This window comes from Sturnira hondurensis, unplaced genomic scaffold (genome assembly GCF_014824575.4).
Source record: "Sturnira hondurensis isolate 20B ecotype Veracruz unplaced genomic scaffold, ASM1482457v3 Scaffold0011178, whole genome shotgun sequence".
Classification (NCBI taxonomy): Eukaryota; Metazoa; Chordata; class Mammalia; order Chiroptera; family Phyllostomidae; genus Sturnira; species Sturnira hondurensis.
In genome coordinates, this window is record NW_028083809.1 from 491314 (window position 1) to 563402 (window position 72089).

Consider the following 72089-nt stretch of genomic DNA (forward strand, 5'->3'; position numbering starts at 1 on the left):
CAAGGACGTCCGAGCAGCCTGGGCGGCTCTGCTGGTGAGGGAGGGCCGGAGACCTAACTCCTGTGAACGCTCACAGCTCTGAGTAAGCACTTGGAGGTTTCGTGTAAATGTTTCTACTCAACGTATTTTCAGATTTTGCAAGAAAAACAATGATAAAAATGAAATACTGGGTGAATTAGGGACGACCAAAGGTTGTTTTACTGCAGAGAAAAGGTGTGCAAACCGGCCCTAAATGAAATTTGATGCCACTGCGAGTCACGGATAGACCCAAAGCGACATGACATCGATAGCTATCCTTAGTCTGAGGAAGCGGCCGCACTGTTGCTACACAGTTTAAGGCACAGAGTGTAGGACTATGGCTTTTGCTTTACAGCCAACCAGGGCAAGACCGCAGTCCTGAGGCTGGAACCGCCGAAGTGCGCCTCTAGGCTACTCTTGGGCTGTCTCGGCCTGCATTTCCTTCACATGTTTGCTCAACGGGCCGGCGTCGCCATGGATACTTCCCGCTGCCCCATCACCTCCTTACACATGCTGGCCCTGCTCGCACAGCTACCACATATGATACCAATTGAACACATTAGCATGTCATTTGTTCGTAGCCTGGATGGGAAATCCGGGGAGAAAGCTGCATAGAAATATGAAGAGAGAGGAGACGTAAAGTAGAGGTGAATGAGAGGAGTGGGGACACACCCCCCCTCTCATTGACTTGAACAACGCACTTGGGCGACTTAACCCTTTCCCAGCTCACGGAGCCCCGTGATTAGGCTCTTCAAAACCACGGCCTGCTGCAGGGGGCTGAACAGGTGAAGTGATGTATTTAATGGGGGTGGCCAACAATGGGGGCGGGGGCATTGTGGCACACGGGGAAGGGGGGAGGCAGCGTTCTCTCCGCTCAGTGATGGGGGAGCTAAGAGCCAGCAGCCCCTGGCACCCAGGGTGCCACACGCAGAGGACCTGTGCTCAGCTTTCAGCTTCTTTGCACTCCTGAGCTGTGTCATGTGGAAATGTCTTCCGGGAAGTCACTCTGGAAGGCCTGTCTGGGAACTGGACCGGCTGGATTCTGTGCTGGGGTCACAAGAGAGGACGACAGGCCTACTGACATCTACCCAGATACTTTGCTGCTGGGCTGTGACAAAGAGATTGCAAGTGAGCACAGCAAAGTAAAGACAAGTGTGACTGTTGTTTGGCTGTCTGTGTGCCCTCCTAAATGTCCCTGAAATCTGTTTGCGTCTCTCCACTTCCACAGCCAGCTAAGACCCAGCCACTGGTACTGCGGCATCCTCCCCACTGTCCTTCCCCAGGGCTTGTTTTCTGTCCTCCCACCTGTCCTCCCTGAAGCCGGGGTCCTCTTCTCAAACACAGATATGATCGTGGCTTCACTCTGTGTAAACACCTTCAGTGGCTTCCTTTTTTATTCCAAGACAGAACCCAAAGTCTCTCGTGAGGCCTAGGAAGGCTGCGGAGTGGGTGGGCTTCTCCTCTCCTCCTGCCACCCCGGCCTGGGGGCTCCTGTCTCACGGTTCCCTCTCTCCTCCTCCCGCAGGAGGCCCTGGTCGTCTTCCTGCCCCGCGCATGCTCCACCCTGTGCCTGCAGTGCCTCCTCCTCTCCCCCTTGGCACTGCCCTGTGCCAACCCTCCCCTCCCCACCCCCTCTCAGACCCTGGCGCAGACAATACCGCCTCAGGGAAGCTTTGCTGAGCCTCAGTCTAGGCCTGGCTCCTTGGTTATTCACCATAACAGAACCATGCTCTTTTCCTTTGTGGTACTTTCTATAGCTTGGAATGAGACTTAACCAAAAACAATTACACTGCAGGGGCTACGGCTCTTCCCTGGAATATCAACTCCGCAAAGGCAGGAATTGCTTTTGAGTCACCACTTGGTCTTTAGCCCCTAGGACAGGGCCTGACACCCAGTAGGTGCTTGGTAAATGCTTGTTTTCTCTCACCTTATGCCCACTACCTATCATACACCGACTTCCCAACCCCACAACCAGCAGATGACTTTGACCTTTGCTACCCTTTTCTTTCTCCTTTTATATTTCATCTCCAAAGAGCTAACTTTGTCAAAAACAACATAAATGCTTTCTTTTAGGAATGACTCTCTAATGATAAATTGTGTTTAGAACATAGAATAGAAAGAGGAAAATGGCTTTACTTCTTTATCTCCAGCTGCCGTCTCTGAATTGACAACGATTTCCGGCTGACTTTGCACTGGTTGGCAGGCTGAGACTACTCGGCCATGCCGGACCACAGGAAATCTGAAATGGGCCCGGGTCAGGAACCGGAACGTGTCAACTAAGCTCCCTCTTCCCATGAGCTGCCCAGCACTGACTGTCCTCTTTGCCTGGACAGTGAGAGGTGTCCACACAACTCTAGACCGTGTACAAGACACTGGCCCCAAGGTGCGGCCCCTCGGCAATCCACTTCTCCAGAGCCGCAGTGCCCGGACACGGCAGGTCCTCCTTTTCACGGTCGAGACTACGAGGTGGAAAGCCATACCCGGCCACAAAGGGCGTTATTGTAAACAGCCCTAGTCGGTGTTCATGCACAAGAAGAAACCCACCCCCACACCCGGAGGGTCGCAGCTTAGATCCTGCCCAGCAGATAAGCACATTGAAAGAGCAGATATTTCTGTGCTAGGACTGGTTACAGTGAGTGTTGTTGGCTTCGGATGCTCATGCACACAGCACTGGGAGCAGGGGGTGAGTCGGGAACCCATCTTTTGATTAATTTGAAAACAAATGCATACACAGTAAATTGCCCAAGTTCTCAGAGCAAGCCGAAGAACGTGCTCTGACGGCAGCCAGTTCGGGGCTCTTTTGTTCAGTCCACGGCTACAGAAGGGTTTTGCAAGTGGGCCCAGGGACCGCCGGCCTGCATTGAAACTGCTCCGGAGAGTTGGCAGGAAACACACAGAGAAACCTCCGGGCACGAGACCCGGCCGTGAGCACATTCACAGCCTCACCCAGGGTTCTGAGGGACACAGACGTTTGAGGACCCCATTTCTACCTTGAAAGCTCACATATTTTCCAATGCGTTCTTCCAACTCAATCTGCGCCTTTTTACTATAGCAAGGAAGAAGAAAGAAGGCTGTAGAAAAAAGCCCACGGGTTTCTTGGATCTCTCGTTTGAAGTCAGTGGTACTTGGGCTGAACAGAGAGACTTACACATTAGGGAGACTTGGGAGGGAGGAAAGGTATTGCTAAAGTTGGGGGAGTCATTTTGGGTGGGGAAGGCATTCCTCTCAGGGGCCTCTGGTGGAAAGGATCCAACCCACTGCTTAGAGTCTGAAGAGACATTTCACACCCACGGGGGTCAAGCCGTGAAAGGCAGGGCCTGTCAGCTGGAGGCAGAAGTGATTCCTCTTGCTGTGGGTCGAGGCACTGAAAAGTGGCCCCAGGAGGAGAGGAGCAAGAAGTAGACAGGCCTTGGCAACCACTCCAGCTCCTCTCAGTCTCGTACGTCGTCGTTCTGAGTTCGGCCTGGCTTGTTGGGAGGCTGAGGGATCTGGCAAAAGCAAATACAATTTCTCTTTGGAAGTATTACCTCATCTTAGTCTTCTAGTTATTCCTGTAAAAACTTTTGCATTGACAAAATAAACAAAACAAGAAAGTAACAGAGAGAAGAAATAAGCACGCAAGGGCTTCTTTAGATGTTAGAGTTACCGTACAGACTTCAAGTGACTATGCTAACTAATTATGTTCAAAGACCTAAAGGACAAGCCTGAGAATTTTTGCCAGAGAATTAACAGTATAAAAAGGAATCAAATGTAAATTTTGAAAATTAAAAATATGATAACTGAAATGAAAAACTCAATGAATGGGTTTACTAGTAGAGTAGCTATAACTGAATAGAAATCAGTAAGCTAGGTAGAATGTTGTACTTACACTGTGATTTGGAGACAAGATGCATTGACATAATCTTGGGAGAGGTTTTTTAAAATAAATTTTTATATTAAATAGTTTAAGATTTAAAGTTGGAAAAATAATACAGAAAGCTCTCTCATTACTGCAGCCAATCTCCTCTATTATTAACATCTTACATGAATGTGGCATATTTGTCACAATGAATGAACCAGCATTGATTCGTTCTTATTAACTGGAGCCTGTTTTTACTGAATGGCCTTTTTATGTTTGGGAACTTTTTAGAATGAAGAATATTAGGCCTACTACAAACCTCATGAATCAGAATATATAAGATCTCTGAATATATATAAGAATATTTAATAAGATCTTCAGATGATTTTAAAGACATTGAAATTTGAAAAGTGTTGGTAAGAAAAAGGACAAATTTCAGAACAAAGTATGGAGTTAAAAAAAAAGAGGCCCTGGCTGGTGTAGCTCAGTGGATTGAGCACAGGCCTTCGAACCAGACGATCGCAGTTCGATTCCCAGTCAGGGCACATGCCTGGGTGGCAGGCTGGTTCCCTGCAGGCCAACTCCCAGCAGGGGATGCAGGAAAGGCAACCATACATTGATGTTTCTCTCCCTCTCTCCTTCCCCTCTAAAGATAAATAAATAAAATTAAAAAAATTAAAAAAAAAAGAAAACTGTAAAAGGGAACGCAAGAGGTACGGTGAGGACAATGAGATGCCGGTCTTACATAAGCGTAACTGCAGTCTTCAAAGGCCATTCTGGGGAGAATGAATCAGAAGCAACCCTGTAAGAGACCACAGCTGAGAGCACTCCAAAACGGATAAAGGATATTCCGGAAGCTGCAGGAAATCTAACAGGAAATCTAAAAAGAAATCTACACGCAGGTACACCATAATAAAACTGTTCAGAACCAATGACAAAAACAAGGATAAGGGCAGCCCAAAGCAAACAAACGAAAGGGGGTTACCTGCAAAGGGGTGACTGTCGGACTTACAGCTGACTTCTAAACAGAAATGGAGGAAATGCTATCTTCAGAATGCTGGAAATCAGTAACTGCTAATCTAGAATTCTGTACCCACAAAAAATTATTCAGAAGTGGTGAGATGATGAAACTTGGGCAAATGGAACATAAATTTTTCTCCAGCAGGCTTGCGCTAAAATAAATATTCAAAAGTATCTTTCGGCAAGAAGGAAAACGATTCCAGATGGAACTCTGGAGATGCAGCAAGAAACGAAGAACAATGAAAGTGGAAACTATGTGGATAAATCTAAATGGCTTTCAACTGCATAAAATAACAATACTGTACTGTGAGTTTAAAAGTTATAAAAATTAAAATACAAACAATAGCAGAGAGTTAAAACATTAAATAAAATCTTTGCATTGTCCAGAAAGAAGCAGAAACACCAATAAACACTGGATTTTGAAAAGTCAAAATGCATACTATAACCTCTGGAATAAATACTAAAAGAAAAATGAAAAATCACATAAAAACCTGAAGTTAATAGAGGAATAAATGTAAATATAAAAATAATTAGTCAAAAGGATGGCAAGAATGGGGAGAAAAGGGGCTACAGAGCAAGCAAGGAAAATAGCACTAGGAAAGTAAATTTAAATGAAAATGCATCTGCTTTTATATTTAATGAATTTGTCTAGGTAACAGTCTGGTTCCATTTCTCGATGTTTAACTGCCGACTGTTCTTCAGTCTCACCCCTTGCACCCAGCCATCTGCCCCGCAGCTGGGAAAGCTGATAAGAAAAACCTGGGCGCTCCCTCCTTCGGCACCAGTGGGAAACCTGAACAACCCAAATCCCTTCCCGCAGGAGGGGCTCCTCATCCCGGCCCCGCCCCCTAGCCAACAGCCCCCTTTCCTTGCTCTCTCAGGCCATTCAGGCCTGCACGGGTAGCCCGACCTGTTTACCCAGCCTCAATTATGTGTCAGAAACTTTTTGTAGCCTCTTGCTGTGTACAGGGTCCTGCAGAAGTAGCGCCTTGCTTGAGTGTGACTGGTAGGGTAATAATAAGGGTGTTATAATTTATAGTTCTAATTGGAACATTTCACCTAAAATGTCATATGATGTGCTTGAGTGTGATAATTGTTATGTTACAGAATTACATACTTATGATTTCGTAATAAAAGACTGTTGTGATAAAAGAGAGGTGTTATTTGTGCTGGACTCTGTCTGGACTGTGTCGTCAGCCTCAGTGCCAAAACCAAATTTTGGGTAGGGGTCTATCCTGCTTCTTCAGGCTGACTAAAACAGTTTATATGTTACAGTGAAAAGAGCAAGATTACGAGACCTGATTAAAAATTGTAAACCCAACTATATACCAAGATATTGATGCACGGATCAAGTTTCAAACACCGAGAGAAGCAGAGACGTGCAATCGTAGTGGAGACTGTTGGCCACCTATTTCAGTAACTGGAAGAACAAGCAGACAAAAAGGCAGCTGAATTACAGAAAATGTAAACAAGACGATTAGTAAATTGACAGTGTGGACACATTTTCTACACTTCAATTTGCAAAAGATTCATTTGTTTCTCAAGTGTGCATAGAATATTTACAAAAATTGACCAAAATAACATGAAGCCTTCCCTTTTGATAAATGGTTGAGCTGTGTATTTTCATTTTATTCACATGACTGTTTCTGTGCTATTTTTTCCACAATGATCGGCAGGTTCTCTGTCTAGGATTTTTAGCCTTCCCTGGTGTCTGAGGCTCTTTCTACCTCCTGTTCCACTACATGTATCTCCATCTGAAACCCTCCCGTCTCGCGGTCCAAAGTGACAGTGGACATTCCCGCCATTGGAACCACATTCCAAACACAGTAAGGAGAAGAAGGGCTTCAGACCCCCCTTTTAAAAACACCCTCTGGAATTTGTAGGTACTATTTCTGCTTATATACCGTTGGCCACAACCTACTTTTGTATCTAGTTGCATGTACGGCTGGGAATGGAGTTCCTATTTTGGTTGGACATGTACCCAGCAAAAAAAAAAAATATTGAGGGTTTCATTCCTACACAGAGAAAAATAAAATGATATCCAGATACTGAAACAGAGAGAAAGGAAAATGAGTTACATTTTGATCTTATCTAATGGGCCTTTTCTCCAGCTCCAGCCCATCCTCACCATCACCCCCCCAAAACAGACAAGCTTTGCTCTGCTCCCTATGGTCCTCTTTGCTCTCATTCCTTCCGTGTGGTATGAGGTAGACGTGGATGGGCCAGAGAGGCACAGACAAGCAAACAATTACCAAGTCAAGTAAGCTTTGCATCCATACGCTAAGCATAGCAGATTTAATGAATAGGCTGTGGGAGTCTTGCTTTTCTAGTTCAAATGAGTGAATTGCATAGAAACCGAAGTTATTAATAAATACAGCCTCTGTTTCATGTAGGATGTCCACATCTAAATCAAATGCAACTGCTGAAAGGCCAGATGTTATTCCCATTGCTACATTTCAGTGTTTTCCTGGAAGTGATCTCACCCTGAGGGTAACGCTGCTGTCCAACTGTGCATACTATTTATATCTAGAACCCTGGCTTTCAGGTTTAAAACGCACCAAACTGTAAGCAGCTATTGCTCTGAGTGCTGGGCCTGTCAGAGAGTTCGAGCAGAATCTTGGGCGGTGGTGTGCTGACTTTGATGGCTGTCCAGAAAGCAAGAACTCGTGTAACTTGTAAACATGCGACTGTATTTTTATGGGGCTCTAATGCATAGTTTGGACAACACCTCCATTCACATTAGCCAATATGGAAAAATTAAGGTCTTCCCTGTCTCCTTCTATGGAGCAAAAAGCTAGCAGCAATTAATTATCTTCTACAGACTAAAAAGTACATAATCTCAAATTACTACTCTGACTTTTGGTCAAAGCCATAAACAGAGTGCCAATCCTTAAAAAGAAGAAAATGTCTACAGCCATACCACTCTGAACCTGCCTTGTCTCATCTTAAAAGGAAAAAAGAGAGAGGGGGAGATTGTGGCGGTGGGTGGTAGGGGAGACAGACTATCAGGAAGAAGTGTGATGATGTCTTTTATTGGGAGTATTTTCTTGCTTTTGTTTGATCTTTTTAAGTGTCAGGGTAAAGAAAGGCATCATGAGAAATAAACTGCAATAATAGGACTTTGGTTTTATGCATTCATTTCACAGAAACATTATTTCTATATGAAGCAAAAACAATACAGTTATTAACACACTGATATAGCTATATTTGCTCTCACTAGTTCATTCGCACTACAAGCGTGAAATAAAACATTTAGACGGTTCTTACAGGGAATACCCATATGAAGAAAACTACGCCTGAGACTGATTAAAACAATAGCTAACATTCTGGGGCGCTTCCCATGGGCCAGGTCCTCTGCTGAGTGGCTTGTTGCTTTATCGCACAGATCAGAAAAAAAGGTTCTGTTATTATCCCCAGATTCTGCAGAGGGAAGTGAGCGGCAGGGAGGTAAATCACTCGCCCCAGCCCATGTGGCTCTTGAGGAGTGGAGCTGGGACTTTAACCCAGGCCGCTGGCTGGGTCCAGACCTGTCCTTGAGAGCCTGGACTGCACAGTCTGGATTAAATGAGACACAACGTGTTACGGGCGTTTAGCCCAGCACTTGGCACATAACGAGCTGCCAATTAAAGCAAACTGAAGGACGTTTACATGAAAACAGGCTAATGCAGGCAGCGATTCACATACCTTCCACATCACTGAATGGGCAGAGAGAACAGTTAAGGCCACGAAGATAACAGGGACCATGTGGTCGGTGAGCGGTCCCTCTTTGGTTCGACCTCTGCCTCACGGTTATCCCTGGGTTCCAGCCCTGCCTCACTTCCTGAGGGACGGGGTGGCTTTGGACCCGTCACTTCTCTCCGGACTCAACTTTCTTCTAAAACACAGGAGGATTTAGCTAGACTGATTCCTAAGCTTTCTCACTGTTCCAAACTTCTACATCTTAAGTCGTCTAAGATTTTGCCTGTGAAAATTAGTCCAGGAGCCCAGGGAGGCTGACACCTGCCTTCACTATGTAGACAGATTAATTGCCCCACTAAGGAGGAGAGCAATGCACTGTAAGGATCAGCATTTTCCACAACAGATGAGCAACCTGTTTCGATGGTAACCTGCGGGTGGGGGCAAAATTGCAAGCTTCCAGTGTGGGCATGACTCAAAACCAGAGGACCAGGAAAGACCTTTAGAATAGCTGATGGAATTGAATTATGCCAACGACTTTCATAATCCTGTGCCATTTCAGACCCAAATGCGTCAGTCAGGACTGGAATGCAGGCAGGCTGTTGTGGAGGGCAGAGGCTCTAAAGTCTGCTCAATGGCGCCCACTAGTGGGAGGCCACAAAGTGGCCATGCGGACTTCTGGTTGCCAGGGCTCCAACAGCTCTGCACTGCTTAAGACATAAGTCCACTCATGCACCTCGAGGGCCAGGAAAATGAGGGAGAAAGAGGAAGTGCCTCATCCAGGGCGGCCAGCTAGTTAGAGACAGAGTTGACCTGTTGGCAGAGAAGTTACTTCTGTACAATAGACCAATTGTTCTCCTTCACCATAACCTATTATTTAATATTTATTTGTTGCTAGATGCTAGTCGCCATATTAAAAGAAGTGCCAATTTACTCTACAGTTAATCCAATATAAAGTGTCTTTGCTTCTTTCATAATTTAATAACTGCAGATAAATGTTTGAAATCTCTCATGAATATTTTATTGGAATCAAATGGTCCATCGAAATAAATAATAAATAATAAATAACAGTTATAGACGTATACTTGGAACTTCTCATGAGTAACCAGAACAACGTATTGCAAATTCTCAAACATCAAAAATCTGACAAAATCCACCAAACACCTTCAAAATAAGTGTATGCAGTAATGCCATTTACTGGATAATCAACCAATACTTGTAACATTAAGCATATATGTATTCAAATAGTATTTAATCATGTTAGGAAGATAAAAACGGCGTATGACTCGATTCTCACCCCCGAAGGCATTGCACACCTTCACAAGGAAATGGGATGTACACAGGGTGGGAAAAAGTAGGCTCACAGTTGTGAGTATGTGACACACAGAGTTTATTCTTGTATTATTGTTTATTAATTACTGTATTAATACAGCACAACTGTAAACCTACTTTTGCCCACCCCAGTACAATGGATACAGTATGGCTGTAATTCTGAAATAATTCCAGTGTCCCAGAAAACGAGTTCGGAGGTAGTTCCAGGAAAGGGGGCCAACAGACCTAGAAACAGCCAGGAGAGCTTCATGGAGCAGGGAGGACCTGACTTGAACCTTAAGGATGAGAAGGGTGTTTAGGTGGAAGGAAAGGAAGACAGGAGTGCTCAGGAAGGCAGACCCACAAGGAGGCACGGGGCGGTTGACGCAGGGAGGAGTCCACAGAAGGAGAGTGTTCAGAGCCATCCTCCCACCGCTTAGCTCGTTACAACTTTCAATTCTCAAACTCCTTCCATGTTCCCCGCTGGCTTCTTTTTGCCTGTCTGGCTGAGAACTCAAGGTCAGCCCTTCCAATCAAGCTTGTCAAGCTGGGCTTTAACTATCTTGCTCGTCCTGTCCTCTGCTTCCATCCCGGGCAGCCAGACACTGCTGGAGAACCACAGGGCCTGGCTCCCTGGGCCCTGGCCACCTGGCAATCCTTTGCTTCATTTCCATTTCTCAGCTGCAGTGGCCAGTCCAAACAACACTTAATGTCAAGCTCACGGTCATTCTTCACAAGCTTCATATTTTCTACTTATCCCATATCAGAAGATTGGGGTTTTTCTACATGAGCTCCCCAATATACATGGCCCCCAGTTAAAAATGTTTATTGTCACGTCTTCTCTCTCTGCCTTCATACAACTCCTCCTCAGGTGAGACTCTGTAACTGGGTCCCTTGACGCAGGCACTTTTAGTCTCTGTGCATTCAGTCCGTGGGCATCCTGCGCTTTAGGGGAATGTGAGACACACAAAGGAAAAAGCCCCCTCCTACCTATTTGGACCTGGAGCTCCCGTGGTTCCAAGAGACTGGGAAGTAGCAGTCATTCGAGCGAGACCGTCCTTGGAGACAGGATAATGGGTGTAGAAGTGCTTCCCAGGAGTCAAGGTCAGACAATCATCATTCAATTCGTCCGAACTTCAGTTTGGGCACAAACAAGGAGCAGGAACACACGAGGCAGTAAATGCAAAGACAAAGAGGTGCTTTGTTCTCTTTAATAGAAACACACCAAGGAATAGAGTCTCCTGAAGTCTTAAATGGGTGGTTTATATGTAATCCTCCTATAATTTTGGCAAAGCAACATTTTCCATTTATTTTTGTAACAAGATTTTGGGAAGAAAGGGACAAACTGTAGCTTCGAATAATGAAAAGATATTTCAAAATATTTGATAATGATCAACAAAAGCACAGTCATTTAGTGGATGATTTTATTTCAAGAACCTTGGGCCAGAAATCCCTCTTCCAACTAACATTGTTTTTAATCAGTAAGTTGGAACAGCCCCTTATTTGCTATTGAGAAGGTGGGGGCCTCTGGCTAACTGGAATGCACAGTTCCTCGCGGGATTCTCCTTTCGCTCTCGCACACCATCCACCCTTTGCTCTTCTCTGATGTCCATCTGTTTCTGTGTGGTTTGGTGGCAAAATACACAGACATGTGGAGAGTGCTCAGAAAACGTGGGAGTTAGGGATGTTTCCTTGGTTCGGTCATCTTCAATATGTCTTATTTCTCCTCTGACTCCTCGTTAAAAGTTCAAAATTAGTGAGACCATAAAGAAAGTTGTCAATGAGACTGTAATCAGGCATGCAGAGCTTCCATAAGTTAAACAAAATAAAAATTCTTGAAATCCTGTGAAGGCTCCCACAGCCAAAGGCTCCGCAGCACACCAAGCTTCCTTTCTGTTCAAGTTCAACTCTCAACGTCAACACACAGAGTTAGTCTTATTCCTGTGCAAAGGTACTAGGATGGTGTGATGGTTGGCTTTAGGTGTCAACTTGGCTAGGCCACAGTACCCAGATATTTGGTCAAACACCAGTTAAATGTCTCTGTTAAGGTATTCTCTTTTTTTAGATTAGCATTTAAATCGGTAGACTGAGCAAAGCAGATTACCCTCCACAATGTGGAGGAGACTCAATCAGGTAAAGGTTTTGAGAGAAAAAAAAGGCCAAATAAGAGGGAAGTTTGCCTCCAGCTGGCCTTTAGGCTCTAAGCTTCAACATCAGCTCCTCCCTGGCTCTCCATCCTACCCCCCAGCCAGCATCCGCATTTGCAGGTCCTGCAAATTCCTCAAAATAATTCATTCTCATTCCCATTCATCCTCCCTCCCTCTCTCTACACACAGACACACACACACACACACTCACTCACTCACTCACAAAACAATCCTCTCTCTATATCCAGAATTCACAGTGATTTTGAGGACACACACAGACACATTGATGGGTCTGTTTCTCTGGAGAGTCCTGACTGATGCAGACCGGTACTCTTTTGTTAACTGCAGACAGAAAACAAACATAATTTGTTTCTATCTCCAGTAGAAACAAATTATCTAAATTTGGAATCACAAAAGATGCTTCCAGGCTAGGACTATCACATTTCCCCTGGAAACTTCTGTTTCACCGGGTTGTCTGGGGAAGGTACGGTTTAGGTGAGGAGATATACTCCAAAAATCACAGTCTCCATCTTTTATGTCCAACAGGCTCAACCAAATTCCTTTTCTTGATAGTTCCTATATAGCAATAATAGAAAAACATTTAAAGTAGGTTCTGAAAGCAGATCAAAACACAAACGTACTTGTCCTGCAAAAACGTGTTTAAACCTCCAATAATGGCATCCCCACCCGCTCTCAGAGCACCCAACACAAATACTCCTGGAGCAGTTTTAGCTCTCCCTGGAGTCAAAGGAAATTCAAAAATTCCATCTCTATTGCTGGAAACCAGCAGTGAGGCCTGGTGTTCAAGGCCCTGAAAATGCCTCACAGAGCCCTGGCTGGTGTGGCTCCGTGGATTGAGCACCAGCCTGCAAACCAAAAGTTCGCCAGTTCGATTCCCGGTCGGAGCACATGCCTGGGTTGCAGGCCAAGTCCCCAGTGCAGGGTGCATGAGAGGCAACCACACACTGACGTTTCTCTCCCTCTTTCTTCCTCCCTTTTCCTCTCCCTCTCTTTAAAAATAAATAAAATATAATGCTTCACAGTCAGCCAGCTGTTGTGAGTGGACAACCAACACTCCCTCCACCCGTTTCACTCCCACACTCGCCCTCATTCTCAATCCAGGGCCCTCCCAGGTTCTCAGTACTTCCTGGCTTGCTTGCTTTCCTCCTATCCTTACATTCTCACAGTGCTTAGTTAAGTGCTTTGCACACATTGTCCACGGACTGGGTGATGGCTTGCTGTGCTGAACCATGAAGCAGGATTGTAACTTTGAAAGTCACTCACATAGACAGTTTCTTTTTTAGGTGAAGTCAGCAGCTAGAAGAGGCACTTTAATCCCTGAGTGGGAGAGCATCATTTCTTCCATGATCACAGTTCATTTACCACTCAGTTTAAGATGTTCAGCTGGTCTGAGTCCATCAGAACAATTGTGCCAAGAATGTGTGTGTTGTAACCTCTGGCAATGCTCAGACCACGTCTGTGTGTGGTGAAATTTCAGGGTTCAAAGCTCAGTGGGCCAATCACATCTGTTTACTGTGATTTGGGGTCATCTGTGTTTCCTTAGGTGGCCCTGGGCTGTTTGCTTTGTTTTGGTCAAAGTACTAGCAGATGGTGAAACTGGGTGAAGAAATATGCCCACTGTGGGCTTGTAAGGCTTTGATAGAGTGAGGGCTGTCTATTGACTGGGGCTCAGTGCGTTCTGGAATCTTAGAATCAAATGGTCATTTCCCACACAAACTCATCAGGCAGGATTTTATTTATTTAATATATTTTATTGATTATGCTATTACAGTTGTCCCAATCTTCTCCCTTTGCCTCCCTCTACCCAGTACCCCCATTCCCTCCAGAAATCCCTCCCTTAGTTCACGGCCATAGGTCATGCATAAAAGGTCTTCGTTTCTCCAGTACCTACACTGTTCTTAACACCCTGCTATTTTACACCTACCAATTTGTGCTTCTTAATCTCTACATCTTTCCCCTCTTCGCCCTCCTAACTGATATCCCTCCAAAGGATCTCCATATCTATTCTGTTCCTGTTCTGCTTGTTTGCTTAGTTTGTTATTTGGATTCAATTATTGATAGTTGTGAATTTATTGCCACTCTAATGTTAATTGTTTAAATCTTTTTTATTCATTTTTTATTATAATCTTTTAAATATAGTTTATTATGCTATTAGTAATCCCATTCCCCCCCCATTCCCCTCCACCCTGCACATACCCTCCCACCCACATTCCGTCCCCTGCTTTAGTTCATGTCCATGGGTCATACATATAAGTTCTTTGGCTTCTACTTTTCCCATATTATTCTTACCCTCCTCCTGTCTATTTTCTTGCTACCATCTATGCTACTTATTCTCTGAACCTTTCCCCCCTCTCTCCCCCTCCCACTCCCCTGCCGATAATCCTCCATGTGATCTCCATTTCTATGGTTCTGTTCTTGTTCTAGTTGTTTGCTTAATTTGATTTTGTTTTTGTTTTAGGTGTGGTTGTTAATAACTGTGAGTTTGCTGTCTTTTCACTGTTCATATTTTTTATCTTCTTTTTCTTTGATAAATCCCTTTAACATTTCATATAATAAGGGCTTGGTGATGATGAACTCCTTGAATTTGACCTTATCTGAGAAGCACTTTATCTGCCCTTCCATTCTAAAGGAAAGCTTTGCTGGATAAAGCAATCTTGGCTGTAGGTCTTTGGATTTCATGATTTGGAATACTTCTTCCCAGCCCCTTCTTGCCTATAAGGTGTCTTTTGAAAAATCAGCTGACAGTCTTATGGGAACTCCTTTGTAGGTGACTGTCTCCTTTTCTCTTGCTGCTTTTAAGACTGTCTCCTTATTTTTAATCTTGGGTAATGTAATTATGATGTGCCTTGGTGTGTTCCTCCTTGGATCCAACTTCTTTGGGACTCTCTGAGCTTCCTGGACTTCCTGGAAGTGTATTGCCTTTGCCAGATTTGGGAAGTTCTCCTTTATTATTCGTTCAAATAAGTTTTCCACTTGTTCGTTTTTCTCTTCCCCTTCTGGTATCCCTATGATTCGGATGTTGGAACATTTAAAGGAGTCCTGGAGGTTCCTAAGCCTCTCCTCATTTTTTGGAATTCTTGTTTCTTTATTCTTTTCTGGTTGAATGTTTCTTTCTTCCTTCTGGTCCACTCCATTGATTTGAGTCCCAGTTTCCTTTCCATCACTATTGGTTTCCTGTGCATTTCCCTTCATTTCAATTAGCATAGCCTTCATTTGTTTATCTAATTTACAACCAAATTCAACCAGTTCTGTGAGCATCCTGATCACCAATATTTTGAACTGTGTATCTGATAGGTTGGCTATCTCTTCGTCACTTAGTTGTATTTTTTCTGGAGCTTTGATCTGTTCTTTCATTTGGACCATTTTTTCTTCTTGGCGCACCTGTTATGTAGTTTGGGGCAGAGCCTTAGGTGTTGACCTGGGAGGGGCAACCCACTTCTCTGGGTTGTGACGCTGTATGTGGGGCAGAGGTCTGAGAGGAAACAATGTCACTTTCTCCACTCTGCCAGATTTCAGTCACTTCCCCTACTTCCCACAAGCAAAGTGGGCTCTTCTGGTACTAATTCCTGAAGAGGGGCTTGTGTTCATTCTAGGACCCTGTGGGTCTCTCCAACGAACTCTCCTGTGAGGCTTGGAGTTTCTCCCACTGCCACCTCAGCCCCCACAGGTGTTTTCAATGAGTGGTTTGAGGCTTTATTTCCCTGAGCGGGCGCTGTGGGCCACGCGGTCGCTCTTGCTCCCCGATAGTTTCTCCCAGTGCATCTGCTCACGAATGGGGAACCACCGGCTCCACTAGCTGCTGCCCTGCTCGCCCAGCTCCACAATCCGTCATCTTGCGCACCCTGGTTTGCTAGCCACTGCCTTCCCGTGAGTCCGCTCCTCCCTGGCTGCCTGTCTCTGCCCCTCCTACTGGCCTGGATGAATATGCCTTCTTTAACTCCTTGGTTGTTGGATTTCCCTACTGTTCGATTTTCTGTCAGTTTTGTCTGTTTTTTGTTTTGAAATTGTTGTTGTCCTTCTCTCGGTTGTGCAAGGAGGCACAGTGTGTCTACCTATGCTTCCAACTTGGCCAGAAATCCCTAGATCTTCTTTTTCTTATATAATTCCCTTTAGCATTTCATATAATAATGGTTTGGTATTGATGAACTCCTTTAGTTTTACCTGGTCTGAGAAGCATGTTATCTGCCCTTCAGTTCTAAACAATAGCTTTGTTGGACAGAGCATTCTTGGCTGTAGGTCCTTACTTTTCATGACTTTGAATACTTCTTGCCAGTACCTTCTGCCTGCAAGATTTCTTTTGAGAAACCAGCTGATAGTCTTATGGGAACTCCCCTGTAGGTAACTATCTGCTTTTCTCTTGCTGCTTTTAGGATTTTCTCTTTATCATTAACCTTTGACATTTTAATTATGCTGTGTCTTGGTGTGGTCCTCTTTGCATCCATCTTGTTTGGGACTCTCTGTGCTTCCTAGACTTGCATGTCAATTTCCTTCACCAAATTAGGCAAGTTTTCTTTCATTAGTTTTTCAAATATGTTTTCAATTTCTTGCTCTTCCTCTTCTTCTGGCAACCCTATGATGCAGATATTGGTATGTTTAAAGATGTCCTAGAGGCTCCTTAGCATATCCTCATTTTTAAAAATTTTTCTTCCTGCTATTCTGATTGAGTGCTCTTTCCTTCCTTGTGTTCCAAATTGTTGATTTGATTCTTGGCTTCCTCCTCTCCACTCTTGGTTTCATGTATGTTTTTTGTTTGTTTGTTTGATTTAACTTATTGCAAACTTCATTTTTGCCTGGACCTTTTTTATGCTGTTGAAGTAAGTACCCAATGAGTTCCTGGGGCAACCTGATAACCAGTGTTTTGAACTATGCATCTGACAGGTTGCTTAGCTCCATTTCATTTAGTTATTTTCCTGGAGCTTTGTTCTGTTCTTTCAATTGGGCCATATTTATTTGTTTCCTAATTTTGGCAGCCTCCCTGTGTTTGTTTCTGTGTATTAGGTAAAGCTACTTTGACTCCCTTGTAGTGTGCCCTATTGTAGAAAGGTGTACTTGTTAAGTTGTATGGGGTGGAGCCTTAGGTAACCACTGGGCAGGCAACCTGTGTCACTGTTCTGTTGTTCTGTGTGGGGGAGGGCTCACAGAGGGAACAATGCCGTTACCTGGGCTCTGGAGTTTTATCCAAGATGAATCTGTCTCTCAGCACTCACACTTCACATTCTCCCCTTATGGCACTGGTGCCCTTCCAGCTGTTGCCCTGGTGCTGAATCCCAGAGCGGGTGGGTCCTAAGTCCACTGGAGGCCCTTTAAGAGTAGTCTCCTGAGAGTCCCACAGTTTCTTCCACCACGCCAACCCCCAGTGGGTTTCACAGCCAGAAATTATGGAGACTTAGATAAGTCTGAAAGATAAGTCTGCCCTGGTGCTGAAACCCTGGGCTGGGTGGTCTGGACTGGGGCTGGGATCCCTTGACCCCAAGGTATCCCTGCCGGTTTTTACCCACCACACATGGATGTGGGGCTGCCCATTCTCGCGTCTGTACCTCTCTGCACCTCTCCGCATCTCCACGCCTTCCCATCTCTCTGGGTCCCTGTCCCTCCTACCCACCTGGATGAATGTGGCTTCTTTAGATCCTTGGCTGTCATGTTTCCATATACTTTGTTTTTCTAATTCTGGGTGACATTTGTTTTGTAGTCTAGTTGTATTTTTTGCTATAGTTGTGTGCAGAGGCAAAGCATGTTTACCTATGCCTCCATCTTGACCAGAAGTCAGGCAGGATTTTAAAACCAAGAGACTCCCACTTGCACAGGACGACTCTAAATGTAGGGTAGATCTAGTGTTCCTTGATTGTGTACTTGTCCCTAGTGGGATACAGAAAACCTTTACCGGGAAAGTTTACATCTAATTTAAATCTCATAGGCTACAGCGATCTTATTTCGTGTAGGTGATCACCAATGTCATTTAGCTACAAAGTTATGCCAGAGACAGAGAGTTAATTGGTTCACAAGAGTTCTTGAGAGCAGCCTTGGATAAAATGTCAGTGGTTGCAAACTGTGAAAGCAATTTTGATCCTCTGTCACTAGCACACAGTAGACAAAGACGGAGGACATTCACATTCTACAAAGGTACGATCACCTCCTACGGGGTCATGGCTCTGATGGCCAGAGACAGCCACACGGCTTCGTGTACAGTCGGCCAACTGAGAGTTCTGTGTCTGGGAAAATTATCCTTTGAGAGTAAAGGAGAGACTAAAACAATCCCAGATAAATAAAAACTAAGAGGATTTATTGCTAGCATATTTCTCTACAGGAGATGCTAAGAAACTCTTTCAGGATAAAATGAAAGAACCACTAGATAATAAACTTAAATCCACATGAAAAAAATATAGAGCACTGGTAAAGGTAACTACATAGGTAATTAAAACAATAATTATAAATCTCTAGGTTAATGAGCACACTATGTAAAAGGTGTAATTATACAACTAAACACGAAAGAGGAAGAAAAGAATGGAGCTATGTATGAGTAGAGTTTTTGTATACTATTTCAGTTACGTTGAAATTAATTTGAAGTAGATTATTATAAGTTAAGTTTCAATCACCAGGACAAGCATTAAGAAAATAACTAAAACCTATGTACTAAAAAAATAAAAAGGAAATTAAAAGTACATTAGAAAATGAACACATCGGAACAATTCACTAAACAAAATAGAAGGGAGTAATAGAGGAATTAAAGAATGAAAAACCTATTTGCAGATGACACAACCTTGCATAGTAAAAATTGTAGGGAGTCAATCAAAAATTGAAAACTATTAGAGTTAATTCTTTTAATATCTGGAAATGAAATTAAGCAAACAATTTCATTTATAACAGCATTAAAAAGAATAAAATACTTAGTAATACATTTAAGAAATTAAGTGCAATATTTGTACCCTGAAAACGATAAAACTTCATGAAAGAAATTAAAATGAACCTAAATAAATGGAAAGACATCCCATGCTCATGATTGGAAGATTTAATATTGTTGGGATGGCAATAATTGCCAAACTGACGTACAGGTTCAACTCAATCTTTATTAAAATTTCAGGTGCCTTTCAGCTTTTTCTCAGGAAATGGAGAGCTGATTTTAAGATTCATATGGAAATGCAAAGGATCCAGAATAACTAAAAACAATTTTGAAAAAGAAAAAGAGGGAAGGCTCACACTTCCTGATATCAAAATTTACTATAACATTCCAGTAGTCAGGTTTGTATGCCATTGGCATAGGATAAACACGTCTATGAAAGAGAGCTGAGAGTCCAGCACTGAAATAGATTGGTCGATTCAATTTTGACAAGAGTGCCAAGAAAATGAAATATGGGAAATAATGGTCTTTAACAAACAAAAAGGGGAAAACAATATCTACATACAAAAAATGAATTGGACTCTCTCTCTGAACAACAAATACAAAAACTAACTCAAGGTAAATCAAAGACCTAAACGCAAGAGATAAAATTTTAACTCTTTGAAAAAACAGAGGTTTAAATCTTCACGACCTGGGATTAGACAGTGGCTTCTCAGATATGACACCTAAAGCACAAAGAGCCAAGAGGAAAAATAGATACATTAAACTTCGTGTAAATTAAAAACCTCTGTGCTTCAAAGGACACTATCGAGAAAGTGCAAAGACAACCTGCATAACGGGACAAAGTACAGCAAGGCACACATCTCACAAAGCTCCAGACCTAGAATATATAAAGAATGTCCATAACTCAACAATAAAAAGATAAGTAATACAATTAAAAACTGAGCAAATGATTTATACAGACATTTCTATAAAGCAAATAGACAGATGGACAATAAGTACAAGAAAAGATGTTGAGAGAAATTCAAACCAAAACCACAATGAGATACCACTTCATATCCACTAGGTTAGCTGTAATTAAAAAGACAGATAATAGACTCCTGGCCAAGATGGAGGCGTAGGTGGAAACACTGTGCCTCCTCGCACAACCAAGTTTAAAGATAACAAAGTTTTAGTAACAAAAACGCAAGCAAAACACAGAAAATTGAACTGTACAGAAGTCCGACAACAACAAACCATTCAGCCAGACCGGTAAGAGGGGCGGAGTCAGCAGCCGGCGGAGCGGGGTTACTCAGGAAAAAGTGGCCAGACCGACCCAGGCAGGCAGGCGGCTGTTGGCAGATCCTAGGTGTGGGGTGGCAATGGGCAGACCCAGTGGGGGGTACAAGGAGGCTGGCTGACCACGGTCACACATTCACACTCAGATAAACCAGGCCAAAGAGAGAGCAGTGAGACAGACGGTGCAGGCTAGGGCCCCAGCGACGGGAATTAAAGCCTAAAAGCACCAATTGAAAAAACTTTCGGGGTTGAGGTGCTGGGAAAAGCTCCCAGGCTCACAGAGAGTTTGTTGGAAAGACCCACAGGGTCCTGGAGGGTGCACAAGCCCACACACCCAGGAGCTGGCACCAGGGGGGCCCAGTTTACTAGTGGGAAGCAGCAGAGGAGACTGAAATCCCAGAGAGAGCAGAACAAACGCCGTTGCCCCTCTCTGACCCCACCCCCACATACAGCATCACAACCCAGGGAGCTGGGTTGCCCCACCCTGGTGAACACCTAGGGCTCCACCTCTCATACGGAACAGGCGAGAACAGACAAAACATTATGGCTCAAGAAGAACAGCTCAAAGCCCCAGAGGCAATACTTCTAAGTGACCAAGAGATAGCCAACCTATCAGACAGACAGTTCAAAATATTGGTGATCAGGATGCTCATAGAACTGGTTGAATTTAGTTATAAATTAGATAAACAAATGAAGCCTATGCTAAGTGAAATAAAGGCAAATGTACAGGGAACCAACAGTGACAGGAAGGAAACCAGGATTCAAATCAATGGAGTGGACCAGAAGGAAGAAAGAAACATTCAAACAGAAAAGAATGAAGAAACAAGAATTCAAAAAAATGAGGAGAGGCTTAGGAAACTCCAGGACATCTTTAAACATTCCAACATCTGGATTATAGGGGTACCAGAAGGGGAAGAGTAAGAGCAAGAAATTGAAAACTTATTTGAATAAATAATAAAGGAGAACTTCCCCAATCTGGCAAAGGCACTAGACTTCCGGGAAGTCCAGGAAGCTCAGAGAGTCCCAAAGAAGTTGGACCCAAGAAGGAACACACCAAGGCACATCATAATTACATTAGCCAAGACCAAAATGAAGGAGAGAATCCTAGAAGCAGCAAGGGATAAGGGGACAGTCACCTACAAAGGAGTACCCCTCAGACTGTCAACGGATTTCTCAAAAGAGACCTTACAGGCAAGAAGGGGCTGGGAAGAAATATCCCAAGTTATGAAATCCGAAGACATACATCCAAGATTGCTCTATCCAGCAAAGCTTTCATTTAGAATGGAAGGATAGATAAAGTGCTTCTCAGATAAGGTCAAGTTCAAGTAGTTCATCATCCCCAAGCCCTTATTATATGAAATGTTAAAGGGATTTATCAAAGAAAAAGAAGATAAAAAATATGAACAGTGAAAGGACAGCAAACTCACAGTTATTAACAACCACACCTAAAACAAAAGCAAACTAAGAGGACAGCTAGATTGGGAGCAGAAACATAGAAATGGAGATCACATGGAGGGTTAGCAAGAGGGGAGTGGGAGGAGGATAGCTGGGGAGAAGGTACAAAGAATAAGTAGCACAGACAGTAGGTAGGAAATAGGAGAGGGCAAGAATAGTATGGGAAATACAGAATCTAAAGAACTTGTGACACATGGACATGAATGAAAGGGGGGGGATGGTGGGGGAGGGGGTGTGCAGGGTGGAGGGGAATGAAGGGGGGAAATGGGACAACTGTAATGGCATAATCAATAAAATATATTAAAAAAACAAAAAGACAGATAATAACAAGCGTTGATGAGAATTTGGGCAACTGGAACTCATATGTTGCTGGTGGGAATGTAAATTGATGCGGCCACTTTAGAAAACAACTTAACAGTCCCTCAGAAAGTTAAACACAGTTAGCCTAGGACTTACCAATTCCTCTCCTAAATATATACTGAAAAGAACTGAAAACATATGTCTGCACAAAAACTTGTGCATGAAAGTTAATAGCCAAAAGTGGAGATCACCCAACTACCCATCTACTGATGAATGGGTAAACCAAACGTAGTATATTCCCTCCGTGAAATGTCATCCAGTCATAAAAAGGAACAAGGCACTCGTAGACGTTACCACATGGATGAACCTTGAAAATATTATGCTGAGTGAAAGAAGTCAGACACAAAAGGCCACTATTGTGTGATTTCATTTATATGAAGTGTCCAGAATAAGCAAATCCATAGAGAGAAAAAAGTAGATCAATAGTTGCCAGCGGTTGGGAGAGGTGGGGAACAGTGAGCGACTGTTAATGTGTATGGTTTTTCATCTGAGGGTGATGAAAACACTCTGGAATTAAATATTGGTAATGATTGCATTACTTTTTACTATACTAAAAACCACTGAATCATATACTTAAAAGGGTGAATTTTATGGTATGCAAATTAAATTTCAGTTTAGAAAATGATTATGTTAGCAGATGTAAGAAGCACACTCAATGAACATATATAATGGTTCCTTCACTTCCAAGTCCTAGAGAAACACTGACACCTTGTCACCAGGTTTATTCTGGGGCTTCTTACGTCACTGGGCTCGCCTCCAGGACTCCTGGTTGAAAACATGAGCCTGGGGAGCCAGGAGGGCAACCAAGGAGCCGGAGGCCCAGGGGCTCATTTGGGGTCACTTAACCGGGAAACATTTTCTAGTCTGTTTCGTCGCGGGAAAGGGAGATTTCAGGCTGAGTCACACAGTTGGTTGGAAATGTCCTGAAACTTATTCATCTCTTTTTGCTTTCATTCCACATATATCAAGCCACTTCTCCAAGGATTCTAACAAGAAGGGATCTCATCCCCCCACTAGAGAGGAATCATGTCCAGTGAAAATCAGTTTTCTTTCTTCTCTTCTCTCTCTCTCTCTCTCTCTCACCTATCTCTGTCTATCTCTGTGTTTATTTGTTTGGCTTTTAGTAACTTGATAAACTTGAATCGCTCTCCCTGATTCTGAGTCTAAGACGCTAAAAAAAAAACTAAAGGCCAGACTCTGGGTTAAGGTAAATTCCCCTCAATTAAGTATGACAAGTAGATTTTACTCCATATGCTCATTTCAATACACCAACAATCTGGAAAGATTCTAAGATGAGCAAGATCACGAGGACACGTCTGAGTGCGGTGTGGCAGAATAGCCTGCTTGACAAGGACTGTCTCCCCTGGACACGGGAGGAAAGTACAGTATGCGCGCTGCGCACCTGCCACCCCTACTTAGACGGTGCTTCCTCAAGGGCCTCCAGCCAGAACAGCCCCTGGACACGTCCCTCTGGCCTTGCAGCACTGCATTGGACACGACACAAAGTTGTGCTGTGTGTCCTCTAGGAAAGAGAGCTTTTTACCTCAGTGATGTACAACCTGATTTAAAACAAATCAAACCTAATACTCCATTGTAAGGACCACAGTCTGTCCTCTTCCTTATTCCATCAATGAAAAAGGAAATGGCTTACTAGAAAATGCTTCTTTAGGTTCCTGTCTTCTAGGATCAGTCAATGCTCCCATACCTTAGAAAACTTAAAAACAGGTTTCACATTAAAATTAGTTTTGTAATCAAATCCCATTCCCTTGCTTATTTCATATCCCAAAGCAGTGGTGACTAAGGACTCATATTTGTGATTATTTCCATTCTCTGTCAACACAGAGGATTTGGGTGGAGGTTAGGGCAGGCAGAATTCGGGATTCAAATGTCTACTTGGCATTTTCAAATCGTGGAAGATTCCTACTGGGGACTCACCATTAAACCAAGGCTTCCACCAGCCCAAACGAGTGTATTTAAGCCTTCTTCACTGTATCATTACGAGGCCGACTTTCATAGAGCTGTTCTGGGTATCACCCCGGTGTCTGAATGCATTTGGTTAATAAATCAGCAGCTTGACACAGCCTGGTGTTTACAGGCGGGCTCCTTCCAGTGAAGCACAGGAGGAAGAGAGAGGCAGGGAGCCCACGTGCTTGGACGGGTCACCCAGGCCACCCCTCTGCAAAGCACAGTGGCCTCATGACTTTCATAAAGGCCGTCACACTGCAGATCCACACAAAGATCCAAGAGACCAAAAAAGAATTCCCGTGCCCTCTCACCATGTTTCCTACAGCTGGGAAAACCAAAAGGGTTTCATTTACACTTTACCCAAATGGCAGCCCTGGGACATACCCAACACTTGAACTCTTCTGTTATTTTGTGTTCCATTAAAACCCTTAGTTTTGCATGTGACTTTGAGTGCGACGCTTGGTTGAAGACAGTACCTATGTGATAGAACATCGATGTTTTCCTGACAAGAGACAGTAGATAAAAATAGAGAAACACATTATACCCCAAGTGTCTGTGAGAAATTGGGTTGTACAGTTTTTTCAAGTTTTGGGTAATTTTTGCAAGAAGAAGGTATTACTTATATAATCAGAACAATGACATAGCTACTTCTTAAAAACCAATAAGGAAATTATCAACAAAAGAACACAAGTAGCCTTAAGAGAAGAAAATCAGGTGTTCACTTTGGCTTATATCTTATCAGAGAGAAGTGGGAAAAGAGAAAATTTGCAAGGAAAGATGTCTGCCTATGCACGCCAGGGGCATAAACGTCGTTAACATTTATCTACAGTCGGGCACGGGGCTCAGAATCAGAACACAGGATTCAAAGTCCCTTTGAGGTACACGTCCCAGATATAAGCATGATACATAGGCTGCCAGACTTTGGCCACAAACAAAGTCATCTTTAATGGGATCCTCTCAGGGCTTCATTTACCTATTCCAGCCACCAGACAGTGGACACAGACTAAGGCTTATGTCTAATTCCACTTTCCAGTAGATGAGAAGGAAGGTATCAGCCCATGAGTAGGAATGAACTTGTACCGATTCCTGTAACTGCTCTACTTCAGCCCCTCCGTGGACAAGCCCCCGCCATCTCCATCCATGAGATGTTAGGCCAGGGTCAAGGGCTCTGCCTGGGGTGCTAGGACAGGAAGAGGGAACTGGCCCACACAGAGGTCACCATTACGACACCAGTCTCATTAGTTCACTGCCCTCACTGAATGAAAGAAACAGCCAGACAAAGCAAACATGAGCTCTGATTTTGACAGAAAAATGCTACCAACGACTGACTTTCAGGAAGAGCCGCCCCACGTTGTGCTTATGGGTAGGAGCCACTAACACGACCGCAAGCCTAGGGATGTGCCAGTCCTCATTCTAACACACGCTAAATTTTTGGAGCTTCTCCATCCCTATTAGAGTGGAAAGCAAGGAGGCTATTTCCTCATTGGTGGGGATGTAGTTTGGTTCAAATCAATTCTGCGAACACTTATCGAGGCGTTGTGCTGGGGTTTGGCCTCAGAAGCTTTCTCCCCACCCCAGTATTGAGCCTGATTTTTCTTTATTCCTTATGCTGAGGACATGCACTTAAACTTGTAGCATGTAGATGGTAGCAGTAGTTTAACTAGTCTTGAACCTGTTTTTAGACTCGTTATCTACACAAATTCAATGACCCCAAACAGTATACTATATATTCCATATAATATTTGTATAGCCATATACACGGGCAGGGTTCCCCAGCCTTTTCTTCTTCCAGCTAATTCAAATTTTATTACGTCTCTAAAAATGTTTTCCTGTAAATTTGTATTTTTAACCTGGGGGAGAATAAGACTCTAGGCTAGGAGGTCACCTCCAAATGTATGATTTTGCCCTATGATATAGTTTCTCTCCACTGTTTTCTGTATTTGATTTAATACTAATCAACACTGTCATGGTCTGAATATCCCCACCAAAAACCATATGTTGAAATCCCAATGCCAAAGTGATGGTACTAGGAGGTGGGGCCTTTGGAATGTGCTTTAGGTAATAAGTGTGGATCCCTTGTGAATGGGATTAGCGCCCTTGCAAAAGACACCCCAGAGCTCCGTCGCCTCCTTCGCCACGTGTGGAGGCGAAGTCGGCAGTCTGCAACCTGGCTGACAGCCCTCACTGGAACCCGACCGCGCTGACAGCCTGATCTCAGACTTCCAGCCTTCAGAACGGTAAAAAATAAATTTCTTCAGTTTATAAGCTACCCAGTTAATGGTATTTTGTAATAACAGCCTGAATGGACCAAGACAAACACAAGATATGAACACATAAAAATCAATTTGTTCATAAGCTCCTAGAATACGGCCAGCCTCCTCACGCTGGTGTGTCTGCATGAGCTCACCGCCTACCTCGGGGGAAGCAGAAGACACAAGCACAGAGAAGCAGAGGTAAGACGGGGGACAGCCGAGCCTCGCAGTGCGGTGAGCTCCACTGCAATGATTTAACTCGAGCTTTTCTAAAGGGAGATGAGAATGATGTGCTGAAAGAGGTGAGTAACTTTTAGTCTCCGTGTAGGTAAAACAGTTTTTATCACACTGTCATCAAACTTGAATTACAGCTAATTTGAATCTCTCTGCCTCCTCCAGGCTCTATCTTTGGCAAAAGTGCTAAGAAAAATAAAATGGTCAGGGCACAAGACATGAGGAGAAATGCGGTCAACTTATAAGGCTGATAGTTGAGGACATCTTGCAGAAGTTAAATGCCCTTCAGTAACTGTAGCCCAACAAGTAACTGTACATCCACATGTATTTACGTATGAGGAAGCAGAGCTCAGAGAGGATAAAGGTCTCATTCAGAGTCGTCCATCGACAGACCAGTGTTTCTAACCAAAAGATCTCTAACAGGCAGCAATCATCTGAACACTCCTCACAGTCACTGATTATACACAAACAACAAGGACAGCGCCTTGGCCCTGGATGCCACTTCAAAAGGGACATAAGCCAGCCTCAGTCAGGGCCAATGTTCAGTTCGCTAGCTTACAGTTGCTTCAATTCCCTTAATATTTCCTTAAACACAATGGAGTTTACTATATTCAATAATTCTGAGAGCTGGGGATTTCCTAACGTAAGTTAAGGGGTATGCTATGCTAGGCCGGCTTCAGCTGGGGAGGCTTGGCCAGGTAGGGTGAGTCAGCTCCATGTGACTGTCACTGTCTCCCTGGGCCAGTAGGTTAGTCTGGGAACGTTCCCCTCAGGGAGATGGCAGAACACGGGTAAGTGGAAAGACAGAAGGCCCCTCAGGGGTCAGGCCGTATGGATACTCGGTCATGTCTGCCTCGCTGTGTTGGCCAAAGTGCATCGTATAACTGAGCCACCAGTCAAAGGGTGGGGAAGTCCCTTTGCCTCTAGGAGACGCGGCAGGGGTGTGGGTGCAGGGAGGGGTGAGAGTAGGGGACACAGTGTCAGTCCCCCACAGCTTCTGACAAACGACTTACATGGGGCTGTTTCCACAGAAAATTCCAGGGCCTCATCCGCTATTAAGCATAAAACAAAGGAGAGGCTAATACATGTTAGAAATATACAGAAAAGTTCAGAGCACAACATAACCAGTATTCATGTATCTACCTCCAATAATTAATAATTAATATTTTTATATTTGCTTCTGACCCCTTCATTTTTTTATAAAGTATTTTAGAATTTAAGCACCCTGTGTATCCCTCCACAATTCTGTTTTCTTCCCTGCTCTGAGGTAACTATTATCCTAAAGTTAGTCTGTGCATGTTTTTGTATTTTTATTACATCTGCAGTTATTCACGAAGCCGCAGCCCTGAGGACAGTCACTCTTTACCCAGTCTTATCACTTTCTGTTAATATTTAGTCAGCATTTCCAATAAAATTAGCTTCTTCAGCTCAAAAGCTTTTATACAGGTCCCACATGTGAACCAAATAGCTGTCCATAGAACACTGGAATTTGACTTGCTCCAGTTTCATAGGGTCTCATATTAAAGAAATGAAAGATGCAGGATTCTGAGGCTAAGTAGCTAGAAAACAGTTACTCAGACTTGAATATTCTTCAGAGAGAGTGTGGAGCAACTATAATTATCAGAGGAAGAAACATCACAGGGAAATAAAAGCCAAATGTCTTCCTCAAGAGTTCTCCTTCTGGCGGTTTCGATTTCAACCGGTAAGTCAAAGAGACAATTTTAGAACCTTGGCTAAGTTTTCAAAACGTATTTCAAGGACACATTTCAAAGTCATTGCTAGCACAGTCACAACAGAAACTTGGGTGCTTGGTTATTAAAAATGGAATCAGAAGAGCAGGGGTGTGGGGGTTCTCAGTAGTTTCCACCTGAATGTTCTGGGTCTTTAAGGAAAGAAACATAAAGGGGAAACGGGAGGACTTTAAGACAAGTCTTTCACTCCTGGTCTAGAGCCTAACTGGAACATAATTATCATATAAAAATTTGAGTAAGAGTATGGTTTAGAAAATTCCTGGTACAGAGCCTGGTGTGGACTAGGATGACGGGAAAGCTCCCTTACCAGTCACAGCGTGAGAGGAGAGCGAACCGACTAACATATGCCTGGTATGCGCCCTCGTTCCCAGGGGTAACTATTAGTGGCCAAAGCGATGGCACTGTGTCTTGATCAAGGTGTTGACCTCAAGGTATAAGACTTCTGAAAGAATAGTAAGGAATATACAGCCCTGGCTGGCGTAGCTCAGTGGATTGAGCACGGGCCTGCGCACCAAGGGATCGCTGCTCGATTCCTGGTCGGGGCACATGCCTGGGTTGCAGGCCAGTTCCCAGCAGGGGATGCATGGGAGGCAGCCATGCATTGATGTTTCTCTCCCTCTCTCCTTCCCTTCCCCTCTAAAGATAAATAAATAAAAATCTTTAAAAAAAAGGAATATACATAATGGCCATATTCTGTACCTTCTCTTCATAGCACATATACTAATAGTAAAATATTGTTAAATAAAATCAGTGATCAAATGAATAGGTACTTACTTTTGCTGGTTTTGATGTGAAAGAATGAGTCTGCAAACTGCATGTTTCTATGAACATTAACACCGGAAATCCTAGAAATTGAATTCAATTGAACATTGATCGAGTGCTTACTATGTTAAAGAGAAGTTGCACTTAGATAACAGTTTGCACAGAACAGAGAGCCAGCCCCTCCTCCATGTTTTACTGCTTCATCATTTTTATATAATTTTTTCTACTCTCTTCCCCATCGTCTCACTCCACTCTAAGCTAAATTGGTTTGACATGCTCCTATTTCTAAGACTCTCCCTCTTCCACGTTTGCAAATATGAAAGAGATTTATTTAATGTTAAGTAAACTTTGCTAGTTTGGAGTTCATTTCTCCTTTAATGCAAATATTTTCTTGGATTTGGTTATTAGGACTAACAATAAGGGAACACATTTCGGTGTGACTTTAGAATCTCTGGAGTTATTTCTTTGAGCTCTGCTGTATATTTTTCTTTTTAAAAAAATTTATTTAACTCTTGTTCAAGTACAGTTTTCTTTCCTGTATTCCCAGCCCTGCCCCCCGCCCAGTGCTCCCCACCTCCCTCCCATCTCCGCCCCCTACCTTAGTTATTGTCCATGTGTCCTTTATACTTGTTCATGTGAGTCCTTCCCCTTTTCCCCTGTGATTCTCTCCCCTCTCCCCTCTGGACCCTGTCAGCACGTTCTGTATTTCAGTGTCTTTGGTTACATTTTGCTGGCTTGTTTGTTTTGTTGTTTAGATTCCTGTTAAAGGTGATATCATAAGGTATTTGTCTTTCACCGTCTGGCTTATTTTGCTCAGCATAATGCTTTCCAGTTCCATCCATGATGTTGCAAAGGGTACTTAACCCCATGCCAAACAATGAACAAAGAAAATTTGAAAAGCACAGTTTATGCCATTTACTAGTGGATAATCTGAAACTATAATGATGGAGGTTAATACTTATAAAGAAACACACAAGCACTTTTATGCCATAAAATGGACTTCTGTGGCCATGGAAAAGCCAATTTTACATCTGAATCAGGAGTCAAGGAAGACTTTACCATAAACTACAGAAAGGGGAAAACCTAGTGAAAACAAGGTTTTCAGAATCCACTGAAAGACTTCAAGGCAAATGGAGACCGGAACCATGTGAGCCCAGGAAATCTGCTTCCCACGTTTCTCCTTTTTTAGCGCTGGCTGGACCGTGGGCCAATATATGTGCTGGCAAGTCTTCCAATGAGATCAGGACATGTGACAGCCACGGCTGTGGCCAGTACACTGCTCAAAGGTATGTGCGGGGTTTCACCAATAACCAGAAGCTCTTTGGGCTCTTAACCTCTCCGCTCCGTGCCCTTCCCCCACCTTTCCTCAGGGCTCGCGATCACCTCCCTCTGACAGCGGGAAAACTCGGAGATGAAACCATTTACATTTCTGTCTCTGGAGCAAGTGCTTGCCTTTAACTTCCAAGAACTCTGTTTCAACCAGGGGCTCAGAAGTGGAGGCAGCACGGAATAAGGAAAAGAGGAAGAGGAGCAAACACACTGTTTTCCCTCAAATGTTTTCACCCAGTGGCTTGTTTCACCAGGTCTTTCCAAGGTGAAAAGCAAACATTACTATCTCCTTTTATAGATGAGGAGTTTGAATGGAGGTACCAAAGGGCTAAGGGTCCTGCCAAACAATTGGAAGTGGTGAAGGCTGGACTAAGATTTGAGCTTTAGGATCTTCTTTCCACCAAACCACTGTTACTGACCCAGGCTCTGGGCGCCGACCACCAGAGGCTGGCCCTGAGCAGGCAATTTCTTCCAGACAATGAGGGACACACTTGTGAATTTTCGGTAATACGGTATCACCCTGGGAGTACCACTCTGATAAAACAGCTGTGTGTCCGATTGCATTATTGATCTCCATCCTAATTACAGTGGAACTCTCACTTACACAGATACTACTTACAAAGTGACCTCAAACACCTCAAGTGTACATGATCCTGCGCACTTAGGCATACAGGAGATATACCTAGGGATGGGAAATATGGAAAAATGACCCCTGAATTGCCAATATTAAGACTCAATTAGTTCATACCCTAAAGTTCATGTACTTGACTTATACAGTAACTTACTGGCTCTTCACGTGGAACCTGCTCAGTGTTGTTTACATAATTGAACAATCTGGCGAATCTGATTTTTTGGGTGGTAGCCTATTAGAAAGAAGAACAGGCTGGTAAGTAAGAGTGGGCACAGTGACAACAGCGAGGATTGTCACAGACAACCTCAAGAAACCTCACAACCTGGGAACATTCTGTGTTTGTGCCATATATACTTTAATAAGCCCACGCAGTATCACTCGCTACATTAAAATAGCATATACAGTAAATGATGTTTATAATAGCTTCTGGATCACTGAGGGAAAAATGAGATGTAGAGTAACAAAAGATTCTTTCATGATGACTCCCATAAAAAGACAACTCTTTCCTAAGTGGTTTATAAAGTTTACTTATATGGATTGCCTCATTCCCCCAAAATGCAATAGAAAAATAGTAACTAATATTTTTCAAGGCTTCTCAAGTGCCAAATACTATCTTAAATTCTCTACTCTTCACAACATGGTTATTATTCCCTTTGGGGAAGGAGGTTAAAAATGGACAAAACAGAGTGAGGAAACCTAGGACATCCCCACACATTCCAGCAGCTTCAACTTTTTGATACCCTCGTCTGAGAACAGAGGGCTGACACCACATTGCTGGGCGACAGAGCTCCCAGGGAAGTTCCTCAGTCTGTTCATTCTTATCTACATCCTAGAAATCATAGGCCTCACCAGGGTGTGGATATCCTGTGTTCTGATGGATCTACTGTGTACGCACCTTTCACCGGAATGATTGCGCGTCAGGAGAAACCTTATACAACCCAAAACGCCGTCAATAATGGTGTTCGGTTATCTGGAAGAGGTAAGAGCTAATGTGCACTTGCATATGTATGGGACACATACGGATGCTTGACGTTTACTTACTGAATGCATGTTCCATAATAGAAGCTTCATACTTCCTTCAAGGTGATAAAACCCGTAACATAAAGGACATAGGGTACCAAACCAAAACAGCTAATGCATTTCCAAGGATGTTCCCCTGGAACATCTCCGTGGAATCACCTTCTTCACGCACACGTGCCACCCAGCTCTCCAGCTGACTGAGCTTTCTTCCCGTGGCCCATGTGGTTTTGCTTAACAATCTAGAAACAAAACCACTTTCAGCAATATTAACTATCATGAGCAGATTTACCAGAATCCCACAATTGGATAATGTGGGCCTTTCTGTAAGAACTGACTGTGAAACATTTACAAAGCTCTCTATATTCTAGGTAAAGCTGGGTCTCCTGGTACCCCAGGTATTGGGCTTGTGGTTTGGTTGTTTTAATTGGTTTGAGGTATACACACAGAAAAGTGCACAACACATTATATAGCGCCGTGAACTTTCGCAAATTAAATACACCCACACCCCCAGCACTGGGATCAAGAGAGAGAACCTCAGCAGCACCCAAGGGACCCTTTGTGCCACCTTTTAGTCATTATTCCCAGCAAGTGCAACCACTCTCCCCACTGTAGCTTAGTTTTGCCTGTTTCTGAAGACAATATAAATAGAATTAAACAGCACGCAGTCTCTTTCACTCCACATCCATATTTTTCATGTTGTTTTAGCTCCTTCATTCTCATTGCTTTATAGAATATTCCATTACATGCATATATCTTCATCTGTATAGTCATTATTTAGATGGACATTGACGTAGCATCCAGCTTTAGGTGATTATGAAAATACTATGAACTTTCTTGCACATGTCTTTTAATGAACATAAACATGCATTTCTGTTTGGATTGAGTCCAGAGGACAATCCCTTCACCAAGAGAGCAGCACTTTGTGGGAGAGACCACATCCTTGAGGAGCTAAGGGGTAGCTTAGGCCTGAATGACAGGAGAAGCTGCTGCCACTGAATGGAACCCAGTTAGTGGCCAAGGTCAAGGTTGGCATGGTTAACTAACAGGCAGCAGAGATGAAGAAGTAATCAGCTTCCTCTGAAGCACAGAGGTCTGAGGCATTGTCCAGTTAATTATGGTGACCCTAGAATGAAAGAGATGGGCAGCCTACTAAAACCTTATTTGATTTGTATAATGAAAACTTTCTGGGTCTAATGAACAGAATTCTGACTCAAACATCACAATTATGGGTCACAAACCACCCCACCCCAACTCCTAGACTTGAGTCAGTTCAGTCCCAGAGCGCCTTGAATGAAAGGGAGGCTGACTCTCTTTGAGAAAGGGCTCTGTCACACAGCCAACAATTTATACTGTAAACCTGACGTCCAGCTATCCCCAAAGGGACCTGCAGCCATTTAGCAGAATGACTGTACTTTGGGGAGGAAGAATTAGGCTTTTCAGAGATTACCTGAAACTCACTCAAAACTGATACTAATCCCTAGAGACTAAAAAGACCAGTCAGATTAGGGGCTTCTAAGCTCAGGTAATCAATGCAGTCTTCCACCAGGGTCCATCTTACAGTGGGCTCAGTGCATCCACAAATCCACCCTATTATACTGTCATTTTCCCAGTTGCATAATTAGAATCAATATACCCAGCAACTGGCAGAGCGCTGTAGGAGAGGAGGTGCTGGATCACTTGGGTATGTGTACCTTCAATGTTAGGACTACAGACACTGGCAGTTCTCCATAGTCCTGGTACCAACTTACACTCCTGCTAAGGGTTATGAAAGTTCCAGTTGCTTCATACAGGGTACTTGGCATTACTTATCTACCTTTCTCCTTTCAACGATTCTGATGGGTATGTAGTATTATCTTATTCAGCTTTAATTTGCATTTCCTTGATGGCTAATAAAATTGAGCATCCCTTCCTATTTATTGATAACATAGATACTGCCTTTTGTGAGGTGCCTATTCAAGTATTTTACCCTGTCTTTCTTGCCTGCCTTTTTCTTGTTGGTATGCAGGAGTTTTGTTTGTACTGGGTTAGCCAAAAAGCATGTTTTGTTTTTTCCATACAATGGCTCTAGTAGTACTTAGTTGTCTTTAATTTTCTTTGAAACAATTTTGTTAGATTGTGTTGTGACAGCTGTCATATCCGCCGTCATTTTAAAAAAACTTACCAAAGTTGGTGAATTTTTGTGTAACCATTTTAATATTGAAGATAGAAGAAGATAAGCAACAATTTTTGGTGTATTATGCTTTATTATTCCAAGAAAGGTAAAAACACAACTGAAATGCAAAAAGATCTGTGCAGTATGTGGAGAAGGTGCTATGACTGACTGAACATGTCAAAAGCCGTTTGTGAACTTTCACAACTGTTGTGAAAAGTACTATCGACGTTTGGTACTATTGACGTTTGGCCAAATAACTCTTTGCTGCGGGGCCGTCTCATGCACTGGAAGGTGTTTGGCAGCATCTCCAGACTACTGACTAGAAGCCAACAACAGGAGACAGCCAACATACTCAAAATATCCAGATCAATAAAATTATTGGTGAAAATAAAAACCACGTCTTTTATTTTATAGAAAAAACTAAATGGACTTTTTGGCCAACACAATGTCTTCTGAATGAGTCCTTTGTCAGATATGTGTATTCTAAATATTTTCTCCCACTTTATGGGTTTTCATTTTTTTAAACCTCACATAAGGATATGGTTACTGATTTTTAAAGACAGAAAGACAGAGAGAGAAAGAGAGAGACAGAAAAGTGAAATATCAATATGAGAGAAACACTGATTGGTTGCCTCCTGTATGTGCCCCAACCAGGGATTGAACCTGTAACCTAGGTATGTACCCTGACCAGGGACGGAACCTGCAACCTTTTGGTGTATAGGACGGCCCTCCACCCAAGTGAGCTATCTGGCCAGGGTGTTCTTTACTTTCTTAGTGTTTCTTTCAATAATTAAAAATTCTTGTTCTTAATGCAGCCCAATTTAGTAGTATTTTCCTGTACTGTTAACACCTATTTCCACCCTGAAGCCATAAAAATATTCTATGTTCTCATTTACAAGCTTCATTGCATCATCTTTCATATTTAGATATAATTTGATTTTATAGATTTATATAGATTTACAAAATTTGAGATGGGGTCAAATTTTTCTTCATATTCATGTCTAATTGACTCAGTACCATTAACTTGACAAGATCATTTTTTCCCCTACTACATTTCAGTATCTTTTACCATAAATGAGGGTATAAATATGCATGGCTCAATTTCTCACCTTTCCATCAGTCACTTGTCCATCTTTCAAAATACCACACTGACTTAACCTCTACAGCTTTAAAATACATCTTGATATCTGATAGTATAAATCTTCCAACTTTGATCTTTCAGGTTGCCTTGACAATTCTTGGTCATTTGCCTTTCCAATTACAGAATCAGTTTGTCAATTTCCACCCAAAAGCCTGCTGGGACTTTGACTGGATTTTCACTGATTAAATGTATCATATTGAAGAGAGCTGCTATCTTAAAAGTAATGAGTCCTCCAGCCAATGAATATGTTATATCCTCCATGTATTTAGGTCTTGCATTGTTTTCAGTGTAGATGTCTTACACATACTCTGTTTATATTCAGAGGCTGGCAGGAGTAATGCCTGCTTGAGTGTGGTTGGTAGGCTGATAATAGGGGAGTTATAATTTATAGTGTTAATTTGAACATTTCACCTAAATGTCATATGTTGTGCTTGAGTGTGATATCACTATGTTATAGAGTTGCATGCTTATGATTTTGTAACAAAAGATTTTGTAATAAAAAGAGGGATGTTATTTGTGCCAGACCCTGTAGGTACATAAGACACAGCTTACTTTGTTTAGATCTCCTACGGCAGTAGTGTACACTAGGAATAATATAACAGAAGTTATTTTAAATTTTCTAGGAGTCACATAAAGTAAAAAGGAACATGTGAAATTAATTTTAATTATATATTTTACTTAAGCCACTATCTCCAGAATATTTTCATTTCAGAACACAATTAACATACAGATTATTATTGTACCTCGTTTGGGCACTGTCTTCAAAATCCAGTGTGCACCTTGCACTTAGAGCACACCTGATGCAGATTAGCTGCATTTTAAGTGCTAACGAGCCACACGTGGTTAGTGGCTACCACGTTGGACGGCGGAGCTCCACGGCCTCACTCATGGTTCCTATCCACTTGCCGTGTTTGCGACGGCAGAAACGTGCTGAAGTCTTCTATGACCGCCGGGTTTCCAGCTGTTTCTCCTTGTACCTCCTGAAGTCTCTGCTTTCTGTAAATGGTTTCTGTGTTATTCGCCACGTGGGTAATTGGCACTGTCACATCTCCACTGGATTTGGCACTGTAAATTGTCCCCCTTTGTCTTGTTTCAGTGATTTTTGGCCTGAATTCCAATCTCTGAGAATAGGAACCTAACTCTTAATTTCCTTTTGGCTTCCATTTTCTTGGCAAATATTTGTCCAGACCTTAATTTTTAGCTTTTAATGGTTGTGTTTTTTCCTACACAGTATAGAACTGAGTTTTCCTCTTTAAGTAGTAAGAAAATCTAGTTAATAGATAAGTTAACATTTATAGATATAACATGTCTTTGGTCTCAACATTGTCATATTATAATTATAGTATTATATTAACTTGATTTCACTATTTGCTGGGTCTTTAATTTTTTTCCTTTTGTATTTAGAAGCATTTGTATTCTTGTGACAGTGATTTCCATTTTTCCTTGTCTTTAAAGTCTAATAGTTTATTTAGAATATGTCTTAGAGTTGACATTGTTGCAGGTCAATTTTCTCAGGTACCTAGTGTTTTCTTGCTATTGTTTAATACCTTTATTAATTTTCATTTAAATATATTCTTCCTTGGGCATCTTGCAATTTTTGTCTTTATTCCTGGCATGATTTTGACATTTTACTCTTCCCTCATTGAGTTCAGTCAACTGTTTCCCCCTCATTTCTGTTCCTATTTTTTTTAACTTCTGATTGAAGACTATTAAAATTCAGATAGTGAATAATTTTATTTCTTTTTTTCTTTTAGGCTTTTGTATTAAAATGTTCTACATTAAGCCAATTAAATATAAAGGTTCTATCAAGAAAGGAGAGAAACTGGGAACTCTATTGCCCTTGCAGAAAGTATATCCCGGCATCCAATCCCATGTACACATTGAGAACTGTGACTTGAGTGATCCCACCCCGTACCTATAAATGAAAGACAAATGGCTAGATCTTCTACATAGAAAGCCATCTTCTTAGAACCTGAATGCATATCCTGCTTTTCAAGAAATTCACGTTCAAACAGAAACAGAATAAATGCATGGGAGGAAACCGTATGTTGATCTCAACCCACTGCCACTTCCATGTTGTTGCATGTCAACTGCTACTTTGCCTTTCTCGGGGCTCGCTGACCTTTCCGTAACCTATGATATTTGGGATGGTGTGGGTTTTGTCTTTTAAGATTTCTTAGGCCTGCCCTGGCTGGTGTAGCTCAGTGGATTGAGCGCGGGCCTGTGAACCAGACGATCGCGGTTCGATTCCCAGTCAGGGCACATGCCTGGGTTGCAGGTCAGTTCCCAGCAGGGGACTCACGAGAGGCAACCATACATTGATATTTCTCTCCTTCTCTCCTTCCTTTCCCCTCTACAGATAAATAAATAAAATCTTTAAAAAAAGATTTCTTAGTCCTAAATACATAGAATAAATACACATATAAATTAAAGTTGGTTCAGATCAAAGCACAAATCAAAGCATTTTTAATGATTCTAAAACTAGATTTCTGTTTTTAAAAAAGGCCTGAAACTGTTTTTATGGTGTAAGAATAGAGGGTTGTACAGTATTGGACACACATACATACTTAATAAATATTGACTGAATAAACCGGAGGCTCCTTTTGAGTTAAGCTTCTGGAGAATTTCAGCAATTTCCTAAGGTTTGTCAGACTGGTTGGATCATGAGTTGTTTGCATAGGCAAAATGGAATTCGCATGTCTTTATATCTATACATTCCCACACTGTATGTAAGTGGCAGATCTTCTAGGTAATGAATCACTGTAGTCTCAGAAAATATGTAATATTCTAGATTTCAGCACGATTGCATGGCAAGGAGAACTAGAAAGGAAACGGTTCTCTCCTAACCTGAAACATCCCACGGAACCAAGTCAGTCAGCCTCATGTAGCCATATAATAGCTACTTCTTTCTTTTTTAAAAAATTTTTTAGAGATTTTATTTATTTATCTTTAGAGGGGAAGGGAAGGAGAGAGGGAGAGAGACATCAATGTATGGTTGCCTTTCATGCGTCCCCTGCTGGGAATTGGCCTGCAGGGTACTGGCCTGCAACCTAAGCATGTGCCCTGACTGGGAATTGAACCACGATCGTCTGAGTCGCAGGCCCGCGCTCAATCCACTGAGCTACACCAGCCAGGGCTAATAGCTACTTATTTCTACACAACACTCTGTATCTATATTATTCTTCCCAACAGGTACCAGTGTGAAATAAAACCATGCAAATGTTCAAAGGACCAGAAATAATATGGCTCCCTAGATTTTAGTCAGTCAGTAAGAAATGAGTAAGTTGAACTCATCATTCTGGAAACTTCCTTCATAAACTTTTCCTTAAATCCTTTTGGAATGTAGAAAACTGCAAAATGACTCCATTCTTAGAGCAGTTGTTAGAGGAAAATGTAACTCATTGGACTTTACTACTGGTGAGAAGTGGCTACAGTTGTATACTAAGACATAGTTACAAGAATATTCATGACATCATTATTCAGCAGAGCAAAACCTGGAACAACTTAAATGATCATCAACAGTGAGATGGACAAATAAACTGTGGTGATAGAATGGAATAGTACGTAGCACTCATAATAAATAATTCTTAGCTAACATAACACAATGAATCAATTATCGCAATATAATATTGAGTAAAAAACAGTCCAAAAGATCAAATATAGCATGATACTCTTTTTAAAAAGTTAAAATAATTAAAGCCAAAATATAATTTTTAGGAACACATAAGTATATGATAAAACATAGAAAAAGAAAATCAAACAAGTAATAAACACTAGTAACCTAAAGACTTGATAGGAAAGGACTACTCAGACAAATTTACGCTACTATCAATGCTGTAGTTTTGAGTTAGGAGGTGATTTCCTAAGTATTTATCATCATGAATTACAGCGGTACCTCGGTACTTGTCATCAATTCATTCTGATGAATGGCAAGCAAGCGAGGGTTGGTGAGGCACTTTCTCTTGTGGGTTGGCATCGTGACTCATACAAGTTCTAGCAAGTGCAAGTGGTGAGCAAGTGCCGAGTGCTGAAACATTTTTTCTGCTCAGTTTCTGATGAGTACAGGGTTTGATGAGTTCTGAAGCTGACGAGGACTGGGGTACCCCGTGTATGTTACAGATGTGTATGTTACGGATGTGTATGTTACGGATGTAATCGGACTTGCAGGTAGGTGGCCAGCAAAGAAAGGTAATGATGGTTCTCAGATAGTTAAGAGTCTATACAACACAATGAGTAGTTTCTCATACCCCGTTAGATACTACTGTCTACTACATTATCATGTCTTATACGAGGCTAGCAAATTAAGAAGTTTTGGTTATAAAAAAAGAAAACTATAACCAGCACTATCTGATAATCTATCTTTTCCTTTCCTCAGTGCCCAGTAACTTCAGATTGTTTCCAAAAATTACATTGTTTTCAAAGGGCAAAGGCTGTGTTCCTTGAGAACACAAAAAAGGAAACAACACACAGACTTTAAAGGCAATTTTTAAAGAGCTCCAAAATGTTTCAACAATGAAATGTGTGCATAGCCTTCTAAATAATCAACCTCCCGAAGTGACTGTGTTAAAGACCAGACTCATTACCTGGAATGGAGAGCGTCCCCAGGTCGAGCAAGAGCGTTCCCTTCTGCCTTGCACTCCCCAAGAACCCTCACACCCGTGGGATGGAAACGCCAACTTTAGACTAAGGGACTTCTCTCTTGGGAAGAACTAGAATACAGCGCCCTCTGGTGCATTGTATCGGAGTTTTGCTTTTGTTTTTTAATTTACTTTTAGGTTTGAATGTCAAAATGTTCAGCTTAAAGTATTGTTAAAGTTCAAATAACAGAGAAGTAACAGTACTGAGTAACTTATTTTTCCTTAGTGAAAGTGGTCATAATTCATACTTAAAAATGGGGTAATAGGTATTAGTCTCATTGACTGTAAATAATATGAACAAAATCAGTTTTTATTTTGAAAATATTTTTTTAGTTTTTTTTTCAGGAAAGTAACTTCATGGACATAAAAGTTAAGTGGCCAATTTAGGGCTAGGGAAGAATTCTTATATCCTTGTGACATTTATGCGTGTAATTTTAAAATCTGTCCATCTCCCTAGTATTTAGTACAATACAAATGAGCCCAGGAAGGTGCATAAGGAAGAAAAAACAAAAACTTGAGAATCCCATTTTTGCGTCTTCGGTATACCTACAATAGAACCTGTTCTCCCATTCTCTCCATTACATTTTGCCTACAAAATTATCCTAACTTTTCCAGAACTCTTCAACACATGCAAAAACACAAATTTAACATAAGCAAGTTTGCTTACAGAACTAAAATATTTTGAAAAGCCTGAAGCTCAAAATCCATCTAATATCAAACACTTTCATTTACCCAGAATCCTTGAACCTTAGGTGAACAGTGCTTTCCATTGACCTCCACAGTAAATGGAGACATTTTCATTGAATGAAACATCAAGAATACTTCATATTTCCTCATCTTGTTTTTGTTTGTTCTTCAACTTATCAGCCTAGTAAGATCAACCATGGTCTCATTTAATTGAGCTGATGAGTTTTAGTCTAACTTTTTTTCTAAGAGTTATTACAGCGCTCAGTTTACTAGGTCTGACTACTAAAGTCCACTCTTTAGAGCAGCAATTTCTCATTCAATGTAAAAGAGGCCACGTACAGTCGTTATTTCTCAAGCTGGTGGGCTACAGGAACTCCCCCTCGACCTCTCCCCTCTTCTAGCCCCTCTCTGTTTTGCTTTGCTGTCCGCTAGTACAAACGCCACTGGCATTCCATCACCTTACCACCCAGGCAGGTACTTGAACACCAGGTGAGACTGGAGGTTTACGTCTTCGGTTTTTCCCCATTAATTACTCTGACCTCCAAGCAGTCTGACCGCTCTATCTCACTTACACCACTTCCTTTCTGTCTGTCAGTCCCGTTATTCCAGTCAGACCCTAAATTCCCTGTCATTTGCTGCTTCTGCACTTTAGGAGAGTACAGAAATCTTAAGGTGCAGCTGATACAATCTGCTGATACCATCAGTATCAGTTAATACTGATACAGTATTAACTGTCTTTAAGAGACTGGGTTTTTTTCAACCAGTAATATCAGCCCCACTGGCATTTGTTTAGTGTGTGCTAACGTACTACACACTGTTTTGAGAGGTCTGGACTAGTAAGTGAATGAAATGAGATGCCTGTTCTTCAAAAATCCTCAAAAACTGGAAAACGATAAACATATTTTTATTTTTAAATTGATTATCTTAGAAGGAAATTTAAGATATTGAAGGGAACAAGTTTGGTGGGATCGGGAGAGAGAGGTGGGGGTGGCCGGGGTGGGGGGAAAATGCAGACAAGCGTACCTGAACAACAACAAAATAAAATAAAGTTTATAAATGCTAGAGAAAGGTTATAGGAAAAAAACAGAATGTATTTAAGTAAAACTTACTGAGTGCCTATTAGGGCGCTAAACATCACAGCAGATACTGGGAACAACCGTGAGTAAAACCCACTGCGATCCTGCACTGTGCAATAGAAGCAGCAGCCAGTCAGACAAGTAAAGGGCAAATGACCGTGATGATAAGGGCCACAAAGAGCAGTCACGGAGTGCGGGGAGTCACGGAGGCTTCCCTGAGGAAAAGAATCTAAAGGAAAGGTCTGAGGGAGCAGAGAGAGTAATCAAAGTAAATGATTAATATGTACAAATGCCTTCTGACTCTTAGAGGGCGCAGCAGTCTTCAGGACCTGAAAGAGAATGGGAGCAAAAGGGCACAGGGCAGCTTGGCGGAAACACAGTGGGAGTGAAGCAGGGTGAAGCCAGACCGTGTAGGATCTTGTGAATCATTTTAAAGATGTATCTTCATCCTAAAGTAAATACATAGCCATTAAGGAATTCTGCTTACTACTGATTAAGTTACAAGATGGCTCGGCAAGGCATTTGGCATCACTTCCGATGCACAGTAGTAAGTCAGTAAACACTGATTCCCTCCCAAACACACTCTGCAAAACTTCCTTTTTTATCTCAGTAGTGTACTTAATCAATTAACCATCATAGTATCTTCATAAAAATGAGTTAGCATTATTTTAGTCTAATGTCAATTTACTCTCAAGTTAATGTAATAAAGTAGAATCCCAAATGTACTGGAAATTAAAAGTTGTTTATTAAATCATAACATGATATTATTTATATAGTGCTAAAAGTGAAGTATAATTAAGTCAGCATCTGTATCTATATTTTGATTTTACTCTTAGTTTTTAATACTAAGCACTTTGTAACATATATTAAGATGACACAGAAACAACTAGAATACAAAGTTGTAAATGGCATAATTTAAGGGATTCAAAGCTCAATATCATAAACTTATTTAGCAAGGTAAAATACGCCTTCAAGGAAGGCTAAGCAACTTCTCTAGAAACTATTTGTAGTTTTTAGCATATCTAACGACAACACAGTCCCTGTGTTGTATTTAGGAAAATTTCTGGCTTTTCAAATTTCTCATATTTTTTCAAATATTTCTGCTGCAAACCTATTAAGACAGTTTGCAAATGATGAGATACTTTACCTAAAATATTTCAGCAATGCATCTTAAATTTTACATTTGCATAGACTGAAAGAAGCTAATTTTTGATTTAAAAAAAAGTTAAGAATTTTTGGTAGTCAGTTACCAAATAGGCATGACATCAGGGAACCACAGTCTTCCCAGGTATTTGGAAACTTCAGTGTGAATTTCATCCAGGCTATAATTGTCATCAGGGACCAAAACTTCCTCCATTATAGAGAGCTGGGCTAGCCTTGTCCCACACAGTCTTACAAACTCAATGAAGGCACTGCAGCTAACTTCACATTCACTCAGGCCCAAGGCTGTGAAGTTTCTACAGTGTTTGGCAATACAAACAAGTTCATCATCAAGAGTTTGGAGACCATTGGCACACACCACTAACTCAATTAGTCTTGGACAGTTAAGACCTATCCGTCCAAGAACTGATTTGCTTACTGAACGGCCAAAATAAAGGTGAGTAACAGGGGTGTTTTCTTGGAAGAATGTCTCGAACTCCTCTTCATATAAAAAGAAGTACATAACAACATTAACTCCAGGGGAGTGTTCAATAAGCGCATCCCAACTTTGTTTTTTAATGGAATGAAATTTAATTTGTCCAGGATTTTCACTCACAACGTCAATTCGAAGGTGTTCGAGGTTAACATGAGTCTCACTCGAAAGTGCCAGGAGAAGTTCATCACTCAGCATGTAATAATTCAATGCCAGTTCTCTAAGGCCTTGACAATGATCAGCTATACAAAGGATGCCTGTGGGAAATGAGGAAAAATTCTTTAGAATGAAGATGTTTTGTCAATTTACATTTGGTATCAGTCATTCATTATTTACTAAAATAGACATCTAATGACTTTTGAGGAGATGGAGGCCAAGATATACATAATTATATATAATAATACACAGGATCCGGCAGAAGTAATGCCACTGAGTGTGGCTGGTAAGGCATGTGACTGTCCTGCACAAGACAAACAGCAATTTGAGCACTTCGCCTAAACTATCATATGGTGTGCTTGAGTGTGACATTGCTGTATTACAGAATTCTATCTTTATTATTTTGTAATAAAAGATTTTTATGTAATAAAAAAGGCATTATTTGTGTTGGACCCTGTATATATAATTAAAATACTCTTAGGAGAAGCAATTTAAATTATCTCTAGCTTACAGATTAAGACTTCTTTTGAAAGCTTAATGTTTCAAAAGCATGTAGATTTCTACAAGAAATTGCATTTTTACTATCACTATAGTAAAAAAAATATACCATGCAAGCTTAGAAAAATACAGCCTACCATCAGATGACACATGAGGACAGCTACTCATTTTTAGGAGTCTCAGAGTGTCACTATTATTGGCCACGAGAATCTTCAATGAGGGATCGTCTACTGGTGTGTCTTCAATTTTGATTGACGACAACGACTTTGAGTTGATAAAAACAACTGTAAGTGCTGACACAAAATGAGACTTGCATGGCAATAAGAAAAAAACATGAAAACATTATTTAAATATCTATAGATTCAATCAAATAGTTCATTAAAACTAATATATCAACATATGCTTACAATAACATAGTAAAAGCAATCAACATATTACTGTTTTTCAGAGCACCATTAGCTAGGAGAAGACATTTTTATAACAAAGTATAGTTTTTTAAATACTTTTACAATTCATAAATGGAATGGTGAGAAGGGGAGAAGTTTGAAAAATTTCGTAAGTATGTCTTTCAATTATTTTCAATCTTAAGGATTTTGTTTTCAATATTAAAAGGGTATGATTATATTTATTTCCTAGAAGAGATGTTAGCAAGTTAAGTCTGCCAGCCAAATCCAATCCAGTCTACTATTGTACAGCTCATGAGTTAAGAATGGTTTTTACACTTTTAAGTAATTGGAAAAAATGTTTTGAAGACGAATTCATGACATGCAAATATTAAAATGAAGCTCTTTCAGTGTACATAATCAAAGTGACTGAAACACAGCCATGCTGCTTCAAGGATGTATCGCCCACGCCGACTCCAACACTGTGCTAGGCAGAACGGATGGTACTGGGACAGCAGACTTGCAGCGAAACTGCATGAGCCTAAAATATCTACTACCTGGGCCCGTTCAGACCCTGCCTTGGAGGAAAAAGAATTTTTATCTGGTTTATTCACTCCTGTATTCCCAGCACCTAAAATAGTGTCTGGAACATAGCAGAAGATCAATAAATACTTGCTGATGAATAAGTGAACAAATGATGTCATTTGTTGGTGACATGCTTTTTGCTAGCAAATTAAACAAAAAGCTTTGAAACTTTCTGTTTTGAAAACTGACAAACTAAAGCTTATTTATAATTTGACTTTCAAAATGGGTGGGGTTTCTCAAGTTTTCAGACCCAGTGTTTTTGGATACAAACAGAAAGTCTGGAAAGCAAATTCACGCATGATCAGTTTTCCTTTTTCAGAATCTATTCAGATCCTACCAAAGGTTCTATTGTCCATATTAGAATGGCCAAATTAGTTACAAATCTAAATTAATTTATAAGAAAACCTACTGGTGTATACTAATTGCTAACTGATTTACACAGATTTTTATATAGCAGATGGCTAGCCTCTTTACCTAATTTTATGATGCCAACAATTGTTAGAGAAATACAAATATGTCACTCTTTTTAAGAATTATAAGGGTTTTTCCCCACTCTTAATCCTGAAGAATAAGGTTACGCATCAAAATATAGGTCTCCCTTACTTTCTGAAAGTTTTGTGTTATAACACTTTACTTTTACAAAAGACCCATATTAGTGCTTGTTCTCATGAACCAGAAATCCAAAGAGGATTTAGTTTTTATGAAGAAAGGCAAAAGGCACACGCAGCACTTCGTTTTGCAGCGAGCTGTGGCAGCGGCAGCACCCCGAGCGGTGGAGCAGTGAGAGCGGCCAGCCGGCCCCTCCTGCAGGAGCTCCCCTCAGCCTCTCTGCACCAGGGGGCCCTAGCTTTGAGCTGTGTCCGTGCACATCTGTGCTTCGTATTAATCTGTTCTGCGTGTCCATTGGTAAGATGTGTCCTAAGATAATGGCTTCTGTGCTTTATGCTTTTTTGCCTTACAAAAGGTTTTACGGTAAAATTCTGCTTTTGGATAGCAGGGGAAACCTGTACAAATTTTATTATAGTAACAATATTTTTTAGCACGTTTTATGCCTAGCAAAATGCTGTACTCTTATCTTACTTTCCCTTAGTTTACAAATGAAAAACACAAACCAAAACCAAGACCTGAGGCTTAGAGAGATCCACAACTTGACCAGAAGCCACAGGGCTCATTTTACTGTGGAGGCAGAGCTGGAGATGAAGCCTGCTAGTTGCTGTTGCCTTGCTCTGGTGTCTGCATCAGCTGACCTAGAAGCTGGCTCTCGAAGCTGATGTGCAACATGAGAGACAGCTTAGAATCTAAAAATTTTAGGTCAGTCTGATTCCACAGTTTATCAATAAGGAAATAACCATTTAGAACTAGTAAGCTTCCATCTGATGACTTGTATTACTCTAATCCCTGAATGACCCATTTTTAAGGACACCTCTTGAAAAGATAAACAAGCTAGCAGAAATGCTTGCTAAAAAAGAGCCATGACACAGTTTCTGAGAGAAAAGATGTTATTATTCCTCTACCCTCTTCTATAGGAAAGTTTCCATTAGCCCGTTTTACTGACAACCATAACTTAGTGCTTATTATATATCAGGCACTATTCTAATTCTGGATTTATAACGGTTATAAACAAATTAGAATATCTCCCTTCAAGGATTTTAAGATTTGGTCCGGGGAAAAGAGAATAAACATGTTAAATCAATAATGTACTTTGAAGTCCTGATGAAAAATAGAAAGACACTGAAATATTGCCATATAGCAGAGGATGGATGCCATGTAAGAGTGGATGCTGTTTGTGCAAAAGCAGTCACGGAGGCCTCTCTGAGGAGACGGCCTTCAAGCTGAAGCCTGACTGAAGAGAAGACTGTTACTAGTTTCTGTGGCAGAGACTGCTGGTTGCTTCTGAAAAACCATTCACTCTTTCTTCTTTGGTGATCTAGTCCCAATATTTAGCTGGGCACATTGCACCCAGCTGAAAGACATCTGTGTGGCCACAGTGCTAAATTCTGGCCAAGGGGAGTAACAGCAGCATTATGCGATACTTATGGCTAGTCTCCCTGCAACGCATAGGGCGTATCCTTCTTCCCCCATCACTTCCATCCAGCTGTCTACGATAAGGACGTGATGGCTGGATGGAGCTCAGAAAGCCATCTTTGACAATGAAAATGAAGAAAACATCTTGGAGAGAATGCAGTGCCTGGAGGAAGCCTGGGTTCCAAACACCTTTACAGCAGCTATGGACTGTCTCACCTAGGGGTTCCTTTAACATAAGAGAAATAAACTTCAGTCTTGTGTTTTAAGTCATTGCTTTTTTGGGATTTCTACTACATGGACTGAAACATCATCCTAACAAACGCAGTTTATTTAGTTGAATGTGCTGTTCTACCTCCAATGAAGAGAGTCTAGAATTACAATGAAAGACATCCATTTACACATATTCAAAGTGATTAAGTCAATTAGCACTTGGAAACCATACATCTAAAGTTTATATGAATGACATTTACAGGGGAAAACATTTACTAAAATTTATTTAAAGAATGAAACCATGCATAAACTATTTCAGCAAAAATAAGTGCTCCTCAACAGAAAACTGCTTTAAATACTTTGTTATAGAATATTGTCTGTTTTTAAGAAAAGAATCTTTTCTGCTAATTTGATAATATTTAAGAATTTTACAATATTTAAGAATTGCACCCAAAAAAGCACACCATACTTACCTTTGACATATTCATAAAGCTCGGCTTGGCTGTTGAAATCAAGCCTAAGGTCTGGATAGAACAATTTACCAGCTGGGAAAGTATATCACAGGCAGCCTCTGCTGACTCAGTACTACTGTCAACCTATAAAGATAATTTTAAATCTTAATTTAATGAACGTAACTTATTAGAAAGTTACTGGCAAATACTTACTTAATAGAGTTCATTTGCAAAATTGTATTTACCCCTCAAGCTATAAAATAAATTAGTATTTTTTTCTTTATACAAAATGTCTCAGATGAAAAAGTGAGAAAGATGATGACAAATTGACTTTCTAAGCACTTCGTACTTTCAAATCTTTTACAATTACCTGAATTTTAATAATAGCACCTGGGTGAAGGAAATGAAAGTTTAAGTTATTCAATTGTAACTCAAGTGCTGCATGTCAATCTATGCACATAACTACAGAAAAACAGGAAATCTTTGAGATAAAAATTCTGCAAAATTCGTTGACTGCTTCAACACAAGGATATGGATATTAAAATTGTTGTTAAACTATAAGTCATGGTTTCTATTAAATGCTTATTTTTCTTACCTTAAAGCTGACATACTGAAGGTGGGCAGCATGCTTTTTAATAATCTGCTGAATGAGGTCAGGATGAGTGGACTTAAAATATGAAGTAGCCGACTGATTCAGTTCAAATTCAAACTTTCTCCAAAGATCGGGAATATGAAAAACTTCATTCCATCTCCTACATACAGAAGATGCCCGGGCCCGATCTATTAAAGGAAGGTACTGAAAAATGCGTAACACTACATGGTGAGGCAACCCCCCCCAGTCTAGAAGAACAGCGTGCAAATGAGTCTGGTTGAGAGAAGAGCAGAATCCAAGTTTTGGCTGTTTCACTGCTGGCGAAGACTGGACAGTTCTATTCACAACAGATAAATTGTTCCTCTTCATTCTGTAAACATTAAAAAATGTTAAATGGTCACTTTCCACATTTCATCATACATTTGTGCTCTAATTGTATAGAATAACAACATCAGACAACAAAACACAATGTAAGACAAAAGTAATCTTCCAGTATTGCCTCTATGTGCTGGGGATACAGAAATAAGTAAAAGGGAACCTGTTCTCAAAGAGCTGTGGCCAAATGGTGAAATGCAGTGGTAGATGCCATCACTGAAACTGGGACAAGCTGCAATGGAAAAATAAGGCGCTGCTATATAATTGAGTTTGTATGGGGGAGGGGTGACTGGGCAGGCTTTGGAGAGGAAATGTCCAAGAAAGCTGCGTATGTCCCAGGTTCATTCCTGGTCCATTACTGTATTCTTACTGTCTTCTACACAGGAGAAGCATTACATTGCAACCATGCTAAGAACTCCTGGGGGGTCTAGAGGACAATGAAGCACAATTAAAAGCACAGGTTTCAGTGAGTCCCAGCTCTGCCATTTACTAGCCGTGTGATCTTGTTGGAGCAAATTAATTTAAGCCTCAGTTTCTGCATCTGAAAAGCAGGGAGAACAGCAGTACCATCTCATAAGGCTGTTGTGAGAATTAAAATACCTTAAGTGCCAGCACATAGTAAGTGCTCAATAAATGTTGCAGTTGCTGTTATTCTAAATTCTCCAATGCACTTTTCTGAACAAATTTCATTAAGCTGAAGCACAATTCTAACAAAATGTCAAATGATCTGTTACGGTTTTCAGATGATACTCAAGACACAGGAGCTCTAGAGAAGACAGACAGAGCAGGGACAAAGTCTGCGTAAGCGACACACCTGACCACTACCCGCCAGTGTAAATAGCAAAGGAAAGAGCATTCTGCCCCAACAAAAGAAATGATAAATCTCCAGGTATTAGTCAGCCTGAAATACAACTGAGTTTCAACAAATTTCAGGTCCAGATTAACCTAAATAAATATACTGGGTTATCTTACAAATATTCTTACCTAAGAATGCAATGCATTTTAAGCATACAATTATTTGAAAAGCAAAATAATGGTAAGAATAGTTCTGAACTTTAACGTTAGTTGACTGTTCAATCCTCATTTCACCCTTGAATGCTAGGAACATATAGGTGGGAGATTCAGTGTCATACTTAAAACATACCTTTAAGTCTAATGAAATATTTATTTAATATGTAATGTTTCTGTCTGGTGAGTCCCTGGGATGTGAAACATTTCTTAATCACAACATACAGTTGGATCCAAGAAGCAGGACTGACCTAGTCACTGAACAAAATAAAGGGTCATCTTTAAGGTTTGGAAAACTGAAATGGAAAGCAAAAACAGTTGCAAAGCTGTGTCTCAAGCATCAGGCAAAAGAGCTACCACACACATTTTAATCTGACCAAAATCACATGCATGACGAAGAACTGGTCCACCGATACAATAGAGGATATCTGAAACTGCTGATGTCAATAATTACAGCATATGCTATTTTGAGAGCGCTGTATTCTTTAATGATCATTCCCTAAAATAAAATAGGATGGCCTGGGGAAAGTAAAGGAATGGACAATGAATTTTAAACTCTGATGTGGAGCATATTTATTGACATTTTGCTTGTAACTGCTTTATTTGGTAGCCCATAGAATAGATAGTTAAAATTTCACTAAGGTATTACAAAAAAAGTTATCTCAAATAGAATCACTCACTAGAAAATCAATGAAGCCAAAAATAAGACAAAGACTTCTTCCAAATACCAGGCTAAAAAAAAATTGTGTTGCAATTCTAAACACAGCAATTGTGCTATATATTAAATTGGACTGTATGTAAAGTGAATTGATTGTTAAAATTATTTATTTAGTAAAGTCATTAATTGCCAGTTAATTGATAGGACCAGCATAACTAAAGGATCTTATGTACCAAGAATTCTATTAGAAGTAACATTTTAATTTCCCTTCTCCGTACATACATTACCATATTTTGCCATGTATAATATGCACCCATGTTTTTAGCCCAAACTTTCAGTAAAAAGTCTTTCATTTTAATTTTTTAATTCAATTATTTATTTATATTCAGAAACAAAACTGATTATTGTATTCCAGGGTATTATTTTGCATATGGGTATTGTAATTGCTTTCTAGAGTTACACTTTTAATGAATAAGCATAAATAAAAGAATTAAAAATATTTATGTAGATACAGAATTAGTACTACCCATGGATAATGCATATCCTTATTTTTCCCTCAAAAATTTGGGCAAAAACATACACATTATACATAGCAAAATATGGTAGCTTTCAGACCATAAAACTCACCAAGAAATCATAAATTTCCTATAAAATAATTTTATAGCAAGTGAGCATTAGTAAACTACATTTTAGAATGCAAAACAAATTGAGTATTCTTAGCTTGAAAATATACAAAAATTCCAGCTTAAACATGTATGATCACTTTTAGAAATTGATCCTTTATCAAACTGCCAACTCTCTACCTAAAGGAGGCTCCCAGGTTATGGTTCACACCGAATGAATGAAGGAAATAACCGCCGTGGAACGCTCACCAGCGTCCACTTGATTTCACTGCCTAGGCTGGCAAAACACCATAGAAACACATTCATCAGAATGTGTAAAGGAAAATCCAATAATTTTGAAACTTAGGATATTTAGATGTATCACTGTGTATATTGAAAGCTTTTGTTAGGAAATTATCGATTACCAAACTATATTTTTTCTTACTCAGAAGTAAACCTGTCCAAAAAAAACAATCTAGCCTGGTTATTGGAAATATTGCAACACTTGCCAGAAATTATACTTGAAACTCCACTAAAACAGAAAGCAGAGAACTTTTGGTCAAGATGGTGGTGTAGGCAGACAGGACTCACCTCTTCGCACAACTACATCAAAATTACAATTAAAATGTAGGACCACCATCAGTCAGAATCACCAGAAATTAAGTTGAATGCAAGTCTAGCAACTATAGAGTTGAAGGAACCGCATCCATCCAGACTGGTAGGAGGAGTTGGACGCGGAACAGGCTGGCTCCTAACCCACGTGTGGTGGATAAAAATTTGGAAATTTTTATCCAAATTTTATACCTCAGGAGCGAGGAATCCCAGATCCAAACCAGGCCCCTCGGAGCAGGGTTCCAGTGCCAGGAAGAAAAGTCTCCAGAACTTTCAGCTGCAAAAACTAGTAGAGATTAAGGTGGTGGAAGAAGCTTCTAGAGTCCCAAGCAGTTCCTCTTAAAGAACCCACACATGGCCTCACCTACTCAGACTCACTCCCTCTGAGCTTCGGCACCAGGGTGGCAGTCTGAAAGTCACCAGTGGTATACAGAGAGGAACTGCAGTGCCTGCCATCACGGTGAGCAGAGGCTGTTGGCCTTTTTCTAACCCTTTCCCCACAAAGCCAACAATCAAGCCATATCTGAGACTCCATCAAACTGGTTAACACTGTTTAACTTGCCTTTAAGATCCCCAGAGACGCTACCCCATCCAATTTACAGGCTCACCCAAGCTGCTTTTCCATATGGATGACTGGTCTTGGCTCATGCTTCACAACTTCCTAAATCCTGTCAAACAAGCAATAGCTGGCCTCAGAGGGCCCCAGGGTCAGCACTAGCAGCAGTCAGCCTAGATTCACAGTTTGCCTTCACCTGAGAATCTCCAAGCCCAGCACAAGTAGCAGCCATTTCAGATTGCTTTAGGGCTCAGGCAGGGTGCCCTGGGCAAAAAACAGGTGGGGGCTGACACTGGCCTGCAATAGTCAGGACACCCCAGGGCCAGTGCACCCAGGGGACAGCTACAGACCACATCAGAGCACCAACACCCTGCCCCTGCGCAGCTGATACTCCATGGAAGGTGGAGGTTGGTAATCAGTGGTCATAGCCAATCCTTGCAGCTGACTGGCCTAGGTAAACCCCTCCCATCCATCTTCCAACAGCAACCAAAGCTCAACTATAGGAGTGTGTACTCAGCCCACACAAAGGGTGCACCTCGAATACCCAGCCTGGATGATAACGGAGGCTGTGCCACTGGAGCTTACAGGACACCTACTACATTAGGCCACACTACTAAGACAGGGAGTCAAAGCAGTTCTACTTAACACATAGAAACAAACACAGGGAGGCGGCCAAAATGAGACAAAGAAGCATGGCCCAAATGAAAGAAGAGTTGAAGACTCCAGAAAAAGGGCTAAACAAAATGGAGATAAGCAATCTATCATGTGCAGAGTTCAAAACACTGAATATAATAAGGATGCTCAAGGAACTTAGTGAGGACCTCAATAGCATAAAAAAAATCCAGTCAGAAATGAAGAATTCACTAATTGAAATAGAGAACAATTTACAGGGGAACAACAGTAGAGTGGATGAATCCGAGAACCAAATCAATGATATAGAACATAAGGAACCAAAACAAGCAATCAGAACAAGAAGAAGAAAAAAAGAATCCCAAAAATTAGGATAGTATAAGCAGCCTCTGAGACAACTTCAAGTGGTCCAACATTTGCATTATACAAGTTCCAAAAAGAGGAAAAAAAAGAGCAAGAAATTGGAAATCTATTTGAAAAAACAGTGAAAGAAAATGTCCCTAATTTGGTGAAAGAAACGGACATGCAAGTCCAGGAAGCACAGAGAGTCCCACACAAGACAATGCAAAGAGGCCCACTCCGAGACACATCATAATGAAAATGCCAAGGGATAAAGATAAAAGGAGGATCCTAAAAGCAAAAGAAAAGGAGTTAGACACCTACAGGGGAGTTCCTATAGGGTTCCTACAGGGTCCTACAGCCAAGATTGCTCTGCCCATCAAAGATATCATTTAGAATCAAAGGGCAGATAAAGAGCTTCCCAGAAAAGAAAGGAGTTCATCGTCACCAAACTACTATATGAAATGTTAAAGGGACATATTTAAGAAAGAGTTCAAAACTATAAAGAATAAAATGGCAAAAGATACAAATCTATCAACAACTGAATCTAAAAAACAAACTAAGCAAACAAGAAGAACGGAGACAGAATCATGGACACAGAGAGTGTTTTGATGGTTTCCAGATGGGAGGGGGATGGGGAATGGGGAAAGAAGTGAGGGGATTAAGAAGCACAAATAGGTAGTTACAGAACAGCCATGGGGATGTAAGGTACAGTGTAGGAAAGGGAGTAGCCAAAGGACTTACATGCAGGACCTGTGGACATGAACAAGGGTGGGGGGACTGCCTGAGGGAGTGGGGGTGATGGGTGCAATGGGGCAAAGGGGAAAAAATCAGGACAACTGTAATAGCATAATCAATAAAATATAATTTTAAAGGAGAGTTGTGGAAGGGAAATGGAGACAACTGTACTTGAAGAACAATCATAAAATGTGAAAAAAATATAGTAAGACATTAAATTATATTAAATTTTTGAAAAATTATCATTAAAAAAGGTGCTTTAAAATAAAATAGAAAGCAGTAGATCAAACAGCCAAATGGCTCTGAAAATTTACATTTTAATGAACACATATGGAGAGATACTACAAAAAATTTAAGGTATCCCATGATTACATTTACTTATTAATAGGCTGTGTAATCATTTAGCTCCAGTTCTTAGCAGCACATAATACTGCTACAGTTGTAATACTGGGTTGGCCAAAATTTTTTTGTTTTTTTCCCATAAGATGGCTCTAGTAGTACTTAGTTGTATTTAACTTCATTCTAACGAAGTTAATTTTGTTAAGTTGTATTGTGACAGCTTTTGTGTCAGTGAACTTAACTAAAATTGGTGAATTTTTGTGTAGCCATTTGCATATTGACAATGGAATAAGTAAAACTATCAGCATTTTATGCTTTATTATTTTGAGAAAGGTAAAAATGCAACTGAAATGCAAAAAAAAAAAAAAAACTTACGCAGTGCATGGGGAAGATCCTGTGACTGATCAAGTGTGTCAAAAGTGGTTTGCAAAATCTCCAGTTTTGTGCTGGAGATTTCTCTCTAAATAATGCTCCATGGTCACGTAAACCAATTGAAGTTAATAGTGATAAAATCGAGACATAAATTGAGAACAATCAATGTTATACCACACAGGAGATAGCTGACATACTCAAAATATCCAAATCAGTAAGTTATTGGTGAAAATAAAAAAATGTGTCTTTTATTTTACAGAAAAAGCCATACAGACTTTGTGGTCAACCTAATAATTAAATAAGCAGATAAAACTTTTATTACTTAACATTCCCATAGAAATAAAGTGTGTTTGACTAGTCTTCTATTAATAGAATGTATGTTTCTGTGGTTTTTAAATTTTTCACTTATACCGATAGATAGAACTGATTCATTCTTACTTGACTCATTCATATTCTCTTTGAAGTTTGGCCAATTTTAGGCATAGCTACTTGTTAGAGTTAGGAACAGTTTATGGACATGGAAGAAAATAATAACTCATCTATATTACGATAAGACTCACTGTCATGGCATCATGAATAAATGTCATAAAGTAAAAATATAAGTGCATTCTATGACTTTTGTAAACCAAATTAAATTATATACAGGAGGTGGAAGAAGCAACCTGTCCAGCAACTAATAACTTCTTTTAAAATTCTACTACCACCTGCCAGCTCTCAACCTCTTTCTGAATCCTATTCCTAAAACACAGCTTTGATGGAAGGACAAGACCTGGGGAACGTATTAGAGACCAGCATCTACAATTTAATATCCTCCACTGCCATCTGTTCTGCTATTATCCAAACCACTATGTTCCAGACAACGGCAAGGTTGGCTCTCTCTCCTTCACATTCCACTGCAGAACTAGGGAAAGGAGCTATCGGACACACATTTAGATGAACACCACAAATACGAGAAAGACATCGAGTGACGTGTACTCCCTGAATCAGATGACACACAATTTTGTTTACTGCAGAATCTTTTCTATACTAAGTTATCAATCAGGCTACTTTTGTGTTTGCAGGCCATTCTTTATGCTAGAAAATAAAAAAGTAACCTAATAAGGATATATAATTACGGAATCACCACCTAAGATCCCTAAGAAGACAGCAAAGCAAGTATCTTTCTCAAATTAGTTCACTGGAGTCTTCAGGATCAGATGAATTACTTACCTGATTGCTGAAGGAACTTGACTGCCGTTTCAGAGTCACTATCAGGAACTGTGAGGGCTGGTAGAAGACAAAACCAGAATACAGGGTCCCATCAAGTGATAAGCCATACTTCCAAAAACAGAGAGACGAGCAAGCTCACAGTGGTATTTAGCACAATTCTAGAGTACAGAACGGGTTTACTAGCCTTTGAGAGAGTGTAATGACTCAAAGTCCACTTAGTGGCTTCACTAACTACCCTAATCCAATTTCCTCTTTTTGATATGTTTACTAATTTGGTGGATCAGGTGGCCATGTGAATCAGATCCTCTGAAAGTAAGAAATCCACCCTCCCTGGTGTAGCTCAGTGGACTGAGCATGGGTTGCAAACCAAAGGGTCGCCAGTTCAATTCCCAGTCAGGGCACATACCTGGGCTTCAGGCCAGGTCCCCAGTGAGGGCCATGTGAGAGGCAACAACACACTGATATTTCTCTCCTCTTTCTCCCTCCCTCCCTCCCCCTCTCTCTAAAAATAAATAGATAAAATCTTTTAAAAGTAAGAAATCTCCCACAGTATTCTTAAGGGAAAGATAGTCAAAGACATTAGATGAAAGAGTAAACATCCAAAGCCAAGCTGGTGGCAGTAATGGGAGAACTGTCTTCTGCACCATCACCAGGTTCTTCCAGATTGCTTAAATGAATACAGAAAGTACTTTTAAAAGTGTAGTTTTCCATCACCACAACACTAGAACTGTTGTATAAATACTACTAACAGAATAAAGATTCAGAAGTATCTAAAAGGCTAAACAAATCCGTTGGAAGCAGCAAAACGAAAATGAGCAGGAAGAAGTCAGCAAATGTCCTTTATTTATGTTACTTTCTAAAGGGGTACACTGAGAAATCAGATTGCTGCCACCACAGGCTGATGGGGTCTGAAACCCCAGTTATCAGAGGTGTGGCCTGGACAGGTACGCTGAAGATTTGTTCCAAAATCCAGCTTTAAAACACAAAGCCTTCAAGTATACCAGTGGTCCCACATCACCTCTAAGTTCCTTTCTAAATCTAAAATCTACCATTTTTAAATGTGAAAGTCAAATGATGATATCATCAAAGTTTCAACAAAGACAAAAGATAAGTATTTATGTCAAACAAATTTTTTTGAAAGCAGTGATTGCCAGCTTTTTGTTCTTACTTTTTATCACTGATTTAGCAATTTTCTCCACTCTCTCGAAAGCCTCCATGTGATACTAAGATGTATTTATTTTTTTTAATCCGTTAAGTTCAGAATGGCAGGTTTGCTTTTAAATGATTCATATGAGGCCCTGGCTGGTGTGGCTCAGAGCACTGAGTGCCAGCCTGCAAACCAAAGGGTCTGGGGTTGGATTCCCAGTCAGGGCACAGGCCTGGGTTGCAGGCAAGGTCGCCAGTAGGGGGCGCTGCAATGCAGAACCCCACATTGATTTTTCTCTCCCTCTTTCTCCTTCTCTAAAAATAAATATATATTTTTAAAAAATTAAATGACTCATGAGAAACTGAAGTTTTCAAAATATACTTGGATTCAAAACACCTTTTGAAATGCAAAGGGGAGTTGCACAGAACTTGAATTGGGCGATATCAGCTTACTCTCTCCTCCCGGACTCGAAGACAGCAGGCAGCGAGGACAGACTAAGGGGTCTAACAACCAGTACAGATGATTCAGGACAGCATTTTGCAACATTCCGCTAAGAGAAAATAATTCTAACTTATTCCGCTTCATAGTCTGGGGACCATTTCTGGGCACACCAGCCAAGATAAAACCAATCCCTCTTAAAGAGTCTAGATTCTTCCACCTCTCAGGCAGGGCTTTTGCATCTATTTTCCTCTCGGACATTTACTTCTCCGTGCCTGCGTATCAACTCTCACACTGTCGTCCCGCAAACTACTTGAAGGGTGCCGCTGAAACCACCGTCCGTCCCAGTGGTCCCTCCGCACGGCCGGCGCCACACACCCTCCGGCGGCCAGGGAACGCGCGTCGAGAGCCGGTGGGATGCGGCCAGTCCCTCCGGGATCATCCCCCGCAGACTGGGAGCAAACGCCTGAACCCGGGGACCCCGGGACCGCGCTCGCCCTGCAGAAAAACGCCTCGGAGGAAACGAGAACTGGGGCTGCAGAACCTCACTGACCCCCCGACTTCGAAGCAGCACTAACGCGGGGGTGGGGAGGCGGGGAGTTTGCGAGGCACCTCTGGCCTCAGGGCCGGAGATGGGGTTGCGCCTCGGGGGACCCCGCACCTCAAGTCTCCGGTGGCTGAGAATGCCAGGTGACGCCTCCTTGCTCCCCAAGAGCACGGCTCCAAGTCACCGCCGACCTGACAGAGGCTGGACCCAGGCTCTGGCCCGCAGCTTCCTTTAAGTCCGCGGAGGCAAACTCCTCGAAGACCACCGTGACTGCCAGAAGGAAATGCTGCCTTTAAACACACAACCGTGCACGTTTCCGCGTGCGCCGGCGTTCGCTGGCGGGCTGCGGCGGCGGGAGCCCGCCCGCCGGATCCGCGCTCTGGTGGCTGCCCCGCAGCTGGCCGCGCTCCGCTGGCAGCGAAGACCCCAGAGGCTGGGAGCGTCTCACTGGCCCGCCCCGCCCCCAGGCCTCCGCGCACGCGCAGTGCTCCATTTTTCGCGGGAGACCGGTGCGCGCCCGCTCTCACCTGCTCAGAAGTCCAGGGGCGGACCACTTGGCGAGTGAGTTCAAGGTGTCTGCCTGTCGGTCTTCAACTAATTTGCTCTTACCCCTCGCAAGGTAAAACAGTCGGCGAGCCTCACTAAGTGGTCACGCATGAGTGGTTCGTTTCTCCCCACAAAGTGCACCACTTTATTAATACATAAATACTTGAAAGGACACTTTTAAATATCAAAATTGTTAACAGCTCAGTGTTAAATACGTATATATCACCTCCCTGTCCTGTACCACATCTCATTCCCTGGGATAACCACTATTTGTGGTGTAAACCACCAGACCTACACACACACAAAATACACAGTCAGAGGTAAGAATGTCACGACTCTTTCATATTGATTAGTTTAGAAAAAATCTGAGGTCAAATTATACGTAATATTCTGGAACTTACTCCTTTGCTTACTACATTATGGACTTAGTTTCATATTGACACACAAGAATCATATACACACACGTATATACATACACAAACAGCTTTACTGAGGTATGACTGACAAAATAAACTGCACATACTTAAAGTATACAATTTTCATAAGTCCTGACACACTTGAAACCATCACTGGATTCAAAATAATGAACATATGCTTATATCCCCCCCAAATTTCCTTATGCTCTTTCGCAATCCCTCCTTCAACACTTTCTGACACTATGACTTAGTTCTCATTTTCTAGAATTTTTATATAAATTGAATCACAGAGTATGTACTCTTTGTTGTCTGGCTATTTGCACTGAGCATCACTGTTTTGAGATTCACCCATGTTGTTGCATGTATCGTAGTTTTTTATTGCTGAGAAACATTCAATCATTCAATCATATGGCGAAATCACAGTTTGTTCACACATTCACCGATGATGGACATTACAAATAAAGCTGTTATGAACATCTGTACACATCTTTGTATGGCATATGCTTTCATTTCTCTTGGATAAATACCTAGGAGTGGAATGGCTACATTATATGATAGTTGTATGTTTAACTTCTAAGAAAGACTGCCAGTGTGTTTTCCAAAGGGCCTAGCTCACATTTCCCCCAGCAGAGTATTAGACCTCTATTCCTCCACATCCTCACTCGCTTGTTTTCATCTAATAGGTGACTAGAGGCATTACAACGCCATTTTAGTTTACATTTGCCTAATGCATTTTTTCACGTGCTTATTTACCATCCGTGCATCTTCTTCCGTACAGCCTTTATTCACATCTTGTTTTCTCATTATTGAATTTGGAGAATATTTGCTATATTCTGGACACAAGTCTTTTATCAGATATGACTTAAAACTACCTTCTTTCCAGTCTGTTGCTTGTTTTCTACTCTCCTTTTGAAGAGCAGACATTTTCATTTTTGACAAGATTCAGTGTGTCAGTGTGTTCTTTTACGGATTGTGATGTCAAATGGAAGAAATCATTGCCTAAGCCACATTCACAAGATTTTCTCCTACATGGCTTATAATTTTAGATGTCACATGTAGGTTTATATTCACGTAGCTTTTGTATATAGTTCAAGTTATGAATCAAAGTGCACTTTTTTTGGTATATGTGTATCTAATCACTCTACCACCAGCTTTTGAAGATTATTGTTTTTCTCCATTGAACTGCCTTTGCTTCTTGGCAGAAAATCAGTTGTCCATGTATGTGTGGGTCTATTTTTAAACTCTCGATTCTGTCTGATTGACATATTTGCCCATCGTCATGCCAATGTCAGTCTTGATTTCTGCAACTTTATAATAATTATTAAAATTGGGTAATTTTAGTCCTTCAACTTGTTCTTTTTCAAATATGTTTTGGCTGTTCTATGTTCTTTGCACTGTCACATAAATTTTAGATTCAATTTTTCAGTATTTTCAAAAATCATACTGGGATTTTGCTATAAATTGCCCTGAATCTAGAAATCAATTTTGAGAGAATTCCTGTCTCAAAAATATTGGTTTTTAAACCCCAACAACACAATGTATCTTTCCATTTATATAGGTCTTCTTCAATTTCTCTCAGGAATTTTTGAGTTTTCATATAGATGTTGTAACATTTTTTTCCAGAGACATACCTAGGCACTTCACCATTTAAAAAATACCATTGTACTATTGGTACAGTATTGGCTCTCAAATTTTAATTTCTAATTATTTGTTGCCAGTATATAGAAATACAATTGATTTTTGTATATTGAAATTGTATCTTTCAACCTTAATAGAATCACTTATTAGTTCTAGGGACTGCCTCTGGAGTCTAGTACATTCCATTGGATTTACTATGTGGACAATCATTTTATCTGTGAATAAAGACAGCTGTTCTTCTTCCTTTCCAACATAAATGCTTTTTCACGTGTCTTCCTCGCCCGCCTGCACTACACACCTCCAGTACATGTTGGATAGTAGTGGTGAGAGCAGGCACCCTGGGCTTCCTCCTGATCTTAGGGCAAAAGCAGTTAATGTTTAACCAGGATGTTGTTACCTGTAGGCTTTTCGCAGATGCCTTTAAACATGTTTAAGAAGTTCCCCTCTATTTCTCACTTTGCTGAGAAGTTTTTTGTTTTGTTATTTTAGAATAGTGGATGTTAGACTTTGTCAAATGCTTTCCTGTATCTATGAGATGGTCTTAGAGTTTTATTCCTCAGTTTGTTAAAATGGTGACTTTCATTGATTGCTTTTCAAATGCTAACCTAATTTTACTTTCCTGGGATAAATCTCACTTGGTCATTATTTTTTATCTTTTTACCTATTGTTAAAACCAATTTGCTAAAATTTTGTTTAGATTTTTTAAAAGATTTCATTTATTTATTTTTAGAGCAAGGGGAAGGGAGTGAGGGAGAGAGGGAGAGAAACATCAATGCGTGGTTGCCTCTTGCACACCCTCAACTGGTGACCTGGCCCAGAACCCAGGCATGTACCCTGACTGGGAATCAACCAGGGATCCTTTGGTTCCCAGGCCCATACTCAATCCACTGAGCCACATCAGCCAGGGCTGTTTAGAATTTTTGATTCTATGTTCATGGGTGATATTGGTTTGTAATTTTATCACGACAGTCTTGAGAAATTTTGATATCAAGTAGCATTGGCCTTATAACATGCCGAGAAGTGCTTCCTTCTCTTCAATATTCTAGAAAAGCTTATGTAAAAATGGTATTATCTATTAGTTAAATGTTTGGTAGAATTCACCATTGAAGTCATTTGAGCCTGGAGTTTATTTTGTGAGGTTTTTATCACAAATTCAATTGCTGTAGTGGATATAGGGCTACTCAGTTTTTCTATTCTTTCTCAAATGAGCTTTGGAAATTTGTCTTTCAAGAAATTTGTCTTTTTCATCTAAGTTGTTAAATTGATTGGTGTAGCATTGTCCATAATAGTCTCTTAGTATTTTTTAAGTGTCTGTAATGATGTCACCTCTCTAATTTCTAATATTGGTAATTTGTGCCTACAGTCTATTTTACTTGACCAGTCTGGCTAAAGATTACCAATTTTATTGATCTTTTCCAGGAACCAACTTTTGGTTTTATTGAGTTTCTGAATTGTTTTTTTGTTTGTTTGTTTGTTTTATATCTCATTGATCTCTACTCTGATTTTTATTTCCTTTATTTTCTTCCCTTTTGGTTTAATTTGATGTTTTTCTCTAGGTTCTCATGGTTGCAATGGAATTCATTGATTTGAGACCTTCTTCGTCTAGTCCTGTAAGTATCCCCCTAAGCACTGCCTCAGTGGCACGTCACCGATGTCGGAATTAAGAGCATCTGGTCCACTCAGAATGGGTCCCCTCCTCCACAGCAGTCAGAAACTCTTTCAAGGCGGTGAGACGTGGGAGAGCTCCTAAGACCTCGATGTGGTCTCAAAAGCTGTGTCTTCACATGCTCTATCCTCTACGGGCGCAGGGGGGAGGCGTTGTTTCTGCCATCCCTGTTTCTCCGTCTGGGTTGGAACGAGCGATTTCACACTTGGCAATGGCCGAGCAGGAAGTTTCCCTTATATGGAAATACCACACGTCCTTCAACTACTCTCCTATTGGTAGAATTTTAGTTTGTACTATCAGAAGTATGCGGTGAAGATCCTATGTTGGGTACACTTCTGTGAATACTACTGAAGACTATTCCTAGAACTGGAATCGCTGGTTCAAATATTTTAGATTTTAATAGCTATGGACATATCTAAAATAAATCTAGGTTAGATCATTGTAATATACTTGATTTTAAACTAAGGAGCACACAATTATACCAAAAATAAAGCACCTCTGTGTAGTTCTTTTGTAGGGAGTCATTGTCAGGCTTGGAGAAAATAGTGATTCTGACGGTCAGAATCAGAACAGTCTAGGTTATACTGCAGTACCTTACTGCAAAGTCCAGTGATCTGACCCACAAAGATTTATTTCTCAGTCACACTACATTTATCTCGCAATTCAGCTAGAAGTCCTGCTCCCTACCGTCTTCATTCTGGGCCCAAAGACAATGGAACAGTTACTATGTAAAAAGTTGTCAGTCTGTAACAGAGGGAAGGAGACAGTGGGACACATGCATTGTGTCTTATGCTTCCAACTGTTTATCAATTCCATTCTCACTCCATCGGCCAAAGCTAGTCAAAACAGCCACTCCTACCTTTAAGCAGGTGAGATAATCCAATGTTACCATATGCTGGGAAGGGGAAACCTGGAATGTTTGGAAATAGCCATAATGAGTGTCACATTAGTAAAACTGCAATCAGAATTTCACAAAATATATGTATTTATCCTCACCCGAGGACATTTTTTCGTTGCTTTTAGAGAGAGAGGAAGGGAGACAGAAACACAGATTGGTTGCCTGCGGTATGTGCTTGGACATACCGTAGGGATGTCCGTACCAGGGATCACACGTACCCGGACTGCAGATTGAACCCACAACCCAGGCATGTGCCCTGACCAGGAATCGAAACCACAACCATTCAGGCACAGGACGATGCTCCAACCAAATGAGCCACACTGGCCAGAGCTGAAGAATATTTTTAAGCATAAAAAAAGGTCTCACTTTTATAAACTTTGGGGAGGGGAAGTCCCCAAGGCAGCAGTCACTTCTGATACCAACTGCAGGTATCAGGGATCTTCAAGACCGCCCTGCTTCTAGCAACTGTAAGTCTGGGGGGTCTCCAAGACCACCCTTGGACTGATTGATAATTCTCTGGAAGGACTCACAGAACTGACTGGACGCTGCTATATTTATGGCTATGCTTTATGACAGTGGAAAATACAGATTAAAGTCAGCCAAGGGAAGATATGCATGAGACGGAGTCTAGGAAAGTTCCATATGGGAGCTACCCATTGAAATTTCCCAGTGCAGTCATAAACAGAACTGAATTTTCCCAGTAATAATGCATAACAACATGTGTGGAGAACTGCCAACTGGGGAAACTCATCTGAGCCTTGGTGTCCAGAGACTTTACTGGGGCTGAGTCATACGGACGTGGTTGGCTGCCTTTGTGGCTGACCTTTTTAGTCTTCAGTCCCTCCTGGACCTTCAGGTCCCTGCAGTCCACAGGTCCGGTTGGTAACTGCGTGGCCCAAAGCCCTCACCATGAATCACATCGTCAGATGTTTGGTGAGGCCCAGAGCCCTGAGTGAACAAAGGCAGCCTGTCTTAGCAGGCAGAACCTTCCAAGGCCTTAGAGATCACACTGTAGGAGTTGAGGACAAAGATCACACTTCTTTTTAGGTAAGATTAATTCTTTACTACAAAGGGGTTAAATTGTATTTGATTTAACATCCTTTTATAATGTTACAGTTAAGTTGTCTATGGATTCTAGTCCAAAGAAAATACATTTGAACTGCATCAGTAATATTTGCTACCTAGTAAAAAGTCTGTATTTTTGGCAGTGTGATGAGAAAAACCAATGCCATATTTGCCTTACTATATAAACTGTCTACTCCCCAAAGAAAAATTCACGTATGTTTCCCACTTTTTTTACCTTGCATGTTACCAAATGCATAACCTACATAAAAAGATACTCAAAGATTTGATTTGTTATCACTTGTTCCATGAGGCCTAAAATGAATTTAATTGTGCTGAAGATCTATCCTGCTTTCCTTTAATATTTAAAAAGGTATGTGATCTATTTTCTAAACAGGCTAAGATTTTTTTATTGTTGACACTATTACAGATGTTCCCCCTTCCCCCCTTTGCCCACCTCCACCCAGCCCCAGCCCCCTTGCTTGGTCTTCGCCACATTATTTTGTGTGTCCATGGGCTATACATAGGGTAAGATTTTTTCTTTGCCTGCTCAAGAGATTTTTGAGATTCAGCCTTCACTTCATTTTTTTTTAGATTAAACTTTCCCTAAAGGAAATTAGTAAAGGAACTATTTAACTTTACTAAAACATTAAGGCTATTCATTTTAAAATCACAAATGCCAAGTAGCATGTCTCTACATGTGGAAGAACTTACCGGTGTTTGCACCATATTCAAACACAGTATGAAGCCCCGTAAATAGGGGGTGTTATGAAATGAGTATTCCTAAATGGGTCAGGGTTAGTCATCACTGACAACATTGATTCAAAGCCATTGCCCTGTTTTGAAGAATGAATAAAGTCAAGGGGATTGCGTAGCGCTCCAGGTCTCTTTAACACCATATGCTGTCTGATGCAAGGTGCCTTGTGTTGCACAACTTGTGGATCTGAACTTAGTATTTCTTAAATTAGAGAAGAAAAATGATTTTTCATCTGTTGCTTTTCACGTTTGCTTTTTTCGTGCACAGTCATTAAAATAAAATGTAACATTGAATTATGTTTCCAACTTTGTAGATTACCTGGTTTTAAAAGCTATGACTCAAATGAAATAATTCTGCAGATGTACTTTGTTTTAAAAAGGAAAATGAATTTATTGCCATGTTTAACTAAACACTTCATAGAAATACACTGTTAACCTAAAGGTAATTTTCTACAGTCCTTTATTTATGAAAGGCAAAACCCTGTATTATTACTGTGATTGTCAGCAGAAGCCTGGGATCATTGAGAAAAACAGGGTCAGTCATTCTAACTGGTGTAATAAAAGTGGGTTAGTAGGTCATATTTTATAGCTGTCCTGGTGATCTACGATCTTTTAAAGATTTTTAAAAAGATTTTACTTATTTAGTTTTAGAGAGAGCTGAAGGGAGGGAGAAAGCAAGGGAGAAAAACATCAAAGTGTGGTTGTCTCTCACAGACCCCCACACTGGGAACCTGGCCTGCAATCCAGGCATGTGTCCTGACTGGGAATCAAACTGGCGACCTTTTGGTTCACAGGTTGGCACTCAGTCCACTGAACCACACCAGCCAGGGATGATCTACTGTTTTAAAGAGCATTTCAAAAAGCAGTCATTAGCAAAAATGAAAATTGCTGTTTTTTGAATAAAGAGAAAAAATCAACACTGAAATATTTTCTTTATAAGGAGCAGTAAATGCTTTCAGGTTATTAAATTTCAATTTCCTCATTTATGGCAGTTTCCCTATGTGAATTCCAAATCTTAGAAAAATGATCTATCTTAAGATTGAAAATTAAGCACACAGTAGTTTAATTTAACTTACTGGTTAAGAAATCCAGAAGAAGTTTTTGTAATGATTATTATTCATCGTAAGGAATATGCTGTATTGCCAGTCATTATACTGAGATCATAAAGTAGAACAATTGTTAGAGGAAGTAGAAAAATACTGTAATAATTAATGAAAGTAATATTTAAAATGCCACAGCACAGCCGCAAGCACACCAATCAAGTACCCAAACAGAAACAGGGCAGCTCTTTGTTACACGCCATCAAGGAGACCCTGGAAACGCAGGCTCACAGACATCAGCACTGTTTGCCAGTGACGATGGTAACCAATCCAGGACAGAGAACAGTCATCTGTGCGACGCAGCTAGGTAATCGTCGTGACAATAACGTTCACTACAGCTCACACTGCCGCTACACACACACACACACACACACACCCCTACGGCGAAGCTCCTGGATGGCGGTGTTAATTAAGGTCATCGCGATGGCAGAGATTAACGCAGAGCACAGAACATCTGGTTTTTACATTTCCCTGTATGGACTCCATATATTGAGTAAAATGATAAAGTTCAACATTTCCTATAGGGAGAGTTACATCTTCAGATCTTACGTATGAGTCTTCTTATTTGAACCTTACAAAAAAATGGGGCAAGGTATGCAAGACATGTACAAATAACAATCTCAGTGAAACCACCTAGCTGACCGCATGCACACCCAGCACTTGGAGGGGTGTGGGGCCTAAAAAGGGCTTTGAAGGAAAGGTCAGAGTTTTGAGAATGCAGAGAGCTCTGGGTGTAGGAGGGCCGCTTTTCCTCCAGCAGGAGGGAGCAGGCGTCTCGTGCGACGGCCGGAGCTGTTTTCTTCTGACTTGCCAGTGAATTTTCAGTTTGGGTTGCATCATAGTAAACGAGGGTATTTTACATCCCCAAATCTTTGTTGAGCAATTTTGCCTTTCTATTTAAAGAAAGAGGCTTTCTCTTCAGAGAAAATTTTGTTACTCATTTTCTTTTTATCAACATTGATCACACCTTCTTACCTTCAGGGAACTTTTCAAACCTTTGAAAGGAAATCACGACACCATCCACTATTGAATGAAGTGTGTTTCATTAAGAGCAAATGGCTGTTGAGTCACATCCTGAAAGCGAGTCGTTACTTTTAGCAGAATAATCACACAGGTGCTTCAGAAGAGAACCCAAACTCTTACTACGTTGACATATTTCTCTGTGGAACAGCTTTCATTTTCAACCCAGAAAAATTCACTATTACTAAACTTGTGGAACTACAAACACAGTTGGCCACTCACAAGTGGTGTTGGTGATGGGCAAGGGCTGCATAGACTCCTGAGTATAATTTAGTTGCATTTCCTTGAATGAGCTACCTGGAAAATTGTGCTAGAAACATTAATTAATAAATCACAGCATTTCCTATACAACATAGGATCCTAGTAATTTTCCTAATTGTTCTCAGTATAGAGTTTAGCCATCATCCAACCATAAAATGTAATAGATTTCAGCAAAACATCCTTTTTACAAATTCAGGTTCCTCTATCTTGTGGAATTTATATAAAACCTATTTTCAAATCACCTGAATTTAATTTAGACTTATTTTTGCTATTATTTCATAGATGTACATTGAAAATTATAATGACTATACTCCTGAATTATGCAGAAAAATGCCTCCAAATAGTTTTAAATCAAATGCTTCATATTTTACACTTTGATGTGCAGCCTGTTGTAAAGTAGGAAAGATGACGGGAAGGCATCTCCCCACTACAGCTCGCTGACCAGGTCACCAAGTCACATTATCCTGTTCTCTTAGCGTTGGTTTGACTCACAGCCCCAGTCACAGACACTTTTCCACACAGAGGACAATAATGTAAAATGATTTTTGAATACACTATTTAAGGATGTGCTAGTCCACGCTGAAAGACTGTGGACCCGGTCTCTGGTTTTCCCCCAGTGGCTCCAGACACTCCTGTCCTTGGCTGGCTCCGCCTCGTCTCCTCAACCTCTCAACAGCAGCGTGCCTGTGCCTCCTGGTGATGTTGGCCCTTCTCATGGGTTTAAGCTCAATCTGTGTGTTACTGACTCCCAAATCCATACTTGCCGGCTTCACTTCTCTCTTGAGTTCCAGACTTCTATATCCAATTCTCTATTTGATTTCCAATACTCATCTCAAACTTATGTCCAGAGTAACTTCCAGATCTTTTCCTTCAATACCGGCTTCTCTTGTTGTGTTTCCTATGTCAGGAAACTGCAATACCATGTTTTCAGTCGCTCAGACCCAAAACAGTGGAATCATCACCAACTCCTCTGTATTATTTCACATTCTACATGCAGCCTGTCAGCGAGGCATCTTAGCTCTGCCTTAAAACACGTCCAGAGTCTGAACGCCTCTCACTACTCGGACTACCACCATCCTGGTTCGAGTCACCAGCACCTCTCACCTGCAGTGTGTGGTGGCGTCCTCACAGTCCTCCCTGCCTCTACCCGTGCTTTGACAATCTACCCTTTCTCTTAAAAATCCTCACCCAAGGATATGTTTATTGATTTTAGAGCAAGAGACAGGGGGAAGGAGAGAGAGAGAGAGAGGGACATAATGTGAAGGAGAAAAATCGATCAGGTATCTCCCATACGTGCCCTGACGGGGGCTGAACCCACAACCTTTGGGTGGGATGATGCCCCAGCCAACTGAGCATTCAGCCAGGGCTCTACAATATATTCCTTAAAAAAGCTTTTTAAAATGATAGTATAGTTGGCATACAGTATTGTATGAGTTTCAGGTGAATAACATAGCTAACTTGACACTTGGACACCCTATGATGTGGTCACCACGGTGGGTCTATTAACTACCGTCACATGCCTGCACTGTATTCTCAATGCAGTGGCCAGAGCAGTCCTGTTAGACTGTCGGCCCATGCCCCGCCTCTGCTTGAAACCTCCCAACTGTGTCCTTACCCAGAGTCAAAGCCATTCCTTGGAAGGACCTATGAAATCTCCCCGGCATCTTTTTATCCCCCACTCCACCTTCTGTTACCTCTTCCTCTCTCCCTCTCTCTACTCTAATCACAAGGGGCTCTTCTTCCTGCTTCCTCAGACCCTCCAGGTATACTTTTCCCTTAACCTCGAAGGTTCTTTCCATAGACATCTACAAGTCTTACTCTCTATTCTCCTTCAGGGCTGTACTCAACTGCTACCTGCTTTTTTTCTCCTTAGTACTAACCTCTATATACTACACAATATGTGGACTTCTGGCCAAGATGGAGGCATAGGTGGAAACACTGTGCCTCCTTGCACAACCAAAATTAAGGACAATGAAGATTTAGAAACAAAAACACAACCAGGACAGAAAATTGAACTGTACAGAAGTTCAACAATCATTTAACCAGACTGGTGAGAGGGGCGGAGTCGGCAGCTGGCAGAGAGGGATTATGGCAGGAAAAGGCAGTGGCAGCCAGACCCGGGAGTGCAGGCAGCGCCGCTGGGTGGACCACGGTCACACATTTGTGTGCAGATAAACTAGGCAAAAATGGGTAGCAAGACAGACCGCTCAATCCAGGACCCCAGCGATGGGAAATAAAGCATAAAGCACCAATTGAAAAGGTGCCAGCTTGTGGGAAGTGGCAGAGGGGACCGAAATCCAAGAGAGCAGAACAAGCGCCATTGCCCCTCTCTGACCCCGCCCTCACATACAGCATCACAACCCAGTGATGTGGGTTGCCCTGCCCTGGTGAACACCTAAGGCTCTGTCCTTCACTAAGAGTAACAGGTGTGACCTGACCAAAAATGGCTCAATCAAAAGAACAAATCAAAGCCCCAGAGCCAATACTTTTAAGCAACCAAGAGATATCCAACCTATCAGATGCATAGTTCAAAATACTGGTGATCAGGATGCTCACAGAACTGGTTGATTTTGGTGGTGAATTAGATGATAAAATGGAAGCTATGCTAAGTGAAATGAAGGAAAATACACAGGGATCCAATAGTGATGAATAGAAAACTGGGACTCAAATCAATGGAGTGGACCAGAAGGAAGAAAGAAACAACAAAACAGAAAAGAAGAAACAAGAATCCAAAAAAAATGAGGAGAGGCTTAGGAACCTCCAGGACATTTTTAAACATTCCAACATCCGAATTATAGGGGTACCAGAAGAGGAAGAAGAAGAGCAACAAGTGGAAAACTTATTTGAACAAACAATAAAGGAGAACTTCCCCAATCTGGCAAAGGAAATAGACTTCCAGGAAGTCCAGGAAGCTCAGAGAGTCCCAAAGAAGGAGGACTCAAGAAGGAACACACTAAGGCACATCATAATTACATTAGCCAAGATTAAAATGAAGGAGAGAATCCTAGAAGCAGCAAGAGATAAGGGGACAGTCACCTACAAAGGAGTTCCCATCAGACTTCGGCTGTATTTCTCAAAAGAGACCTTACAGGCAAGAAGGGGCTAGAAAGGAGTATTCCAAGTCATGAAATGCAAGGACCTACATCCAAGATTGCTCTATCCAGCAAAGCTTTCATTTAGAATGGAAGGGCAGATAAAGTGCTTTTCAGATAAGGTTAAGTTCAAGGAATTCATCATCACCAAGCCCTTATTATATGAAGTGTTAACGGGACTTATCTAAGAAAAAGAAGATAAAAATATGAACAGTGAAAGGACAGCAAACTCACAGTTATTAACAACCACACTTAAAACAAAAGCAAACCAAGAGGACAGCTAGATCAGGAGTGGAACCATAGAAATGGAGATCACATGGAGGGTTAGCAACAGGGGAGTGGGAGGAGGAGAAGGGAGGAGAAGGTACAGAGAATAAGTGGCATAGATGGTGGGGAGAAAATAAGGGAAAGGCAAGAGTAGTATGGGAAATGTAGAGCTAAAGAACTTACGACACATGGACATGAACTAAAGGGGGGGGAAGGTGGGTGGAAGGGGGTGTACAGGGTGGAAGGGGGTATGCAAGGTGGAAGGGAATGAAGGGGGGAATGGGACAACTGTAATGGCATAATTAATAAAATGCATTTAAAAATATAACAGGTTTTGCTTCTCTCCTACTTGAATATAAACTTCAGACAGACAGAGATTTTTGGTCTGTTATGTTCACTGCTATATCCTCATCACTTAGAATAGTGCCTGGCACATAGTGGGTACTCAATGCTGAATTATAGAAGCAATGAGAAAATGGATGTCTTGTCATCTCACAAAAATGGTCCAGTAGTCAGAAGGTAGATGGGTGGATGGATAGATGGATGGATGAATGGACAGATAAATAGATGGATAGATGGATGGATAGATAGACAGACAGACAGATAGAAAGAAAGAACATGTCTATAGATAGGTTGGTATAACCTGTCATTACCTCCCCCCCAACCCCTACTTCAGGAAAAGTACTATACCAACACAAGAACAATAGCAACACAGAATTATAGATAGAATTCTCCCATTTTAACCTAAGGACAGCATATAATCATTATACATTTTATATTTCTCAGAAATTATGTATTAAATAGTACCTTTCATTTGAACATTTTAAAACGTGTTTTAAAATAGGAATACCATAATTACATGTAGTTACACATCACTGTTATACATCAGCTAGCAGCAGAAGGCTTAATGCATTCAAGATCTCACTGGCTTTTGACACCTTTGTATTGGAACAGAAAATGCAAGAGGAGCCAAGTACCAGCTTGACATTTACAGTATGCCATTTAACCTTAGCAAGTCTATTACTGTCTGGCTTGTTGGCATAAGAAAAAAATGAAATGACTTGTAGACTGTCAACAGAGTGTCGTGGTGGCTTTGGGCCCGCAGTCACCTCACTTAACTTCACTCGGTGCTTCCTGTTTACTCAGCATAGCACGCCTGAACACATTACTCAGGAAGGCTCTGAAAAGGAAGTGGGGCTCACTCTTGGTGGTTAACCAAGTGTTTTCCTGAGGTCAAAGTGTGAGTGACACACACGCTCTGTGTTGACCACACTCACGAGGTAAAGACCAGTGTTCTTTCTGGGGCTGAGCTCCTGCGAAGTTGCCAAGTGTTTAGAGTGTGGCCTGGGTGCCCTGGTCTCCGGATAGCTTGCCCCTTAGCACTTTAAACACCCTCTTTAAATGCCCAGAACCCTCATTCTTCTTCCTCCTGAAATTGGCACACAGGAAGGCCTCTGACAACAGGTTAAACAAGCTGCCTCGTCCAGGGTTGTTGTGCGCCCTTTTGGAGAGAGCAAAGCCAGAAGCAAAACCACTGATGTGTCCGTGGTGATGTTTCAGGAATCAATAAGCCAGGCCCAGGCTCTGTGTGTTGTGGGGCAGGACTAAGACTGCCGGGGCCTGGAGGTGAAGTCGAGTAGGACAGACACGCACAACCCCACACCCCAA

General features: G+C 41.3%; 2 protein-coding genes across 2 annotated transcripts; one reads left to right on the forward strand and one right to left on the reverse strand.

Moving 5' to 3' along the window:
- Window positions 1-27864: 27864 nt before the first annotated feature.
- LECT2 (leukocyte cell derived chemotaxin 2) lies at window positions 27865-37276 on the forward strand. The gene is made up of 4 exons (XM_037059477.1): window positions 27865-28111; window positions 30112-30208; window positions 31716-31861; window positions 36950-37276. Exons 1-4 carry the CDS (start codon window positions 28066-28068, stop codon window positions 37114-37116), a joined length of 456 nt encoding a protein of 151 aa, XP_036915372.1. The 5' UTR covers window positions 27865-28065; the 3' UTR covers window positions 37117-37276.
- A 4705-nt stretch (window positions 37277-41981) lies between these two features.
- LOC118996209 (F-box/LRR-repeat protein 21) lies at window positions 41982-55629 on the reverse strand. Its single transcript, XM_037059484.1, has 5 exons — window positions 55568-55629; window positions 48133-48499; window positions 47559-47681; window positions 44020-44191; window positions 41982-43485 (listed from the first exon to the last, which is right to left on the reverse strand). The coding sequence occupies exons 2-5, from the start codon at window positions 48496-48498 to the stop codon at window positions 42842-42844; spliced, it is 1305 nt and encodes a 434-aa protein (XP_036915379.1). The 5' UTR covers window position 48499; window positions 55568-55629; the 3' UTR covers window positions 41982-42841.
- Window positions 55630-72089: the final 16460 nt, after the last annotated feature.

Excerpts from the sequence above, each read along its gene's own strand:
- LECT2 (XM_037059477.1), top strand. The coding sequence starts at position 28,066 with ATGTCTTCCTCAAGAGTTCTCCTTCTGGCGGTTTCGATTTCAACCG. Across the intron at positions 28,112-30,111 it reads GGCGGTTTCGATTTCAACCG|CGCTGGCTGGACCGTGGGCC; the intron begins GTAAGTCAAAGA and ends CTCCTTTTTTAG. Across the intron at positions 30,209-31,715 it reads GGCCAGTACACTGCTCAAAG|AAATCATAGGCCTCACCAGG; the intron begins GTATGTGCGGGG and ends TCTACATCCTAG.
- LOC118996209 (XM_037059484.1), bottom strand. The coding sequence starts at position 48,498 with ATGAAGAGGAACAATTTATCTGTTGTGAATAGAACTGTCCAGTCTTCG. Across the intron at positions 47,682-48,132 it reads TTCAGTATGTCAGCTTTAAG|GTTGACAGTAGTACTGAGTC; the intron begins GTAAGAAAAATA and ends TTATCTTTATAG. Across the intron at positions 44,192-47,558 it reads GCTTTATGAATATGTCAAAG|TCTCATTTTGTGTCAGCACT; the intron begins GTAAGTATGGTG and ends TTGCCATGCAAG.